Source organism: Oxyura jamaicensis, chromosome 3, assembly GCF_011077185.1.
Source record: "Oxyura jamaicensis isolate SHBP4307 breed ruddy duck chromosome 3, BPBGC_Ojam_1.0, whole genome shotgun sequence".
Lineage (NCBI taxonomy): Eukaryota > Metazoa > Chordata > Aves > Anseriformes > Anatidae > Oxyura > Oxyura jamaicensis.
This window is the reverse complement of record NC_048895.1, coordinates 82,338,657-82,410,438: the sequence shown is the minus strand read 5'-3', so window position 1 is coordinate 82,410,438 and position 71,782 is coordinate 82,338,657. Positions and strand designations below refer to the sequence as shown.

Sequence of the window (71,782 nt, the reverse complement as noted above, 5' to 3'; positions counted from 1 at the left end):
AAAAATTGATGGGTTATTATCTGCATATATTTTTATATTATATCCACTTGTATATTTTATATCAGTGTAGTTGCTGATCTCATTAAAACAGATCTGTATGCTTGCCTTCCTCAAATGATCCCAGGATACGTGAACGAGTTTCAGTATCTGGCCGTAGATGGCACCAAACAACCACGAGCAGAGCTTCTTGCTGCTGGAGCAGCCCGGCTGGCAGATGTACAGGGGAAACGTAAATGATAATTTATTTACACCTGCAGCTTCAAGGAATCTGTCTCATTGTTCTGGTTCATGTTCTGCTTATGTTCAACTCATCTCAACACTGCAGTAAAATGCAATTTGAGAAGTTTTGTCTAGTTAAATAAATCAGGGTTAATATCTCTTGTTGGTTAGACATTTCCTATCCTTGACATCAGTTTCCTTTGACCAGGTGGTGGTGGCAAAGCTGATGTAGTCTCAAGCCTTCTGACTAACACTAGTATCCATTTAAGCAGGTTTATCAATTATATGTTAAGATAGATAAACTGATATTCATGGTCAGATATCACAGCTTCTCTCACTTTGCACAAAGTAAGATGTTCTGGGTATCCTTCTTCTAGTGTATTTGCTACTGGTCATACATGGCTACTGCAAAATGCCCAAGTACCAACAGTATTCCATGCTCACAAGATTTCTGTAATTCATATTTTTTCTTCCTTAAAGTACATTTCTCCATTACAGACCAACAGAGAGAAATGTTGCTTGTCAGCCAGCTACAAGAAAACAGAAAGGAGAACTGGGATAAGTGGACTGGCCACTACACTTAGACAGATGTGCTGGAATTAAACAGACATTTACATTCCTTCTTTCTGTTTGTTTCATAATATAACTGCAGTTTTATTTTATAGCTCTTTCTGAACTTCATCTGTCCTTCCATTTGTTTTAGCCATTCAGTTGTCAGTTTGTTTGGTTTTGGTTTGCTTTTCTGCATTACCAATGACCCCTCTGAATTAATTTCATACAAACAAGGCAGAACATTTTCATCTTCCATTTGGAATTTATCTTCTATCGTCACCTTTACAGAAGTTAAACCCAAAGCAGAGCAACAGATAAATACTTCTGCCTTCCTGCAGATCCCAGGACACCAAATATCAAATTAATGCCTTTTAGACAAGATGAATGTTACCAGTTTTCCAGAACTTATCACCACTGGGGGTGGGCTCATATGACCACATGCACATGCAGGTAGGAAGTTCCCAAGGTCCCCAGCATGTCTGAGTATGTGGAGAATGAGAAGTGTCCATGGGGTACTAGAAGGATTTGGAGCATATGCTGTTGGTGGTGTGAAGGGTGTTATTTTTTTTTCTGACCTTGAAGCCTTGAAGCATGAGATTTGATTATAATAATTGTCCTGTTGCAGAGCTGCATAATTTATAAGCATTAAGAGCACAACAGCAAGTTTCCTTTTCCGTATAGAAGCCCTCCAGTGGATGTGTGGGGTGTGCTCCTGATTTCAAACATGCATGCACACAGAGGCACATGCACTTTCTCCAGAGCTTTCTCTACTGTAACCACAGGTGGGATGGAGACAGATAACTCACATGAAAGCACATGAACAGCCTCTGTTACTTTCCTGGGTAAAGTGTTTAATCATCCTGTTCTCTTTCTGTAAGAAGAAAGATTAATTTTATCTAAGCTCAGTTCATAATTCCTGGACCATATTTTGCTCCTATTTACAAGGATGAAACCACCCCAGTGGTTAAACAGCTTCTCCATGTGAGGTTATCAAGCCACCTCCCAGCTTCCACCACCTCTAGGATTTTTGCTAACCTCTGGATGATTTCTGGGTCTCTTCTCAAGGGCTGTGCACTGCGGGAGCTCTCCTAGACATAGTGCTGGTGGGGCAGGTTTGCTTCTGCACTCTCAGGACACCCCCAGGGTGCATGACAATCACTTCTCTTTGCAGCTGCTGAAGTGGTCAAGCACCGTGATTTCCCTCCTCCCCCTTGCTTCCCTTTTCCACTTCCTTCTCCTTGGATTTGTTCACTTCCAGAGTACTGGAAACGTACAGAAATAGACTTTTTTCTTCTTCTTCATTGACTGCATCTTCCATTTGTAAATGTTAGAACAAATCCTTTGTTTGTCACATATATATATTCCCCTTGTTTTTATATCACAAATGAATACATTGATATATTTCAATGTGGTTACAAGATCTCCTTGTATATTTTCTTCCAGATTTTGGTGTGAGATCTCCAGGCCCATACACTTGAAAATGTTTAAATTTAGTAGATAACATTTTACATTCTCTCATTTTACTTTTTTTAAAAAATAAATGAAAAAGAAACCTATGCCAGCTGAAAACTTATTTCTGTTCTTTCTTGTTCTCTTTCTTTCTTTCTTTCTTTCTTTCTTTCTTTCTTTCTTTCTTTCTTTCTTTCCTTCTTTCTTTCTTTCTTTCTTTCTTTCTTTCTTTCTTTCTTTCTCTTTTTTTACATACACAGAGTGAGCAAGGAGCTTGTGCTTTCAAACCTCCTAAGCCTATGGAGAAAATCTGAGCCTCACATGAGATCTTCTTCTGAAGGCTTTCACACAGAGACTCCCTACGACTGTGCCAATGTTTGGGGCTGTCTACTGCACTGCACACCCATGAGTGCCTGCCACATTTACTGACACACCCAAATACTCACTGCTATTTCATCTTCATCTTCCCCTTGTGAAGGATCCGTAAATCAAATTCCCTTTCATCCCCTACATGATATGCAGCTTTTTGATCTGCATTCTGATCAGATACAATGTGATTCACTAGATGATTTTCTAAGCTCTGAGAGCTGCAGAGAAAGCAGCTCATCTGCTTTTAATACTCTAACCACTGTTTAATGACACACTGTGTCTTTACTCCCCCCTTGCTCTGCAGCTTTTCTCTCCCCAACACTTAATTCTGATCTTCAGGGTGTATTTAAGCCCTACAGAATTTAGAAGATTGCAAAGCATTTACTGTGTATCTGAGCAGTAATTGCATTACCAGTCTTGTTTTCTCTCCACAGCTATTACTTATGATACCTATATCAGACTGTCCCCTAGAGAGCCTAATTGGTATTGATGTTATTAATGGCTGTGGTTCAGGAACTCTGCCTCTCCATTGCAGTAGGGCATTTTGCTCTCAGATTGAACCAAATGCTAATTATCATTTTTATTGTATTGAATTTTAAATTGCATAAATGGGAGAGGATTATTTAAATCATTTTGCCTTCGGTGTGCTAGCTGACTTCCTACAGCTAGCTTACATCCATTGCTGGGGTGGATTTGGGGGAGAAATCATCCATGTACAGTGAGCATAGCCATGGCAGCCCCGAGCAGGAGGCTGCAGCTCCTGCATCACTCAGTGCTCTCCAGTGCTTTCCGCATGAGCTACAACCACCATCAGTTTTTTCACACTTGTCACATTGAACAAGGAGAGACAGGATATATATATATATATATTTTTCTCGACTATTATTGCTGATTAAAAAGCCCAGCAGAAAGCTGGCTGCTTCAGGAAGCTTCCCTTAACCTGCAGAAAAACATTCACAATATTATGCGAAGGGGCTGGGTATTGGAGGGGAAGGCTGGGGAAATGTCAAGTACACCAGTTGGGGTGTACATGGCTCGCACAGGAGCTGCTGCTGCAGCACCTGCATGAAGGTTCCCTTTAGTAAAGGAAATATTACAGCCTGCCACCTGTTGTCCTGCTGCACAAGACATGGACAGAATAGCCCAGATACACACTGGAAGGTACTTTCCAGGCTGGACTTCTCAATAGCCTGTGAGAGGAGAGGGAAAGGACCACTGGAGGCTGCCTGGGTGTTGTTCCACAAAGTGCACAGTGGAGGAGATGAGGGGCTGGCTGGCTCCTGAGTGTGCTCCTGTTCTCTCACTGCTTTGTTTCCATAGGGAGCTGCTGGATGCACAGAAACAAAGCCGGGATGGAGAATTGGAGGATTTGGTGAAGTTTCCCTTGTTTTCTGTTGAGCTTACTGGATGGAGGTGTCTGTTTGGTATTTCTGAAAATCAGCCTGGAACCCTAGCCAAGGTTCCAGTTCTGACAGTGTTAAAATTCATCATTTGGTCAATAAGACAAGAGGTTTCTTCTAGCCTAATTTTGTTTCTGCTTGGTTTGAGTGTATGGTTATGTACTGTGTGCAAACCAAAGCAACAGCTGCTTTAGCTGAGACATTAAAATAAATTCTAAAGGCTTTCCACTGTCAGTTAGTTTTCTAAAAAAAAAACATCTGATGCTCAATTTGATGGATCAAATTGTCCAGAATAGCTTAGCAGGTAGATAAAATCGCATCCAGCCAAGAGAAAGGGATACACTCACATATACTACTCATATGTACTAGTACTTATATGCTCACAGACACTTAAATCTACTGCTTAGCTATTATTTTGGACTTAAATTACCTGGCAGCATCTTTTTAGCTTAACGTACTTTTGTGTGAGCTTACCTAATTTTTACTATGTTAGAGCAACCGTATATAATCCCTCCATCCTTTTAAGTGATCTCACATTCTGAAGTAAGTTATATAATACTCATGGGAAATATTAAACATGAACCCCTCCCATTTTTATAACTAATGGCAGCTGAAGAGCAACATAATCATAACTATATAAGTGAAGGTGAGTTCCTAAAGGAACCAAGTCAGCCCTTCGAGGAACTGCCAGAGCTGGGAAGCCTTACCCACACTGGATCCTTGCAAAGGCTGAGAGCAGTTCCTGGTCCTCCATTCCCAGTTCTCCTTTCAGCTGAGCAGCTGTTCTGTTAAAGTATCAAAGAGACATTGCATTGAAACAAGTAAATATCACCACTGAGCCTTTTAGATCACTCTGCTTTTTATATATGATAATTCCAGGTTCCCTAGACAAGCAGGGATTCAATAGATGCAACATTAACACAAGCCACCCATGTGTTCATCGTGCAATAAAACTGTTAGCGTACACTTGGGAAACTACTGCTTGTATTATAAAGCAAATCTGTGAATGCACTTGCTTTGTGTGGGAGCTCCTCTGCTCCTCCTTCTGTGAGCCACAGAGGGGACAATGGAAGTATCAAATGAAACACCTTGCAGTCTGAGGAGAGGAGGGGCATTTCCCTGGCTTCTGGCAAGAAATGCAATTAGCTTTCCAAACCATCACTTCCTTCCTTCGGAGGGTAGCATGGAGAAAGCAGATGTTTACAGTGATCAGGTAGGGTCATGAAGGAAAGCGAGTGACAGGGAGGTTTTGTCACCAGATCCCGTCAACAGTGCAATGAGAAACCCACAGCCTGCGCTGCGCTGCACCTGAAATGGCAGGAATCCCCACAAATGCCTGGCCTGGAGGGTTAGTGCTGTCTGAAATCAAAGGCAGCTGCTTTCAGTGAGCTGATCTGAGCATAGGAAAAATGATATCTTCTTGATGATGCTTCCCCAGGGGATAACCACGTGGGAATTATAGCTGTAATGTGGTAGTTTATTTAAAAGACAGTGCTTTACTTAAAGGATGTGAGACCATAACTCAGGAGTTAGTCTTCACTGGTGGTTGCTTCTGAACTAATGATTTGATTGCTGTAAGTTAAAAAAAAAATGTTAATCTCTAAGGTGTCTAAGCTAGTAAAACAAGAAAAGAGAATAAGCATTAAAGTACAGAGCATGCTAAACTGAATTATACCCAAAAAGCTTTTTTAATCATTGGCCCACTGTAAATAAATATATTCTAGAACAGGCTGCATAGATATTTCTGTGGCTTTCTGCTTGACTGAAAAGTTAAAAAGATGGCTCCTGACTTGTAACATCACAGAGCTTCAGCTTTTGTTGTCTTACATGCTTCAGTAGCCCTGTGAGTCCGGGTTTCCACTGAAGTTAACTAAAGGAGATTTAATCACAGGTCTAAGACCTACATTCTTTTCTTCCACCTTAGACTCAGGTAGGTTTTGATTTTTCAGAATCCTTATTTTTTCTACTTTGCATCATGATCTATATAACATATACAGTTGTACTTGCACAGCCAGAAAGCCAGAAGCGTGACGCTTTAGTGATTGTGACAAACACAAAATGATTAAACACCTCGGGATAAAATGCCTGTCAGGGACCCCCAAAATCAATTTTCTCCAGACGTTGTTTTATTTTGTGCTGTAAAATCTAGCTGAAAGAAAACAGGGTCTTTGTTTCTTAAGACTTTGTTTCCTTCCACTATTTCTTTCCTCTACTGAACCACAGATTGTAATCCTGTTTGTCATCACAAATTGTCGTGGGAATTATGATATGATGCCATTCTCACTGATGGCAGAACTCGTTTTGACTTAGGAACACAGGCAACCACATTGTGTAATCTTTTTCCTCAGTTTATATGATATAGAGTCAGCACTAAGGTCTCAAATGAGATAGAGTAAAACATTCAGTTCTCAACTACAGAAAAGAATTAGAAAACACAATGTTCTAGACATAAGAAATATAATCTCAAATTGATCTGCTTCTGTCGGAGATTTTTGAGAAGTGTCAGCATCCCTTACTTACTGAAAGATACTTTATTCACCAGGCTAAGAGTGTTTGAATGTCTTAAGCAAGGCTCTTCAGACAAAACTAGAGATCACTAATGAAAATTTGGTCCCTGGCTTTCTGCTTCCTGCATAAAGATTGTGCAAACCATCCGTCAGGATGTGATGGAGCAAGAGAGGTGCTGGCACTAGTCATCCTAGCATGGTTCGTGGAATTCAGGGGGATCTTCTGGGAACTGAATGCCCAGGACTAGCCTTGTTATAATTAGCTTTGTCAGGGTTTTGATATCCTTGTGGTTTTGATATCCTTTCATCTGAAGTCTTGATCGTATTCAATCTCAGCCACTGGTCCCATCCACTGCATTTTTGTCTAATCAATATTAGCACATGCAGTGAAATTTGGCTTATGAGAAAAAAAAATCCAATTAAAAAATGGGGAAAAAAAAGAAATCAAGGCATCAGTAACAAAGGATTTTTTCTTATAAACACAGAACACCTGTATCACAAAAGAGAGGTTTTATGAGAAAAAATATACAGGGTATCATCAAGTGCAACAGAATGATCTACAGATTTCCTGCTATGTTTTTATGCACCTTGAGCAATGAATGTACTTTCAATCTATTTTTATTTTACTTTATGGAAATATACAACCTAAGAATAATGTTATATAAAGTCTCCATGGGTTATGAGAACACATGAAGCTCATCCTCTATAAGATTCCTCACCTTGAGTCTCTTCACTGATGCCCAGCAAAAAGACAGGCAGTCCCTGTACCTGCAAGCAATCATACCTGAAACTGATGAAGGTACAGCCAGCTCTGCTCAGTGAATTGTAGAGGTTATCAAAATACGCTGTAAACCTCTCGAGGTTTACAGTGAAGAATAGAAAATGAAAGGATTCATACTAACAGGGGAGATAATGGGGGAAGAGAGTCAGACAGCACACACAGATTCTTTTCTACACTGATCTCTGCAGAAAAGGTGGGTTATTCTGTTACTGGAGAAATACCATGAGTTGGAGTTTAAAATTGGAACTCAGAAATTGTGCAGAAACAAACTGATTATACAGAAGGTGAATGAGCAGGAGAATAAGGTAGAGTCAGCTCTGAGAGCCACCTCATCAGTGACATGGTTGGCAAGGGAAGGTCTCAAAGAGGAAAAAAGAAGGCATCAGAAATGCTCCAGTAGAATGAAGTCTTCTAGACAAATTAAAAAACAGACATATTTTTGAGCTACAAAGTAGGTTTTAACCAAACCGGTGGAACCTTGGGAACAGCATGTCTTTCCTCTTCTCAAGACAATCACGCTAGTGGACATAAATTGCTCTCACACATTTGACAGCAACCCCCTGACATGGACAACAGAGTTGGTTTTGGTGGATACCCAATTTTGGGGTCCTCCTCCTGCCAGCCCAGCACCTCGGCTCCCTCTCTGGTCCCTCTTCCCCACAGGTGTTTTTCCATGTGTCCACCTCCTTACACCTTTTTCCCATCTAATGTAGCTGATCTTGCTGAGAGGGTATGGGCTCCTACCATCCTCTTGTGACCTGTCTGACTGTAGATTCAGGAGATGCTTTCCTCTATCTTATGGCCAGTGAATCTGGAAATGCTTTCCTGGCCACCAGAAAGCTTGTCCTTGGGAGAGTTGAAGACCTTTCTCCCTCCCTCATCAGGATGGCCTGTTGCCTACTGATTAGGTCATTTTCTGGGCAGATTGAAGGCATAAATTTCAGTTCCTCCAGCCCAAGATAACAGTTAAATGGATATATCCTGGGCCAGAGCTCAGCTGAGATCTCCCAGCTGCTCCATAAGAATAACTAACCCCTTTTGGATGGTAAATAAGGCAGATAAAATGGATGTGTCTCAAGGCAAGCCTGCCATCTGCCTCACCTAATCCCCAAAGTTAGCTCTTCAAATATAGTGGATTGTTTTTCTGCTCAGCTTAAGAAACACAACAATTCTATGGGCATGAATAGGAAGTTCCTGTGCACATTACATCCACAGCAGTCCTGACTGCAATATAATTTTGGCTTTCAAGAAGGCAAGTCAGACATGCAAATGTAAAAGGAAATGATTCTGACGATAACGATAAGGACAGCCGACTAACAAAGGCGTGTTTGGGGTTTAGCTCATGTTCCCTAAGACAATGCCCTGACAATAAAAGGGAACAAAAGAAAAGTGATGGATGAGAGTAGGACTTTGAGAGGAAACAAAATATAGCTGCAAACAAAGAAAGCGAAATAATAGCGAACCTTTAAACCAGGCAGCACTTTCCTGCAGAACTTATGTGACACAAAATTCACATAGACCAAAAGGTTGGTTGTTGAACATATTGTGTATTTGTAAACAAGACGTAGTTTGGAGTCAATGGATAAGGACTAAATGGACTTGACTAAAAGGAATATTAATTGGGTCAAATGAGCCTTGAGCACATATAAAACTTCAAAGACTTATTTAAATAATATTCCTACCCTGTACTTCAACGGAAAAATAATCCTGCATGCAAACGTTCCCCTATTTTCAGATTTTACAACACAAAATTTGCCTTTCAGCACTGGGACAAAACCAGACAAATACAAAAGCTCAACAACTGGATCTGATTTTGTTGCATCCAGTTTGAATGAAATAGAAGTAATAAAGAGTATGTATTTTATAGAAATATGTAGTTTACCAAATTTTATAGTATTTACAAAAGGGGATCCTACACTGAAAGAATCTTGGTGGTGCAGATAAATACAACAGGTTTTACCATTCCTTTCAGAAATACAGGCAATAGGAGGCACAACTGTATTTTTTTCTAAGGTACTGGAAACCACAAACATTTCTCTTCTTCCCCAGTCTTTCTCTGTTAGTAAGCTGAGTAGAGATAAGATAAGAGCAAAGATTAGTTAAAATTACTGAACTTGTGATGAATCATTGGGCCAGAGTGCAATGCACATGTCCCCGCAAAGCTGCCTTTCCCAAAACCCACTGGGAAGCATCACAGACCATGCACCAGGAGCTCAGCCATGGCACCACTGATGACCCATTGCTCTGTCACTTCTTCGCTCCCAAACCCTCCTCCTGGGACTGAGTTTAAGAATGAAGGGCTGCAATGCTGCTGCTCTCTGAGCATGCCCTGAGAATGCCCTCCTCCCCTGAGACCTGGTGGTTCCAAACATATGCCATCGCATGACACTTCCACCATATCAGATATGGAGATGCAACCAGCTCTGCAGAGAGGGATCTGGGAGTCCTGGTGGACAGCAGGGTGACCACGAGCCAGCAATGTGCCCTTGTGGCCAAGAAGGCCCATGGTACCATGGGCTGTATTCGGAGGAGTGTTGCCAGCAGACCAAGGGAGGTGATCCTGCCCCTCTGCTCAGCCCTGGTCAGGCCACACCTGGAGCCTTGTGTCCAGTTCTGGGCTCCTCAGTACGAGAGGGACATAGAGCTACTGGATCGAGTCCAGAGGAGGGCTACGAAGGTGACGAGAAGCCTGGAGCACCTGTTGTATGAGGACAGGCTGAGAGAGCTGGGCCTGTTTAGCCTGGGAAAGAGAAGACTGAGGGGAGACCTCACCAATGTGTGTAAATATTTGAGGGGAGGGTGTCGAGAGGATGCAGCCAGTCTCTTTTCAGTTGTGCCCAGCGACAGGACGAGAGGCATTGGGCACAAGCTGAAGCACAGGAGGTTCTGGCTGAGTATGAGGGGGCAGTTCTTTACTGGGAGGGTGAGAGAGCACTGGGACAGGTTGCCCAGAGAGGCTGTGGAGTCTCCTCTGGAGATACCCAAACCCTGCCTGGATGCCACCCTGTGCAACGTGCTCTAGGTGATCCTGCTCAGCAGGGGTTGGACTAGATGATCTTCAGAGGTCCCTTCCCACCTCATCCATTCTGTGACTCTGTGCTCATATGGGCATCTGAAATTTCTGGGAAACACTGGTATGCCACTGCTGGCCCTTATTGATCCACGTACAAACCTGTGCGTAACCACACACATGCCTATGCACATGTGCCTTTACAAAGCTGTATAAAATGCAGATACAAACTTGGACAAAACCAACCCTGGCCCCTATGGACTGTGTAGGGTGAGGCTGTTGAAATCTTAAAAAAATGTGATCTATCCCATGTCACTGGGGAATATCTGCAGATTTAAATTCTAGCTACTATGATCTTTGATGGAGGGAAGGATTGAGGGCTTTGCAGTCTTTATTATTATTATTATTATTATTTATTCTAGGAGGACCAGTTAGAGGCTTCTCAGCAAAGGTTTCCCCCCTCATCACCACATTTTCTCAAATAAATCATTCCATGTATCCACACAAAAGACTGCTTGTACAATGCAGAACAGCAGAGTAAAATTATCTTCCCAAGTGACAAGTGTGATTAACACTTGTTAGAAACCCTTTCAGGACCATTTGCAGAAATGGCTTAAGTTGTGTTGTTTGTATTAGCGCTCTGAACTATTCCCAGGCTGAGACCAGATCTCTGTGTTTGCTCAGGCATGAGGGGAAGTGTTAATGTTTACTGAGCCAGAATGCTGTTGCTTAAGGAGCTTAATTAAGTTTATCGTTCCTGGCTTATGGTGCCTCAAGACAAGTCACAGAACTCACTGAGCCACCAGAAAGAGGCAGATAAGCACAGCACCGTTTTCCGTGTTTTCTGAGGGAGGACTGCAAAGAGAGGAGGTGTTGGTCAGAAAATAACACTGATGCTGGTAATGTTTTTCTTACCAAATTCTCACTGGAACAGAAGAATGTGAAAGTGGAAATAATTGAATTGCGCACTGGAAGGCATATATTTCATCTGAGTTAAAGATGTTTGTCATCATTGCAATAATCAGATGGAGTTGCTGCATTCATGCAATTAAGAAATACTTGGTATTCGCGTTTATTCTCCATTTACAAATGAAAGCCCCTGGGATATGATAACTGAGCTGGAGCTGTTCATCTTGAATTCAACACTTGGAATCCAGCCCAGTCCACAATTATCAAAGCTTATTACCTGATGGGCAGGACTGGAGAAAATAATCACCCAATTTTCCCTTCAGCTACCCCGTGTCTTGGGTTAGGACATAGAAACCTCTACCACAGGCAGGGCAGGTGCCTGGCCAGCCCACTTTCAGGCTCCAGCCCTGGAAAAACACCAATTCTTACCCTGACTACCTAAGTCAGACAGGATAGCCGAGTGATGGCATTTAATACTCTCTGACATATCTGTCTTAATTGTGTTTGATCCTTTTTAAAACTTCTCTCTGCTTTTGGTCTCTACTGCACCCTGTGGCAGAGTTTCTCAGTTCAACTATATATTGTATGGAAGAGCATCTTCCATTCATTTTAAGATTGCTACATGGCAATTTTATATGATGGCTCTAGATATCACATTATGAGAAATAGTTGTTTACTATTTCTGTATCATTAACAATTTACAGGTATCTAATACACTTCTTTAAGTCACCATTTCATTATTATTTTTTTTCCTAAGCTGGAGAGTCCTGAAATGTTTACTCTCCTTACCCAGATGCTGTTTCCAGTCTCCTATCCTAATTGCTGCCTTTGTGTACCTTTTCTAGCTATACTGTACCTTCCTTTGTCACAGTGGGGCAATTTTGCTTGTAATACTCAATAAAGTTTCACCATAAGCTCATAATGTATTACAATGACAGCTTTTGTTTCAGCTTGATTTCTGCACTTTAACAAGTTGTTGATACCTTAATCACCTTGAACATTGGTGAAGTGTCACTTCCACCTGTGCAAGACATATTTACTCCCTCAAATATAAAATATTTACCTTTATTTTATTTTTATGACTCCTGCCATTTTCTTTTGACTGGCTTCATCATTTATAAGGAGCTTCCTTCTTCAACTTAGATTTTGCCTTTAACCTGTGGTTGCTTTGCAGCTGTTTTGTGGCTGTATCATGCCTGACATGGCTCCTTGAAGAGGTAAGTGTTTTGTCTGAGCTCATCCTCATGTGCTCCTTGTCACAGGGAATGACAGGCACTTACATGGGGTGGCTCACTCCACCTCTTTGGTGCTCTGACTTGGGATGGGGTGGAGGGTCCTCTAGATCTGCCTGCCTGACCTCCAAGAGCAGGACAACTTGTTTGTGACTGCCATTCCTAAATTTCAACCCAAATTAATTTTATGGCACAATTTTGTTATCAGTTTAAAACTTAGTGCTGATTCCTCCTCTCAGTCTTCTCTGTGATTCAGATATATTTGCACTCTGGTATCCCAGTATCCCACTGAATATTTTCCAGCAAGTTTCCCAGATGCCTATTATTTCAAACATTTAGTTAAATGTGCTAGTTCACTCATCTCAGTTCTTTGATGCCTGGCATTGACACAGAGCACTTTTTTATGGAAACTTGATCTAATCCATTCTCATATGCCCAATTTTATGTGGAATATTTCCACCAATCTCTGTTGATTTCTATTTGGTTTTTGTCATTTTCTCTCACACATGCAGAGTGTTTCTGCTTTTACCCTGTAGATGATGAGTCACTCCAACCTGTGTGCTCTCCAGCACCTGTCATCTTTTCCTCAGTCCTCCATTTAAAATCTCCTCTATGGTCTTCTTTTAACCTTAAGTGCTGGCAGACTCATTCCACTCCACATTTCAAGTTGTGGTTTTCATCTATTCTCTGTCTGCCTTTATCCTGTTTACTAGAATACTGGTCTATGAAAACAGAGACTCTTAAACACAGTACTCAAGATGTTCAGGGAAAAAGAAGTCTTAACTGATAAATATGAATGTGTATAATATCCTCATGGGAAACCTAATCATAAAAGTCCAGCCCAGGAAAAGAACAGAGACACGTGGTGAATCTGTCCATCTCACCGAGACTGTGTGAGTTCAGTTAGGAAGAACTGCAAAAACAGCTTGTGCATAATTTATGGAAAATAGAGAGATGTGATTTTAAACAAACAAAAAATCAAGTATTTCACAGCCTGTTCACAGACCTATTGCAAAAATAAGGAAGCATGCACACTCATGCACAGAGGTGAATCTTTTTAAGTAAGTGATTTATTGAAAACTATTCTCAGCTCCCATGTTCAGCGAGGCATGCTATTGAACAGAGCTAATTTCTCCTGTCACATGTGCATCCTGTCTGATGAAACCAGTCCCCCAGCTGTCGCAGTGGTTTGCACAGGCAGCACAGAAGATAAGGACTGCGTGAGCTGCAGGAACAAACCCCATGTCCTCCTCCTCCAGGGACTGCTCCCATATATCTTGTGCTACCTCTGCTTTCCATCCTTGATATCCATCCAAATTTCTCCCACTAGCTGGCCTTTAAGAGAGCATGTCATCTCCATACAAAGACCACGAAAATCACAAAGCCGCTCCTCCTGCCACATCTCTCTGGTATTTCTCTGCCACCAGCCACCATGCCAAGCCTGCCACAAGCACCTAGAGGGGGTGAGGCTGGTGCCATTTTGTGAACCGTCCTGGTGCTGGGATAAATCAGAGCAGCTGCTTTTGCAGAATATTCTCGGTGTTCCCTCTCCAATTTCACTATGCTATGGACACCTTAGATGCAAGCCTTGTCAAGCCAATATTTCCCAGGGACATTGCTTCCCCCAAAGTACATTTGAAATTCTCCAAAGGATTGAAGCTGTTAGTAGTGATGTGAGATGTAGAGTGAGAGCAAGGAACTGAAAACTGCGTGGAACTTCCTCTACATGTATCCATAAATCCCTGGCAATTTTACACTTAAATATTGATTATAACTATAGCATTAGAACATCTTTACCTGCCACAGATTCTGCCCTGCACCTGCTCTCCTGACATGGGAAAAGAACAGTGAGGGAGAACAGAGACAGCAGTAGAAATTGAAAGAGAAACCAACTCTTCAGAAAAAGCTCCATTGATTTTCTTTGAATAAATTATTTCTTGGCCTCAGTGTGGGGAAAAACAAGCATGGGTCCTCTGCTGTTTCTTTGCTCGTGGATATAAACAGTATCGTGAAGTGTATCTCAGCTCCTCAGCTCTTTGAAGAAGTTCAGTGAAAGGACGGGTCCTCAGAAGCTGGTGTTTTCCTTTTGCCTGGCTGCACAGGCAGAGATCTTTCAGTGTCAACATGCGCTTTCTCTCCCTCCCACCCATGGGAATGTGTTTATTGATGGTGGGGCAACAGCTGGGAGCTGATGTGACTCCCCTGGAGCTCAAAAGTAAAATGACTGCAGGTTTCAGAGGGAGCTAGGGCAGGCTTTAATATAGCATTTCCTTTTGACGCCATTGAATTCCCTATAGATTGCCAGCTTGGTGCCAATCAGCACAAGATTTTTTTCCTGATAAGAGCAGAAAATGCACCAGGAAAAGAAGCCTCCACCTACTCTGCAGTTATTACACAGCCCTAGTTTTCAGGCATAGTTAACATAGCTCAAAATTCAAAGCAAAAGTCTTTGCTAGGTGCTTGACAACATATATAACAGAACAAGTAAGAGTTGCTTTAACAGACAATTCACTCAGTATTTGCACAAATTAGGCCAGCACTTTCTATTCATGTCCTTTGAATCCTCTTTATGTAAATCCGTGAATAAATAAAAATGATTTCAAGTATACGTGCTAAAATGTATTTAAAATACTTATTTCAGAAAAACAGCTGTTCAATTGTTATGCATTTCAAACAATATTCTAGTTTGGGGTATTCGCCTAATGCTAATGTCATGTGCAGTATGAGTGATCTCTTGCAGTGCTGAGATAATGAATACACAAGATAACCATTTCCATGATGAAATTTGCATTTCATCTGGAAAACATTCTGAAAATTCTCTGCATTCAAAATTTTCCTTCTTAACAGCAGCACCATTTAAATATATATGTCTGTAATATATATAAATACCTAAGTTTCTGGCAAACATGTATATATATATATGTGTATATATCAGATATCTTATGCTGCAGTAATGCCTGGAGGCCAGAGACTGACTAAGAAAATGATAATTGTTGGGAGACTTGTGTTCCAAAGAGCAGAGCCAACTTGGTAACTTGGCAAGTGGAATCCATGGAATTCTTAAAGCAAATTAATGAAAAAATCTGACAGGAGAAAATTTAAAAGGTGAGACAAGAAAATTTAGAATAATATGATATCACACAGATTAGTAATTCTGCATTTTGTATTATGAATTCTAGAATGTACAAGAACACAATGTGTGGTAATGAGACTGCAGCTACAGTTCAGAGAGGAAAGAAATCAGTAAAACACTGAGCAGAGGAAACTGATAAAAACATGGAACATGCAACTTTAAAAACTCTTCAATAATGAACTTCAAGTTATTTAAAAATGACAACTTTATGCCTATCACAGAAAGTTTGCTGTCATCTACTTTGCAGTAATCTGAATATATGTGTTCATATCGAGATCAAACACTGTACCTCATAGTTTAGCATTGGACATAAAATACAATTAATATTTTGATATATTTTATAGTGAATATTTAAATATCTTGAATATTAAAGCCAGAGCATATAAAGAGATGTTCAGAAGATTCTGAAATAAATTAAAAAGGGGAGGATCTTATGCAAAATCTCCAGATGGAATAAAACAGAGACACATCTGTTTCACACTCTCAAGCAATCATGTGCCAAAACAACATTATTAAGAATGCAATAGCAAGCACCAGAAAAATGCCAGAATTATGGTTGTCTAAATGACTTAAATTTGGTTCATGTGTGTACATGCATTATGGCAGTCTCAATGGCATCAACATACTCTGTTTTCCACAAGTCCCTTCCCTCTCTGTGCCCAGAATAGGGGATGACAAGTCATTGAATTGCTATTCAATATATTGTTTGCTCTCTGTACAGTCTGCACGCTCAGACTTTTTTCCTGCACAGCAAAAATTTTCAGACAGGATTTCAAAATGCTGCTCTGATGAATTTCCCTAAGAGTTTTCTGCAGTGCCAATAACTGTAGTAGTTGTATGAATTAATGAACAGACTTCACAGAGCCTTTAGGGACAGTGAGTGAATTTCTAGTTTTGCCATTTTATAAGCAAGCATTTAAGGACACACATTGCTGTTAAAAAGGCTCTTTAAACCTGGCTGGCCACTTTGACATAGCTAAGATCTCATTTATACATAGCTTTGCATAGTACTGAATTTCATGCATGATTCTCATTCATTTCAGCTGCGGTTGTGAGCCTCACACCCACTGTGTCCAAGCTATTAAGGACACACAAATTACACGAGGGAGTTTGCACTTACAGACCCTGGGGGGGGCCTGTACTTAAACATTTATATGAATCATACTGCAGAGTCTCATATCAGACACAAAAATACGGAAACGTATCATTGTGATTCATATTACCTAGCTTGAGGCACCTAAAAGCTATTTTCAAGCTCAGCTAGTCATTTCCAAGCTAAAGTAATCATCTTTTAAAATCAGTAGAGAGACAGAGATTGTGCCAGAGAGCTAGTCAGCTTGCCTGCCCTGTATGTTTCAGACATCCTAGACACCTTATCTCAGGATGCAGTGCATTGTCCTCTGAATGTTCCTGTTTAACTCTGAAGGCAGCCTGAATTCACCATCTTAGACTTGAATGACTAGCACTGAGATTATATGAGATATAATTCACGTGTGAAACTCAGAGATTTTTTTTTTCTTCAAAAGTTTCAGGATTTTTGAGTGATTGATTTTGCATCAGATAATGCTATACTAGCACCTAGGCTGGAAAACTTCAGGTCTACGATGCAGGCTCTGGCTACTTTAGTACCTTGGTGGTACGGGCTTGCAGCCTCCCTCGTAGCTGATGAGACCTTGCCAGCAGGTTTCACAGGTTTGGCCAGGGTAGGGATTCCCGTGGTCCGTCCCAGGCTTTGGGAGGATGTGCACTGTGCTTACAACTCCTGTACTTAATATTTCCACATTTGACTCCTCTCTTCCTTCCCCTCAAATGTATTAATATTTTAGTAATTCCCCTTCCCAGTTTCAGCTCTACTTTGCTTATGATTTTTCACTCCTCTGACCTGTCCTGCCCCTGACCTCCCTTTCTCCACTGCCCATTTGGAACCTGGACCCACTCTACCTGCTCAAGCTCAACCCACCTACCCACACCCTCAAGCTATTCTTCCCCATATCTACAGGAACAGATTCCTTCAAGACATCTCCTCAGGACTTCAGCCCTTGGATCAGCCAGCTGCAATGTCCCTCCTGAGTTCAGCCCTTGGTCCCAGATGACCCCTGGAGTCAGCTCACAAAGGTCCCCTGCTCTGCTCGCCTCTCTCCACACCCTGCCTGGTTCCCGTGTCAGCACCCCGGGTGCACCAGCAGGCTCTGCAAGGTAGGTTTGTGAGCACTGTTTTGGTGATCAGTCCCTGCGGAGGGAGTTGCTGTGACACTGTGGGGCTGGGAGTGTCATGAGAGAGAGAGGTGGGCTTTAGAAGCCAGGAGATCTTTCCAAAACCTGTCTGAACTGGCTCCCCTGTTTAGTAATGGTATAGTGAGGGAAGCCATGACATGGGAAACACTGTGGGAAGTGTCAGGCACTTCAGTCAGCAGAAGTCAGCAGGGCCACGGTTACTGGAATGGCTGCATTCTCCTGTGAGGGAGCAGGGAGCATGTCTACCATGAAACCCATGGGTGTGAGCTGCCACAGCTGGACAGATGTGGAGGGGGTCTCGGAGAGCCCCTGAGGCTCTGGGTGTTATCACAGGTCACTGAAGCACTTGCCCACTTCTTCCCTTCCTCCTCCTTCTCTCCCTGCCACCTCCTCTTGCTGCAGCCTGTGGGTTTAGGTTATACAAAGTAGAGGAGAACAGAAAAGAAAGCACCTCTCAGTGTGGATAACTCACTCCAAGAGGCACCCCAGCCTCTAGCAACATAGATTATGATGCAAGGAGAGACCTGGTCTGTTCTGGATAGAACGAGCCCAAGGCATATTTAATTCTTCAAGGAATTTAGTAAGTACATTCTTCAAAGTCTTTTTAGTGAGCAACTCAAACTATCATTTTTATAGACCTGGAAATTGGTCAAATTTGAGTAGATTTTCAGAGAAAATCCAAAAGGCAAATACCTGATGCAATGGCAAACTTCACAGTCCAAAACCAGCTGCTGCCATTGTTTAACTAACGAGCCCCAGAAAGTTCTTCTTATCTTCGTGAAGCAGAATTCACCAAGCTTTGGACTGTTCACCCACTAACAGGGAACATGAGCTGGGTTTAGACTGTCATGAGACAGGTCATTTTTGCCCTACTGATGATGTGTTGTTGCACTATTAATGTTTCTACCATTTCCCCCTCATTCTTGGAAATGGCTCAATGATGTGGCCTGTCTTATTTTGATTGCAGTTTTCCCCCAAACTAAACCTAAATAAACCTAGCACAGAAAAATGTTGTCCAAATGAAGTCTGAACAGCTGTAAGTAATGGAAAATGTGATTTTTAAGGGAACCAACAGGCAGTCTTAAGAGTAAGTGATAACAATATTTACTCTTTGGTACCTCTGCCGTTTATGTGCACCTGAACTAGGGCAGGCATGCTACTACGAGCCTGCACAATGAGCTCTGTATTCCCTGTGTTCAGTGCTACCACTTCGGATTGCTGGGATGTGAACATGCAATTAATACTGAAATTCTGCCCTGATGGGGTCTGCAGCCTCATGACAGCAGTAGCCAGAAGCCACCCTTCTCTGTGGGGAGGGACACAGAGGAACCGCAGGGCTGGGGCTCTTTGTCAGGACTTATCTCTGTGCGCCTGTGTAAAGGCTCTGTCATCCATGCAGTGCAGCACAAGATACCGTGTGTACTCCTCAGGGCTGGTTTGCCTTTCTCAAGTGCTCATTTGTCTAAGGTATGGCTGTTTCATTCATTCCTTGCTCCTGGAGGTTAAATGCTGAATTATCTATACCCCAAGTTTAGAGACATGCATCCTGTTTGAGGGTTGATGCTGTGCTGATGTCTTAGAGATACAGGGGAAAATGAAAAACAACTGCTCCGTTTCCATGACTATCTTTCTATCCAGGGAGGCAATAAATCTGAGGGAACGCTTAATTGAATGGTACACTGTGAGAGGAGAGATGACACTGCTAGACACTGTGTTACCAGCCAGAGGAGTCAGATCAGGACAATCCAATGATTATCTAATTTCTTCTTCTTTTCTGTCAATAGCTCTTGGGCTAGAGCGGCTTCATTACATTTGGCTGCCTCTCACTTTTTTTTAGAGGTGAGAGGATAAATCCTGCCACTGCCACACTGCAGCACTGGGAGCTCCAACTGCAGCGAACACCATGACATTGTGCTGCGTTATGCTGAGTGAGCCAGACACTTCTGCTGAGCCCCAGCAGTAATGATGTATCAGTGTTTCACTAAGTCCCATTCTATTAAAAGAAATGGCAAGATTGGTGTTCGGCACTGATGTCTCTGTTTCTTATCTGCATGGAATTTAAAGTGCCCATAACTCGACAGCGAATGATATTCTTACTTTAAAAAAGATCCCTGTACCCAGTGGCTGATCCCATTACACATTCCTAGCTCCTTAATGCGTTGCTTTCCCATACGGATACATTATCCTTTACCATTTGCCAGCATGGGCCTGGGAGTGGAGTGTAAGGGGAGAGGCAAATGAGGAAACCCAACCTGCTGTGTGGGGTCACACCTTGCCACATGCACGTACGTGGAGGGGCCTCAAGCAGGCGTGCATGTGCCGCACATCCACACAAACACAAATGTGTTTATTTTTTCCCAACAGATACCAGTGACCACCCTAGCGCTCTCATGTGCGCACACTCTCACATGCAACCCCTCATACCCAGTCACACAGAGGAAGGGGAAGAATCATTTTCTCCATAAAATTAAATGGAGGCATTTAATATTGTTATGCTGCAGTCAAAATCAAGAGAGAAGAAGGATGGATGTCTCCATGAAAGAAGATGTCACTTTTTTTAGCTAAGCAATATTTTTATAACCACTGGTAATGTGAATAGTCTGATATGCTGGTTAATATATATATATATATGTATATATTTTTTAGAAAAATAAATTTTAACTTCTATGTATGTTATTTCTTAGGACCTAATTTGGATCTCATACTGAAAAAGACTCCACTTTGTGGAAGTGTTGAACCAAGCCCACCTTCAGGTACATCAGCAAAATTTAAAATATTGATTAAACGCAAATAATGGTGAGGACAGGGCGGCTGGTAAAACTATCTCTGCTATTATTTGTTCTTTATAAACTGATGCTTTACTTTAAAATTATAGTAGAAATATATATATATTTACAACTAAAAAATGTTTGACGCATTATAAGATACTGCTGCAAAATTTCCAGTAAAGCAATCATAACAGATATACATCTACCCAAGTTATGCACGCAAATATCTGATGTAAACTTTGTATTTATCAGGAATAATAATAATAATAATAATCGCTCAATGTATCAGCTAATAGGCCAAATGTAAATAAATGGCATACACACGTATGGTAAATATCTGTATGCAAATAGCAAGCATAGACTTAATTTTCAAAACTTAGTCCTTAAGCTTTGTCAAAATTGGAAATATTAAAATGAAGCTAGCTTATCAAATACTCAAGATCAAATGTTACTGTTAACCTCAGTCCAGTCTCAGTAAGAGAAAGTTTGACCTTATCTTTCTCCCTGAAGTTCTAACCAGATCAGACACATTTTCTCTATACACGAACTCGTGTCATACACGTCCATGTTTAACTCAGAAGATCTATCACTGCTTTCAGAGAGGTTAACATGAAGCCAGCTGAGTGTTCTCTGTCCAGATATTCCCATGTCCAAGTGTGATTAGCACCGTCTTGTCAAATTTAGCTCTAAGCCATTTGTGAACACCTTCTTTGTTTGTAGTAGCACACTCAAACCTGCACAGACCTCTGTGTTTGCTCTTCTGTGTATCCTATTAACAGTGCATTACATTTCAAGATGTCATACTGCGGAAAGCCACAAAAGCACTTTTAATCAATTTAAAGCAAACCAAGGTAATTACTTTTGTTCTGGATACATACTGCTTGGTTTACGTTCTGAGAAACCGAAATCATGTTTTTAGGCCTACTGCTGTAATTCCAGAATGATCATGCAAGAGTTATTTTTATCACATTTGCAATTGTTCAATTGTAATTACACAATAAGTCCTATAATAATTAGACTTTGGGTAAATAAAATTGAACCCTGTAATTTTTTGGGTATGATCTGCTTGGAAAGTGATGAGTGAAAATAATTAAAAAAAAAAAAAAATCATGGCCTTGGGAGATATTTTCAAAAAGCTGTGAAGTGATAGGATAAACAAATATTTTTATTATTGCATAAGAGAGTACATAAAAGCATACAACACCATTTTTTCAGTTTTGATTCCATTCTGATACTTACAACACAATGTTCCTGACTCCCAGGTTTACATTACTAAAGGCAGTTTACTTACACATGTGCAACCAAGACCTTCAGCTCAGCAATTACACGTCTTTAAAAAGAAAGGAGAACACAGTTTTAATTAGAAGAAGCAAGAATGCATGAGGAGACTGACTCTACCAGACTTCATGTTGAATTCAGAACTTTCTGCTATTAAATGTAAATATATATATATATGTGTGTGTTTATTACTTCCATTTGACCAACTGCTTGCTTGGTTACTGTAGCTCCTGCCAACAATGGTTTCTGCACAATTAAAGTGCATCTCAGATCGTAGTTTAAAAATGCATTGTTACTTTTGCTCTGCGCACAAGCTGAAGAAGGAACGACAAACATGACAAAAAATTAAAACAACCTTCTATCCTTGTTTTAACATTTTTAGCCTATATTTCAAGGTCTGTTGGAATATAGCGTAATATTGGGTTCTTTCTATCCACGGTGTCAATGATAGTAAGTCATTATTGCAAATACATTTGTATTTCTGTCAATAAACAGGACTGCATTACTAAACTGTAGGGCCAAGAAGAGTCATATAGTGTGAAAATATGCAGAGGGAACAACAGCTGCTAGTCATTATTTTCTCCTTATCCTTTCAACACCTCTGTGTCAGTTTGTTTTTTAATGGGTAAATCACACTTTCTTCATAGGACATTTTCTCATTTTGGGCAGATACTAAAGAGAATAAAGAGAATTCTGAAACAATTAAGGGTCATTGGCCAAAGACACTTTTTGTTGTTGTTGTTGTTGCTTTTACTGCACATGTTGTTACCCACTTTTATGCTTTATCAAACAAATAATGCTGATGTTGAGTTCTATTATTCTATTCTTGTTGCTAATATGATGGATGAGTGGATGTTTCTTCTTTAGACAACAAACTGTGCCTCTATTCCTTCTCTTCTTGTACAGCCTGTGTTGTAGTTCTCAAAAGAGAAATACCAACTATAGAAATTATTGCTCTCACTTCATCTAGGCAAAAGAAGAATCTACCATCATACAGCTTTGAAACATCTGTTTTACACTTCATTCACATCTTCTGAGAAAGTTTCACCGCAGCCATTTGGAAACAGAAGAAAATTAGATACAATCTTGCTTATGATGAACTTACTGCATGAGCCATTTCCCTCCAGTCTCTAATTCTCCTAATTGTAGGATGAATATTTACAAGCAGTTTGAGCCTTTTGTTCGCTCTTATTTTAGTTAATCTTACTTTAGGCCACGGTGAAAACGAGGTGGGAAAAAATGCAGACATCTACAAACATAACAGTGCAGTAAAATTATTCTGGAAATTTTATTCTTTTAAGCATTTGGCTTAACCCTAAGGTTCTAATAAGTTGGACTTTTCACTGTGAACTACATTCTCCTTTAATTACTTCTAAAGGTTTAATCATTATGAATTCTTCCACGTGGTCAAATGGTATAAAGCTCCGAAATGACAGAATACACATGCTGCTCAAGGTGGAACAGACCACAGCATGCACAAGCTTAAAAGCCTGCACTGTTGCATCTATCTCTTTCATAGCAAGAGGCTGCTTTTCTTCAGAAAGTCAATTTAGCCTACATCTGTTTTAGACTTAAAGACCTGAAAAAATGCTATTGCCATATTTAATTAATGCCTACATTTCCTACAAAACTTGTAATGTGCTGCGTTTTTACACAGGTACTGCTAATACCATTTAGTGAGGTGTATTGTGCTGAAGACACTGTGGAGAAGGCACCAGTCACCTTCTGTCTGTGGCTATCCTTAGGCAGTGCTAAAGTAGACACGCTCCTTATGGCTAAGCTGAAAAAGGCACAATATTATTCCGCAGGGTACAGCGCCTCAGCCTGTAGCGTGAGTCTTTTAGCGGGCAATAAATTAACGGGGTTTGAAGCTCTGCTTCAGAACTAGGGCAGCTCCATCCCTCCAACCTGCCTGGCTTCCCCAGGGCTGGTACTACTGCTGTTTACTGGCTCTTATATGTGATCACTACTGTTGCTCACACGCATCAGTGACTGCAATCTTGGAAAGAGAATGCAAAAAAAAAAAAAAGGGGGGGGGGGGGGGATAAAAAATAAAATAAAATAAAATAAATAAATAAATAAATAAAAACGAGTTCCCTCGGTACTGAGGAACACAGTACGAGTTTGGCATAAAACCTCGTGCATATAGCAAGAGCATTTGATGCTGGCAGCCGTTCAGAGTGCCAGGAGCATATGAAAAAGATTAAAAGAAGGCACGTTTCGGTAAAAACACCCTGTAAAAAGCCGCGGTGCTAGCTGACGATGCTACCTCAGGGGGGGCATGCCACGGGGAGTATCGGGAGGTGGCAGGCTAGGAAGCAAGGACCCCTGCAAGTGGCGTTTTCTCCAGCACCCCGGGGTGAAATTCCTCTGTGTCCGAGCACGGGGGACCCTTGGGGATAAAGGATCAGGGTTTTCAGGCCAAGAGGCTGCCCTGGAGGCGGCGGGGCCGGGGCGATAACGCCCGGCGCCCCCTCGCTTCGCCCCTCCCGCCGCCCCCCGTTCCCACAGGGGCTCCCCCCGAGGCCGGGCAGCGGCCATGTGTCCTCTGGAGTGTGATTAACACCCCGTCGCCAAACCTCCCCCCCTCCCGGGGCCATTTGGGGCATGCACGCGTCCGCGCTCCGCGTTTACACTGCGGCGCCTTTTTGTTGATGGCGCTGGCAGACGAGCCGGGGGAGGTGGGCTCCGCCGCCGCGGGGTATAAAAGCAGCCCCGGGCAGGGTGAGGAGAAGCGAGGCGGTGACGGGAGCCGTGTGGTGGAGCATGGAGGTCGGCGGGGTGTGCTGCGGCCGCCCCCGGGGCTTCTCGCCCCTCTCTTCCCCATCTTCCCCCCCGCGCCGCTGCCGCCGCCATCACAGCGTCCCGGCTCTCACGGCCCTGCCCTCGCCCCGCAGCCCCGCGCCCTTCTGGAGGCCCTGGCTGCCCGGCCCCGCTGTGGTGAGTGGGGCGGCTCGGCTCGGCTCTGCGGGGAGCTCCGCCGTGCTGCCGGGAGCCGGGGTGGGGTGGCGGGGGCGCCGGGCCGGCCGCGGGGGTGACCTCTGCTCTCTCGTCCCCAGCCCCGCAGCCCCTGCGGGCTGGCGCAAGGCTCCCGCAAGCTGGCGCAGTACGCGCACCCCGTCAGGTAAGTGCCTGCGGACGGGCTGGCAGAGCGCTTCTCCCACCTATTTCTGTTTGTTTTTTTTTTATCCATGGGTAGCCGTTAAGGTAGCTTCTGGGTGAGCGGGGCTCTTCTCAGTGCTCTTCTGGCCGGCAGGCCCTCGTGCAGGTTGGCAGCACTTGCGGATTTGCTTGATCTTTTAAGCTGTCAGCGTGCTTCTGGGGTCTGGGGCTTAGTCGCTCTGTAAGCTGTCCGGGGTTTTTGGAGGCTGTTTTGTTGGGTGAGACACCCTGCTACTCATTCTTGTGCCCAGGGTTACAAAAGGTGGGGTGAGGAACACTCCCTAGGCTGTCTTGGTGTGGCTGTGTCCTCCCAGTGCAGGTGTGGGAGTGTGTGACAGGAGAGGGTATGAACCAAGAGAGAAAAGCTCGTGTAACTGCTGCTCTAATGGTGGTGGTAATGATGGTATCTGCACTGTCAGACTGAGGAAAAAAAATGGATAAAACTTACAGCTGCATCTGTATTCAGAAGCACTAGTGGTTGCTGCAAGGTGCTTTGTGCAATTGCACAGGTAGTTCTTCCAGGTAAGATGCAGCTTTCTCCCGGATCTAGGCTCTGGTCTGTCAAATACCGAAGCACAGGCTAGTTAAGCAGTTACACTGGATGACTTCTGACACTGCTCCCGTGCATGAGTGAATGCTGCAGGGAGCACTGGGAGTGAGATGGTACAAAGCAGGTGTGTTTTCTGCTGCAGAGGAAGCCGTGTTCTGCTAAGCTGCAAGCTAGCAAGCACTTCTGTATTTTCTAGAAAACCCTCTAGTTCTCTTCCTTAATGTATTTCTATTTTGAACAGTCTGTAGTCAGCATTTAATTATGTTGTATTGCGCCAGTCCCTGAGCTCTTGGGGCTTCCATTGTTTATCTCTTGCAGTTACTCCCAAGTAGTAAGCAAGAGGATGTTAGTTGAACAGCAGCATATGTAAGCTGGAATACCACTAGCTGATAGCCCTTGTGACATTTTATTGCCAGCATGTTTTATGCTAATTTCAGGATACAGCATGGACTACTTGAAAATCTAGACCTAGGTGGCACCTTCTATAAGAAGTCAGTGGATAATTCTACTTGGACAGATAAGACTCTGTGGGGAAATATCAAGGCCTGATCCTCTTAGACTTATCATTCTTTTCACCTTGAGAATTGTTTCAGACCACTATAAACAACAACCAAGATTGACCATTAGTAATAAAACTACTAATTTAATCCAAATATTTGGGGGATCCTGTCTTACGCCCGTTATATTCCCTAGGAATTGTTCCGGTGAGGGCAGTGCTATTTGGATTAGATCCCCATGAATACTGTTAATGAGGTACTGGAGTGGTAAGTTTCAGATGTGGATCCTGGGCTTTAGAATAGCTTTGCTGCAATGCTAGTGCTTTAAGTGCATTTTTTTTCTCTCTTCAGATGAAACTAAAATCCAGAGAACATTTTTCTACTTAAATGTAGAGATTAGTTAGCTTGTCTGTTAACAGAACTTCACTGCTGTTTCTTGTCTGTCAGCCTCCAAGTAGAACATGTTAACAATAAGCAAACTTTACCTGTATACTCGTTTCAGACTATTTTGGCCCAAATCGAGGTGCTATGATTACTTATATCAGGAAGCTGAAGCACTTCTGAAAAACTTTCCAGTTCAAGCTACAATTTCCTTTTATGAAGACTCAGACAGTGAAGATGATGAAGATGACCTGGAACAAGACTCAAGAACAGAATCAGACTGCTGACTGCAAGAAAGGCCAACCAAGGATACTTCTAAGTTTTAATTTAAGCTTAATATAAACATGTATTATAGTATTTTTAAAGATAATTTATTTGTATGTAAGTTATTCTTAATAAAACTTGAATGTTTTGTAACTTTACCTGAGCCTCTTTCCTTTGTCTTAGTCCCTTCCTGCTTCTAGGCTGGGAGGGTATCGATTAGTATTTTTTTTGTTTGAGGTCCAGTGTTTTGTAGACTATGAACTTGAACATCAATATTACGAGCAGAGAACTGGGTGGCTTTTTTTTAAAGTGTTCTGGTCATGTAGCTTCCTTAGAACTTGAGGGAACAAGGAAGGATTTGCTTTGTGCCCCATGTACAAGTCTGTCAAGGAATCATATTGGATTATGTATTCTAATGCTGTGTTGTTATGAAGAATTTTCAAGCATGGAAAAAAACTATAGCTGCTTTTGAGATGCAGAGGGGAGTCCAAATCCTACTTGTTATGGTTATTCAATTTAGTCTTTATGGGGTTGTCTTAAGTCATTTAAGCTCATTCTCTCACTTAAGCTGTATTGTTGCTGTTTTGGGTGTATGTGGCAAGGGTTTGGCAGCAGGAGGTCTGCAGGTGTGGCGTCTGTCAGCAGAGCCCAGCAGCTGCCCCATGTCAGAGCAGGGCCAGCTCCATAAGGGACCTGCTGCTGGCCAGAGCTGAGGCAGGGAGTGACACTGGGTGGGCCTCTGGGAGGGCAGACTGAAGGAAGGGGAAGAAACTGTTTTGTGACAGCAGGTGGGAGAGTGAGGAGAACCACCTTTGCAGACTCCCAGGTCAGTGCAGCAGGAGGGTCTCCAGGCAGGCAGCAGCAGTTCCCCTGCGGCCTGTGGAGAGGCCCCTGGTGGAGCAGGCTGTCCCCCTGCAGCCCATGGGTCCCACATGGAGCAGATCTCCACGCTGCAGCCCGTGGAGGAGCCCCCGGTGGAGCAGGTGGATGTGGCCTGGAGGAGTCTGCGGCCCATGGAGAGCCCCCGCAGGAGCAGGCCCCGGGCCGGAGCTGCAGCCCGTGGAGAGGAGCCCACGCAGGAGCAGGGGTCTGGGGGGAGCTGCTGCCCGTGGGGGACCCGTGCTGGGGCAGTTTGCTGCTGGGGGATGGACCCCGTGGTACGGAGCCGTGTGGGAGCAGGTCTTGAGGAGCTGCCAAAATCCCAAACCGACACCGCAACCGCCTCCGAAACCCCCAAGGCTCTGAGCCCGCCCCCGCCCCAGCGCTGCCCGCCCCGTCCCGTTAACACCGCCCCGGCCCGGCCCTGCGCCTGCGCCCTGCCGCGGCTCTCCCCGCCCGCCGGGGCTCGCGGGGCCGGGCAGGATGCTGAACGTGCCGCCGGGGGCCTTCCCCGCACCCAGCTCCCAGCAGCGGGTGGCTGCGGGCGGCCGAGCCAAGGTAGGGACCGGGGAGCGGGGAGCAAGGCTCGGGCACGACCGGGGCCTTCCCCCGGCGGCACGCCACGGCTCGGCCCCGGGGCTTCGGGCGCAGCGCCGGGCTGGGCCGCGGGGCTGCGAGCTGCCGCCCCGGCGGCCTCCTCTGCTGGTCGGGTCCTTGGTGAGGTTCAGCCCGGCAGGCCGCTCCCCCTCGGGCTGCTCCGAGCCCTAAAGGAGGCAGGAGAGGCGGTGACAGCGGCCCGGGCTCAGCTGCGCAGCTGGAAATGCCTCCTGCTTCTCCTTTTAGAGGCTGCCGGTGGTAAAAACCCTTCCTGTTCGGCCTTTCCAGGTCACAGCCATTTTCCTCTCATGAGCAGGCACGGCCTTTTCAGCTCGGAATTACTGTGTGCAACTGCCGGTTACGTTTCTGAGGGCACTTGGTCTCTCTGGGCCTTGCTTGGACAGCCAGCTCGATAAGTTTGGGACCCAAGCTGTTAGACCCACGCAGCATTGCGTGACTTATGCCCCTGCTCTCTTTACTCTTCTCATTTCTGATCTTCCTGCAGTTTTGTAAGACCACAATTCTTTGTCCCTGTCCTCCACTGTTAGTATTTAGAACAAAGGGGCTCCCATTCTTTGATCCTGCTGGAAAGGAAGGTGATAGAAATCCTGAAGGTCATGTTCTGCCTCTGTCCCAATCTCCGCCACCTTTTTCTTCGGTGAAACTTCCCGTTGCTGTAGGGCTTGCAGGTAGTCTTCTCAAATGCTGTGGAGGTGAGCTTTCCAACCTTTTCCTATCTAGCCATGATTTTCAAATCTCTCTTCTTTGTTGCTCGTAGGTTTCCAGGCCGTAACCCAGATGACACTGATAAAACTTTTTACCACCTCAGGAAGACTGGGTACCTGCAGTTTGCTTTGGGAAGAGTTATCTAAACATTTGATGTTCGCGAATTCCCTTGCTTGGGTTATGAGATAGGAAGCTTCCTTTAGCAGCCTTACTGCTGTGTAGGGCTCCCAAACGTCAGTAAAGCTTATGGGTTGTGTTGTTTCTTGTTTTGCCCATCTTCCTTGGGAGCTCAGGAAAGTGTATTGAATGGCTCTTTCTTCCTCTAGAGTTTAATCATGTATGTGCATTTGCTATTTTTCAGGTACCTTTAAAACCAGGAAGAAGCCTTATGGATTGGATTCGATTAACTAAAAGTGGGAAGGACTTGACTGGTTTAAAGGGGAGGCTAATCGAAGTGACTGAAGATGAGCTTGCTAAGCACAACAAAAAGGAGGACTGCTGGATATGTATAAGAGGTTGGTTGCTCTGATGGTGCTTCTGCATTTTTTGTTTAACCTCTCTTCTGTACTTACAACTAAACAGCAAACAACCAACAAAACAAGGTGATGCCTCAGACAACAAGGGTTCATCAGGAACGAGGTGCTGAAGATGCTGACTTGTACTTACAGTCTTCAGTCCTGGAGTGTTTATTATCCTTAGCAGCTGAAGATTTTTGCTTTAAAGCATCTAGAGATAAAAATGTATTAAAAAGATGTTTAGATCTGTAGGATGGTCTGTGTGTGTAGGCCCATGTACTACTTCAGAACAATTTTAGAAAGGTGAGTGACAATTGCCATACTGAGCAACTGTTGCTTGTATCTGGCATAGCAAATATCTGTGGTAATCGACTCATGCTGTTTGTTATTACTTCTATGAAATTTTAGCTCAAAAGTTGGAATTACTGTGTGGTGTACAGTGACAATGTGCTAAAGGGGGTTTGGAGCAATAGCCCTGGCTAGAAGAGTATTTTGTGTACTGAGGATGAAGTTCCTAGTTGTCTTAAAGAAAGTAGGAAAATATTTGTTCTCCAGTTTAATCATTTAGATCGTTTAAGTCATTAATATTGCTTTAAATTTGCTACAAGATAACACTTCTATGAAAATAGATAAGAAGATCAGAGTGGCTAATGTGACCTCCTCTAGGAAGTGTTTCATGTTACTGATAACTTCTTTGATCTGGTAGGGAATTTAACATCATGACATCTCTGAACTCCAGCAAAATTAAGCTAAGAAGTTCTTTACAAGGGTTAGCCTTGTTGTTGGGTCAAAAAGTGGGAGGTGAGTAAAAGTAAGAGTAAAATGTCCTTCAGTGCTAGCTTTTGAGCAAAATAATAGCATTATTAATGCTAAAAAACCACACATTTACTACTGAGGGCAGAATCACCACTTAAAAATGCCTCATTTTTGTTTTTAATCTCTTACTCTCCCTAGATTGCATCTCTGAGGCTTCTTTTTAGAAGAACTCCATTACACTGCTTCTGCATCTGTCTCTATTTTTTCATATCTCCTCGTTTTTGTTGTTCTGGAACTACTAAAGAAAATAAAAGCAGCATAGTTGAGAATCCTGATAGACTACCTGTAGACCTGATATGCGGACAAGTAGTAAAATAACACCACTGTGGAAAGAAAAGCTAAATGAAGTCTGCATTGATGTAGTTAAGCTGTGGCTCTCTAGGGAACAGCAGAAATTGAGAGGAATGTGAAGAAGAAAATCAGGAACAACTGTTCAAAAACCAGTTGGGTGTTCATCAGGGAGCTGTCATATATGGTGCAAATATATAAAATGGGATGGCAGGAGGCTTAAAAAACAGTGTGAAGGGTATACAAATGAGACTTATTCTGATTGTGCGAGTCAGATGGTAAAATGAACGTTTGGCTAATACTCAGTTCTTAACTATTTGGATTTTCCCTAGTGCGTTTTCTTATGTGCAGTAATCAGTGCTGCACACAAGGTGGCACAGTGGATACATCCATCAGAAGATCAGGTCTGTAAAATGCAAAAGTGCTTTCTTTGTCCAGGAGGGGTCTTACAAACTAGGATTGTCCCAAGTACGTCTTCCCCCACCCAATGCTGAATGCCTGCCTCTTTCTCTGAAGTAATGTACCTTTTATTTTATTTTTTTTAAAAAAAAATGTGTTACAGACTTATTATGTAAACACTGTTACAGTTCCACTTCTGGTAGCTTCCTGTTTTGATAATGTTATATGTCTTGAAATATTCTGCTGGGTAGACCTGCAATCGTCCTGCAAGAGCAGCAATGTGTCTGTAGTTAAATCTGTAGTTAAATGTTTATAGCAGCATTCTCCAAGCTCTAATTACTCTGGTTGCATAGCAACACTATTTAAACTTCATTATTTCAGACCTATGAAGCATTTTTTTTTATCTCACTGAAATTACTAAGTGTCATGCTTACTTAGAAAGAATGCTGAGTCCTTTTATTGGGGCAGCTTTGTTAGAAGTGCTATCAGCCTTTAATGAGCGTAGAGTATGTTTAGTATTTTATGTTGCTGAATCTGTACAATGGAAGTTTTGCTGCTGATGGTAGCAGTTTTTCTTTGTAGAAGACAGCTTCTTCCCATAGGCATTTTATACCATAGGTGATGAGTGGCAGGGAAACCAGTGTGACAGCACATCAGTGGTAATCGAATTGAAGGGATGGCAAAAACAATTCTGTGCACTAACTGGCTCAATTTCATATGTCTGTTTAATTTGGCCTCTGGCTCTCATACCCCTTAACCTGACTGTAACACCTTTAACTTCAGGTGTTTGTTTTGTTCAAGTCTGAGATCTGCACGTTTTCTCTAGGTATTCACTAGGACAAGTGGAACAGCACTGTAGAACTGACACCTCTGTTTAATACATCTCTTGGGCACTATTAGATTGTGTAACTTCTGTTTCTAGTTTTGGAAAATCATGCTATTTGTTTGGAAGATGTCTGTTGCTTGACATTACACTGTGTAATTAATATACACAAACCTTTCCACTGGTTTTGGAGCTGGGAGAATAGTCGCACTGGTTGTGGAAATGTTACTCATGTTTTTTAAATTCCATTTTCTGCAGGACTTGTGTATAATGTCACACCGTACATGGAGTTTCATCCTGGTGGTGAGGATGAACTAATGAAAGCAGCAGGAACTGATGGTACAGATCTTTTTGATCAGGTGAGAACAACTGGCAGCGAATGGCACTTGCTCACTAAAAGGTATATTGAAAAAATGCATGTTTTCTGATTCTTTTAGAGCATTCCAGTGGAAATGGTGATTTAAAACTTTTGAAGTCTAAGGGAAGGTAGCAGGTTACTGTTTGGAATTCCACTTACCTGTGATGAAAGAGGCATGTAACTTAAATTTTGAGTCAGAAAACAAAAATGAAAATATCCCTTTATGCTGTTGAGATTGCTTCAATTTGACCATTTTATTAAATCTATTTTTTAGCAGAAATAGCAATTAAACTTGCAACAACTTGAGATACTACTTCATAAATTCCTGCATTCACTAATTGCTGTCAGTTGAGAAGCATTTTCTTTTCAGATAACTTTTTTTTTTTTTTTGGACAAATACTTGCAGTATTCTTTTGTCAGTTAATTTGGTTGCTGCGTTATCAGCAAACAAAGTATTAAGAAAAAGTGTTGGGGCTGCTCTTAACTGATTGTGAACAAATCACAAAATGACAGTTGGTCTCTTCTTTGTTCCCCGTTTCTTTATATGTTTTGAAAAGCCTGAAAAGAAAAGGTCTGCATAATGGGTGTTCTTTCTGTAAGGAATTGCTTGCAAATCTCATGTTGTAACAGATGATTCATTGAGTTGGTATTTTTTAGAAACATACATTATGCTAAAAACCTTGGCTCACAGGTTTTTCCTGAGAAAGTGGGAAAGCAGAAAGGAAATTTCCTCTGAGAGGAAATTGTTAGAACTTTATATTTCTTGCGTCACCGTATGTTATGCCTTTACTTAAAAAACGTATTTAGCAATGAATGTAAATAAAGGAAAGATGAGATGATATTTTTAACTTTGTTTTGGTATCTTCAGTTAATCCTTCCACAAATGAAGTCCTGAATTTGGGCATAATTCTCTATTGGTCACAAAGCTGCTCTGCTTTAAAGAAATTTGTATTTTCTCTCCTGCAAGTTCATACAGTATGAAATTGTGGCCTGAAATTCTGTAGCTGGAGAACTGTCAAATACTGTATGATAATACTCAGAAGCAGGAATCTTAGCAGCAGAAATATTACCAGAAACCCATCAAATTGTTACCAAGTTCAGATACATTCTTGTACGTTTTTGTTAGTTTGTTTTGTCATGAGAGTGGAAAACAATGGTCAGATCTTTGAAACAACGAATTCACCTCTTTCCTGTTCTGGAGACATCTCTGTTATCCCCTCTGCTCTAGCATTTTTATGTCTCTTAGATACTGATTTAAGACTTTGGTTGGTTACTAGTGTTAAATATCTGAAAACTGTAACTTGTTCAAATTCTTGATTTCTTTCAATTATCTGTGTAAAAGACAACTACAACTTGTGGACTCCCTTATCTTGTCTGCTTAGCTTGTCAAGTTTAAAGTTTTTGTTTTTAAATCTCTCTGTACCATTTAAATTTGTCATGCAACACTCCATTTACTTTTCTCTTCTTGTGGTGTTGTCCTGAATGCCCTGTCAGAACTGGCTTTTCTGCCATCCATTTTCTATGGACGTTTTTCAGTTCTGGTCTGCAAAGCTACTACTTTTTCTTCGCTTTGACTTTTTAAAACAGATTATTTCCCAATAATTCAGTGATTGCCAGACAGAAACAGAAAAGCACCAACTTCATAGAAGGTGTTGATGTGTTTAAACTACTATGATCTATTTTTGGTTCCTTCATCAGCCTCTTTCCCCATGTTTGTGTCTAAACAAGGCTAGTTTCCTTTGTCGTAAGGACAAGTTCTGTTAATTACATAGCACACATCATAAAATCACACTTTCGAAATCTTTCTTGTAGCTCAAGGTTGTTATGTTCAGATACTACAAAACATAACCTGAATAAATTAAACTACTGTCATATTCTGAGTCCTATTTTTTGTTTGTTTTTAAGTATGTGGTATCTGTAGTAGCAGTGAAAAATAAGTACTGAAAAATTTGAGAAATTGTCTGGGTAAATAACAGAAAACAAAATAAAACCCTACAAAATGAATGATGTTAGCCACTGTGCAAAAATAGTCTTTGTATTTTAGTGCATAGAGTAAACAACGTAGTAAGAATTACAAATGTTGTGAAAACCAATTTTGTTGATATAGGTCCATCGTTGGGTCAATTACGAATCCATGCTGAAGGAATGTCTTGTTGGGAGAATGGCTTTCAAGCCTATTGCTGCTCCAAAAGGTGAGGGTTTTTAGAATGAAATAATTTCTAATATGCTTCATTCCAAAGTTGTGAATAAAAGTTGTGAGAAATCCTGAATTGTCTTATTTACAAGGAGAGTCTGCATCATGACATAGAGACGAAGGCTGTTGCATGTACTCAGTCTTTTGATAGCATGTACCGGAAGATGATACTATTTTATAAATTAAGACTTTAATGTACTGCTAAATTTTGTCTTTTGTTCTAAGTCATCAGAAAACAGATGTGTATATATACATATATTTTTTTTTTTTCTCCCAAAGATTGCTCTTTCTTGTTCAGGTCCTGGGGGGGTAAACTGTCACAGGAAGCCCCCTGGTGTGATTTAGAACATCTTGAAATAGAAGTTAGTATTTTCATTTTGGTGATTTCAGCACCAGACATAGGTCTCAAAAGTTGCGTGTGAATTGAGATAAGTGATTACAGTTTATGGACAGTTATCCTTTCCAAAACACTTGACTGAGTCTGCTAGAGTTTGAATTTGCTTAGAGAAAATTTTGCTGATACAACAGACTCATCTGGGCCAGGACAGCAAGAGATGTAGCATATTGTCCTAAAATGCTGGTGGTGGTTTCGAAAGACTCTCTGGTGTTTGTTTTGGTTTGTAGGTCACAGTAAGAAATTACAATATCTTGAAACCAGACACTGAATGGAGGCCCTTAGCAGATCTGCTCTGAAAGCATGACAGAATTACTGTTCACAACTATTTTTCTCAGATTTCATGGCATCCTGTAGTTCACAAATTCAGCCATCTCTTTCAGCGCTTCAACTTCTGACAAGGGGCATGATGCACTTGCTCAGCACACAGATCACTTTGCCAAGCAGTTAGGTTGAGTTTGCCTGTTTGTGAAGGGGGGGAAGAAGATTTTACATCTCTGTGTTGATAGGTAGCTAATGCCATTGTAGAGTTTTTAAGCTGAGTGCTGCAATGTATGGAGACACCTTGACAGTGTAACAGCATCATAGAGTTGAGGTGTTACAGGGAAGTTACTGACACTTTGTCAGCTGAGTTAGAAATTTAAAAATAAACCTGACTTTTACTGATTTCCTTAGTCTGACTTTTCTGCCACCGGAGGGAATTCTTGTGACGGCAAGTCAATAAAGAAATAAACATCTCTTTCTTCCTGCCAGCTATGACAATCCATTTTCTGCTGTTTACTTTTTCTGTGCTTTCTTTTCTAGTAGGACTGCTTTATATACTTTGCTGTAGTAAAACTTGCAAGTTAAAGGTTACCAGCTGTATGAAAGTGGTTTCACAGAATCATAGAATATTCTGAGTTGGAAGGGACCCATAACGATCATCAAGTCCAACTCCTGACACCACACAGGTCTACCCAAAAGTTTAGACCATGTGACTTAGTGCACAGTCCAATCTCTTCTTAAATTCAGGCAGGCTTGGTGCAGTGACTACTTCACTGGGGAGCCTGTTCCAGGGTGCAACCACCCTCTCAGTAAAAAATCTCCTCCTGATATCTAGTCTGAACTTCCCCTGCCTCAGCTTCACCCCGTTCCCGCGGGTCCTATCACTGGTGTTTATGGAGAATAGGTCACCCGCCTCTCTGCTCCCCCTCGCGAGGAAGTTGTAGACCACGATGAGGTCCTCCCTCAGCCTCCTCTTCTCTAGGCTGAACAGGCCCAGTGACCTCAGCCGCTCTTCATACGTCATCCCCTCCAGGCCCTTCATCACCTTCGTCACCCTCTGGACACTCTCCAACAGTTTCATGTCCTTTTTGTACTGTGGTGCCCAGAACTGCACACAGCACTTGAGGTGAGGCCGCACCAGCGCAGAGTAGAGGGGGATGATCACTTCACTTGTCCTACTAGCATTGCCGTGCTTGGTGCACCCCAGGATACGGTTTGGTTGCCCGTGTCTCTTTTGGCCATCTAAGACTTGATTTTTTTTTTTTTTAATTTTATTTTATTAATGAAGAATAAAACTGATTAGCCTGAATTTCTTCCTAGCAGAATTCTCAAAGTGCACTGTGATTTGTGGTGGGTTCCGTATCCTCATTTAAGTGGTGAATTATCAGAAACATGACTGACCAGCTTCACTATCAGACAGTGATATTTCTTGTCTTGTGTCCTTCCAGAAGACTCTATTTGGCAAAGTTTGGATCTGAAAATAGAAGAACAAAACACAGTTAAGGTGCATGTCTTTGCATGTAGGATTAAATGGGCCCATATGTATGGAGGGATGAGAGGACTTCAAATTACAGCCTAATTTACTTTCTTTTTATGGTGAGCTTTTGGCATTAGGGCAAGCATATGATGAGAGTAAGTCAGATGTACATTTGTTGGGGCATTGCTGGAAGATTTGTGATTGTTTAGCTTAGTTTTGCTTCCTATGTTCTGGATTTTCTTTGGAAGATAGTACAATTATTTACTCACTGAACTTTTTAAGGAAGCTGAAGCTTATTCTTGCGTACATGACTAGCAGGAGATTCTGAAGTGCCCCTTCCTTAATGTTACAGAACAGTGGAGCTGTGCACGGAAATGTGTAGCGTTTGTACTTGCTGAGAAGGCCCATGCAGTAACTACAGTAGTAATCAGGCATGCAAGAGATTTATTATTTCAGTATCTCCCTTCTGCTTTTATCTTCCTCAACAAAGGAAGATAATTCCTTTATCTTCTTTACCTGTTCCTCTTCCTCACAGCTTTAAGCTTTTTGCCATTATTTTGCTTGCCTTCCCTTCAGAGTACTCAGCTGTAAACATCAGCACAGACATTGCTTTTGTACCTTTTACTGTTGCTGATGTTTCTCACAGACATACGTAAGTATGTGTCCGTATGTAACTTCACTGGTAACATAACTTGGGAGTTGGACTGCATGTGTTCGTTTGTATTGAGTCAATGAGATGAGACTGAGCTATAGTGTGATCCAAGGAAGAGAGGGGTAGGGCTGTGTCTTGGAAGTGCCTCTAAAAATTATCCTCAAATCTGCAAATGCCTGTTTCAGTGCAGTGTGTTAAAATGTAGTGAAATGAGAGTATACTTTTGAACTCAAACCCCTTTAATCATAAATGAGATTTTGTGACTGACTTGCCTATCCTGGCTGAAAGCTTGAAGTGGTGCATAGCAGAATATACAAAGAAATACAGCCTAAAACAAAGGCTTTGGGTGAACTGTTCTGTTCATCCTGTGGAGTGTTTTCACCTCACAGTGGCACAATGTGAAAGACTCTGATAAGGGCAATGCTTGATCAGCTCTGAAGTCTTTTTGCAATGCTATATGCTTGGCAGATTGTTCCAGGAGCCTTTTTTTGGTGTTTGTACTGGCATTTTCCCTCCAAAACTGGCTGCTATGATGGAGAGCAGTGGAAGGGGCTCAGAAACCCATAGTAAGGGGAGATTAATATACCTAATCTTTTTTTGCCTTCATGAAAAGGAGCAGGAAGATCAAATTGAATGCTCCCATTTCCCCGAATCTTGTGAATATAAAAGGGGTCTATATACTGGGAAAATTTGAGATATGCATATAGAGGAGGCAGAAGGGGCTTGAATACATTCAGAAGACAAGAAGAAAGATACGTGGCCAAGAGACACTATGCCTTTGCCCTTGAGATAAGAACCATATGTATGAATTGACATTATGTATTCATCTACTTGGTCTTTATCTTCTTTTTTTTTTCTTCTAGTATTTGTTTTTTTGTTGTTGTTTGGAGGTCCTTGCAGCATTCTGTGGGTATAACGAAAAGTTCAGATGATAACTTGTCAAATAAAGCTGCTTGACAGAATGAGCTTAAAGGAAGATTTTCCTTTTCCTGGGTTTCTGCCAAAGACTGGATTTAGATAGTTTTAGGTCAGATTCAGTGCCTACTATATGTTGTCTTGAGACAAGTGTCTTACAAAGTCTGACAGACTTAGCAAGCTTCTCGGCAATCAAACTTATAATTGCACAAGATAATCTATGCTCTTTGTTTTGAAGAGCCAGATAAGTTCTTATGTTTCCTACCCTTTAGTGCTGTGCAACTTTTGTCACTTTAAACCTTTTTTAATTACACATAACATTTTGGAATGGTAATCAGTGCTGCATTTATCTGTGCTGACTTGATATCTGAAGTATCCAGGTCAATCTGTTAAAGTTTTGGAAGGTTTATTTGGAGAGCCTTACTTTGGCTTATTTTTATAATATGATATGTGCAAGTACTGTGCTGCAACTTCTTACAGTTGTGCTCCTTTTTCTTAATGCTTGTAGACATTTCTTCTATCCTGTCTGAAGAGAAGAAACAGGTTAATGGTAAGTATTCACCTGGAACAAGGTGGGGAGTCAATCTTAAATTTAATTGAGTATTGTTTAATGCACAATGCTTATCTAGACTTCTCTGTCTTTACATTTGAATCTGATGTTGAGGCTGTAGTGATCTTTGGGAATTACGGAAGGCAAAATCCTAATCAGGCATTGCAAATTCAGTGAATGAAGTGTTAGAAGATGATGGTGCAGTAGTATAGAAAAGGGTGATATAAGATGGACAAGCTTTCTGCTTGAGAAGGTAAATTGGAAAAAAACTGTGTGCTATTGAAATGTGCCACTGCAAAAGTGCCAGGCTTTTTAATCCTCAGTATCAGAAACGCTAGGTGGCCCTCCAGGGGAGTAGCAGAGATGTGACAAAAACTTGGGTAACATATAGAATTAAATTTGTCACTGGAAAACAAATTGAAATGGAGGTGTATTAGTTGAGCACAGCATGACAGAACTACCTGAGGTGTAATTGTGGGAATGACTGGGCTGTTAATTTACGTAGCTCTAAGAGGAGCAAATGAAGTCCTGTGTTACATGAGGAGGGTGACCCTGCAGAAATGGGGAAGCATTCAGGATTTGCACAAGCTTTCACCGAGCCCTCCTTGATTACTGGGGGTAGCTGTGGTTGCTAGTGATTGAGAACTGTGCGTTTGATTTTGATCTTTTTAGGGAAAAGTTATAGAGTGATTAGTCATCTTCGTATAAGAGGCTGCCTAAAATAATACAGCTTATGAAGTCCAATCAGATGAGGTGTGATGGGGGAGTGTTGGTGGAGGAAATAAGATGAACACCTGTGAAGGGAAGTAATACACTTTGTGCTGAAGGCTGACCTTTGAGCATGAAAGGGTATAAATTGGTCATGGAAAAGTCTAGGCTGAATCTTAGGAAAAGGAGCCTGGAACAGTCAAATTTTGGAATGGCAGGAGGAGCAGAAACCTAGATGTGACTTGAGATAGAGTCAGAGAAGCTCTCAGGGTGGTGTGCCCGCAAGTCTAGGCATGGTTAGAGGAAATGTACTTATCCATGCTTAGTCGGATGAATTTGAATCTTGTTTCCTTCTGTTCTCATACTGTCTTTCTTGCCATTCTCTTGTGTTCTGTGAATAGTGTATTTGTCTTCTAAAAGGCAGTTTACCTTTCAGTATGCACAAGCTTGAGCTACACAATAATGCCTACAAGTAAATATACACCATATAAAAGTAAGCAAGACTGATTTTACTTGTTCCTCTTTTGCTATATAGTCTTATAGGATGTTAAGCTAAACTTTGTGACAGGGTCTGCTGCCTGACTTCAGGAATGAACAAGCTGGAACGTATCAATATTGCTTTGAAGAGCAGGGAGAATTAGAAGACAAATTTTGCTTTATTTTATCAGAATTATGTCACTTGGCAGCAGTTAGTAGTCATAAAATACACCATAAGCATTTTGATTCAAGTAGAAGACTAACTGTAGCGTCTATTTCAGTTCATCTCCTCACTTATGTTTGTTCATGAAATCCTTAATTTTTGTGCTTGTCTAGCTGCCTGGAGCTTTCCTGTGCTTCTTTCATGTTCACAGTAGATGCAGACAAAGAATAATAAGCAGTACTCCTTTCTTCCTGTTTTGATTCCCCTCATGCTCCCAGAAATAACTTTTGTCCAGATTATGTGACTTGTCAAGAGACGTATGAAATTATTCTGATTGTGTTTTCCACTGAAACTGCCTGATTTTGAAATTGCCTGGTACTGATGCTTGCTTCTTGTATTCAGTTTATCTGTTTGGCAAGACTTTTTCCAAAATAGGAGGGGTCAGTTCCTGTTTTTTTTGCACTGACTTTGACTGTTGTGGACATATGTATTTTACTTTCTAAGAGATTTGTTGTATTCAGTTGCTGTGTCTCAGCGTAAACTTAAGCTCTTGTAAACTTAAACTGAGACTAGAAATAAGCAGCGCTGTCTGAAATGTGGAAAGAGGAGCCTACATAGACACCATTTTAAAAAAAAAAAAAAAATTAGGAAGTTTGGGCACTAGTGAAGACATCTTTGTTGTATTGATCTAAAATAAATGATTATTGTGTAGTATGCTCAGATCTATCAAATACATCCTTGATTCTTCTGAACATCAATTTTGTATAATGTAAGGGACAATGAAAGCTGAAGTTTCCAGAATATATTACTCATGATTACAGCCTCAAAGATGGATGTGCTCCTGGACATCTCTTCATGTATGAGTTTCAAACAAAAGACATCAACATTTCAAAACACTGCCATTCCCAAGACAGTGAAAGGCTTGAAAATTTCCTATTTGATTGAAAGCAAGTTAGCATCAAGCACATACTTTACAAATGATCTTCCCAACCTTGCACCTTCAAGCTAAGCTGAATTTCTTTTGTACCCAAACTATTAAGATGAACATTTCTGTAATATTAATGGTAAAATAAATGACTTTGGCAGTTCTGCCATCTGAAAACAAGCTGGTGTTTCAGTCTAAACACATCAGAACTTGAAAATACATATGGCAAAGAAGAGGGTGATGGGAGGAGAGTTTGAGTTAGTGCTTCAAGTACAGAAAGCTAAGTCTCATGGTTCAACCAGCTGGAGTTCTTCAGCGTTAAGTAATATATGCATTCCTATTTTTCTTATTAATATTTGGAGTTCATAAATATGGATTGGGCTTGTTCTGGGCCTTAGAAGAACGAAGAAAACAATAGATACAGACAGATTTCACCGAATCATAAAGTAATTTAGGCTGAAATAAACATCTGGAGCTAGTTTGGTCCACTCCCCTGCTCATGGCAGGGTGAACTTTGATGCTAGATCAGAGTGCTCATGAGCAGCCCCATGATCATGAGAAGGGAAGACGTTTGTGGTGGTGTTTTGTTTTTAATAATATAAACAGAATTTTCCTGGATGCTACTTGTCTGTTGCTTTCAGCTGCTTCCCTCTGAAAAAGAGTCTGGCTATCTTTTCTGTACTTCTTCCTCCCTACCTCCTTTTCTATAGGTGGTTGAAGATTGCAATGAAACCTGTCCCTTAGCTGCTTGTTCTGCAGGCTGAACAAGCCCGATTCCCTCAGCCTCCTCTCATATATTTTGTGCTCTGAGTGATGACCGTGTCGGTGGCCCTTCCTTGGAGTTGCTCGTGCATATCAATGGCTGCCCTGCACTGGGGAGCCAAAACTGGACACAGTATTCCAGATGTGGTCTCACAATTGCTGAACAGAGAGGAAGAATCATTTTCCGCAAGCTGATTGCTATGTTTTTGCTGAGGATACAATTGGTTTTCATTGCCAAAAGGGTGTAGTATCTGTCCTGTCTCCTTTTGTCTATTATGTCCCCAGGAAGTTTTCTGCAAAGCTACTTTCTATCCCGTCAGGCACCCAGCCTGTTTTGTTTTATAAGATTATTTTGTTCAAGGTGCAAAACTCTACATTTGCTTTTGAGCTTCATGCAGCCTTTGGCAGCCTATTTCAGGGTCCCTTTGAATCGTAGCCGTGACCTTTAGTTTTTCAGCTGCTTTCACTGATTTGTTATCATCTACATAATTCCTGACAGTGGGACAGGACGTGTGCTTCCTGTTGCTAATCAGGATGTTGAACAGACCTAGCATACCCTAGGGAATGCCAGCTGTAATTAGCCAGCAGTTGGACTTCGTATTGTTGACAGCACCTTTTGCAACTGGCTGCCCTGCTAATGCTCTGTCTAGATCTTAGTCCACCTTGCAAACTCAGCTCTCTCCAGTGTGGCTACAAGGAGAACCTGAGCGAGTCTATCAGTAGCCTTCTTATCTGATCTCCTATGGGATTTTGCCAGCAAGTTCACTCAAGCCGAAGTTTGCTCTCATGAGGTGCAGAGGTGCTTGCTTCTCTCAGTATCTTAAACACATTCAGTTCATATCTGCCATCAGCCTTTGGATTCACCTCCAGTTCTTAATTATTTATGACCACTGTGGTCAGAAGAATGCTTAATTAATTGGGTCTTTGATCACCTGAATCATTCTCTTTTTATTACAATGTGATTTCTTGTTTTCACTTAATCTTACAATTTTTCAGGATAATGCAAAATTAACTTGGTTTGCAAGAATGCCTTGTCTTATTCTGGCTGTTCGTATATTTCTGTTGCCCCACAAAAGCATACAGGAGTGTGTATGATCATAAATTTCTTGTATCCATAGAGGCCAGTCTAAGCATATACTATACGTCTCTGTTGTGGTTTAACACCACTAGGTGCTCAGGCACCACACAGCCACTCTCTCACTTCCCCTCCTCAAAGGAACAGGGGTAGAAAATACAATGGAAAACGGCTCAAGGGTTGAGATAAGGACAAGGAAATTGCAAATCAATTATTCTCACAGGCAAAACAGGCTCAGCGTAGAGAAGATAAATTTAATTTATTGACCATTGGTAATAGTAGAAAGCTGTGAGATCTAAGAGCAAACTAAAAACACCTTCTTCCCATCCACCCTCTTCCAACTCCTCCCTCTGAGCGGCGCAGGGGAACAGGGAATGGGGGCTGTGGTCAGTCCCTGACGCTTCGTCCCCGCTGCTCCTTCACGGTCACTCTGTCCCTGCTCCCCGTGGGGTCCCTCCCACGGGATGCTGTCTTTCCCCGACTGAGCCTGCGGGGGCTGCCCACAGGCAGCAGCTCCTCAAGCACTGCTCCCACACGGCTCCGTACCACAGGGTCCATCCCCCAGGAGCAAACTGCTCCAGCACGGGTCCCCCACGGGCGGCAGGTCCCCCCAGACCCCTGCTCCTGCGTGGGCTCCTCTCCATGGGCTGCAGCGGGGAGATCTGCTCTGCCAGAGCATGGGCCTTTTCAAGGTCTGCAGGGAACTTCTGCTCTGTCACCTGGAGCACCTCCTGCCCTCCTCCTGCACTGACATTGAGGTCTGCAGGGCTGCTTCTCTCCCATTATCTCACTCCTCTCTCCCAGCTGCTGTTACACAGCAGATTTTTCCCTTCCTTCAATCTGCTCTCCCAGAGGCCCACCCAGTGTTGCTCCCTGGCTCGGCTTTAGCCAGCGGTGGGTCCCTTTTGGAGCTGGCTGGAGCTGGCTCTGATCTGACATGGGGCAGCTGCTGGGCTCTGCTCATAGAGGCCATCCCTTCAACCAAAACCTTGCCATTTAAGCCCAATATAGTCCCTGAAAAAGACTTAGCCTTTGAGAAGGCTTTTATCATGAGATGATTGGTTTTCGTTTGCAATGATCTGACTGTTCTGCCATTTAGCTTCCTTGGCAGCTGCAGATGGTGTGAATGTAGGGGTAATTAGAAAAAGAATAAGTAGTTCCAGCATGTATTAATTGTTTTGGGTTAATTCCCCATCTGGACGGTTTATAGTTTTGGCAGATTGGATTAGACCAGAATGGTCCTCTTTGTTTTATCTATGTCCCACATAGCAAAGCCATATAATTCATGTGTTTAAACTTGTAGTTTAACTACAAAACTTAATTGGCCTATAAAAGATCATTCATGTGTGAATTCTCATTTTCTTAGATCATTATTTTATTTGTAGCCTTTTTAAGTTTCCAAGGTCTGCCTTTGAATGCACTTGAAACCAGTTCCAGCTGTCCAGCACTTACCAACTGTTACCTTAGACCTCTGCCTGACCATTGTCCAGTGAAATTGCTGCTATCTGCAGTGTTACAAATCATATTATATTCAAGCCTGTGCAGCTTCTTCTATCTGATTTTATCTAGCTTCCTTGTATTGAAATAGATGAAGGATTGCAATTGCTTTAACCTGTTATCTGTGCTCAAATTGTTGCCAGATATGTTGTTTCCATGTAGATTAGTCCAATTGACTTTTGCGAAGACTCACCAAGTATTGTATCCAAGCAAAGGCTTTTTCAGGTTTTCATGTTTAATAATTAAAGCAAGTAGCTGAATTCTGTGAAAATCCTTAGCGAAGCACGAAGTAGAGCAACCTATGCTGAACAAATAGTTCTGTTAGATTTATTCAGATAATGTTTTTTTCTGCTTTGCTATCACAAAGTGTAAAAGCACAAGCTAATACCTAATGAAACAGAGACCAACTTACGTGTACCAGGAAGCCTGTGTGCACAGGTTCTGTGGTATATGGAACTCAGTTTCTGAAACAGAATTTCATGTTCTAGGAGCCTCCTCTCCAGGAGCAAGTGCTGAATAATAGCAAAAATTTAAGAAATGCATGAATACTTCCAGCAGTCCTGTGGAAAGAAAATACCATCTATCGAGGAGGGGTATTTTGCATATAGAATATTTATTTTTATGTATATATTTATGGTTTTAATTAAATGAGTGTCACAGCACATATTTTTATGACTCTCTGCCCTTTCTAGGTATGGTTTCTGAGAAGAGCGTACAGGGTGCTTCTGCTAGAGATTTAATTCCAAGGTAAGCTTTTATTTTTCATTCTTTTACACATTCTATTTAATAACTCTATGCAGTTCTTGGTAAATGAAGGCAACCTTTTACATGTTTAGATCTCAGTGTTTTGGCTAAAGGAGTGTGTTTCATAACTTTCATCCTTATAAGAGAATGGTAGAAGTTCACGTTTAAACAACTTGCCAGAGGTCATGTTGACCTTATAAGCAGACCATAATGCATGTTTCTTGGCTTGCTCTGCTGGTTTCTAACACTTTTACTGCCCTGCATTGCATATAAATATATGGTTTATTTTCACTGGCTCCCCAACCGTACTTCTTGAGAAAACTCCTGGGAAGTGATTCCAGCTGGGCTGATTACTTTTTTTGACTTGAGTTATTTGTCTGTGAAAGTATGAGTTGGCATGCCTTGGAGAAGTACCTCATTTCAGGATGGAATGCTTTAAGATGTGATAGTGCTATCCAGGTTTCTGCAATTTGCAAATGTAAAACAAAACAGACCCTAAAAAAACCACTGTGATATGTCTGCTCTTGTCACTGAGGTATCGTTCTACTTCATTATTCCTTGAGCCCAAAAGGTTCAGTTTCTGACTGCATCAAAATCTCCTGTGAATTGGTAATCTCTGGGCTAGTCACATGCAACCATCCCTTCTTCATGGGTCGGAGAGGTTCAAACAGTAGACAGAAGTAATTAGGTCACAGGGAAGGGAGAAGACAGTAGTAATGCAGATGCAAGGTGTTACCTCATTGTGGCGATAGAGTTGACTTTGACTGGGATTGCAGCTTGATGATTCTGGAGCCAGGTCAGAGCTGTAGATGTCATACAGTGGAGAGCCAGGTGTAAGATAGTCAGATGGATGGGCCCCATGAAAACGGGAAGAGAAATTGAAAGCTTTTCTGGGTTTGGGTGGGTAAGTTACTGTGCCAAAGAGGTGTTGGGAACCTTGGCAAGTTTAAGGCAGTGCAAGCAATCAGAAAGAATGCCCTTCGACTGCTTACCTTACCCTTTATTAATTGTAATGTTTGGGTTGCTTGCGAACATGGGAATGTAAAACCTTGATTTGGGGAGATGAAGGGAATTGTGATTTTCTGATATATGCATTTAATCCATAACTCTTGGAACCCACTCTGGCAATTTAGTTATTTTGTTTGGAGCCAAGGCCTTTGACCATCTTTCTATTAAGATTCATTTGTTGCAAAGAGGATGCATGTGGTTTTTAAGTAAAGCCACTGTCATATAACTTTAACTACAATGTGATGACTATCAGGATGGGTAATTAGACTGCTTTTATATTAATTATCTTTTCAAAATTATTGGCTCTGGGATTACCTCTTGAAAACATAGTACATAACGTATTTGGCTGGTAACTTTGCAAAAGAAACTCTGCTTGAAAACTGCTGGTTAAACATATTTTGGTATGCTGAAAAAAAAGTATGATTTTCTTTCTTTCCTGTATATTTTGTTTTACAGTTATGACTGGTTCCAAACAGATGGTTTGATCACTATTGTCATATATACTAAGCAGAAGGTAAATGTATTTTATGAAAGAGACGATTACAAGATCCAGTTGTGATCCAGCTTGAATTCTGGGAGAATTTAATTAAAATGCTCCTTTTCCTTGCCTATGAAAGGATATGAACGCAGAGTTGGTGATAGTTGACTGTCAAGACAAAAGATTAAGGGGAGAGATCATCCTGGCTGACCACTCGTATCTTATAGAACTTGGTAGGTACAGTATCCTTGCAATTGAAAATAATGAATTTTCATGCTGCTTTATTGAAACCTTCTCAACAGACCGTATGTGTCTTATATATACCAATTAATGTTTTATTCCTCTTTTATTGGAGACAATTACTTTAAAGTAGCCTAATGTCAAGGAATTACATTACTGACTAGCATCTTCAAGTTTAGTATGTATGTAATTTTTTAAGTTCCGTTTCTTATTTGATGTCCTAAGCCACATAGAATAAAATGTAGTAAGAAATTGGTGTAAAAGTTGTGCAGGATTTTCTGCAAGTGTGTATTGTTGATGGTTATTCAAATGCCCTTATTCAAAAAGGACAAGTGGAATGATTTAGATTTGCATAGACTGTTAATTTCAGATGAGTCACTGTTTTAAAAAATAAAAAATGATGCTATTCTTAATGGTAAGTATTAGCCAGCAGAAGTCACTGAGACTAATATGAGGCAAGAATGAAATGTCAGGGCCAGATAAAGATGCATGGGGTTCTAGGTTCATTTCCTCACTCAGTACTTCTAGCCTTAAGCTGTATGTATATATGAGGACTGGAAGGTAATGTTTTTGCTTTATAATGGTTTGTTTTTCTTTATTTCAGACTTGGATCATGCAGTTCGAGAAGACTTTGATGGTAAGTTGTCTCTTGCAACTCTTCTGTATCTCTTCTAACATCAGAATATAGAACTTGAGTTTATTTTTCTGACTTACTAGATATTTTACAGTTTTTCTTATCATCAGCTTCTGACGCTGTCAACCAAATTAATCCATTAAATTATTATTATTTTTTTTCGTTTTGGCATTTAGGTCTGTAAAAGTAATATGTTTATGGTTTTCTGATCCCTCTAAGCATCACTAAATGCTAAAATAATTATAAATTTCTTCAGTTGCGTATTTGTAAACCATTCTTTGCTTCAAGTGGGATTTTCTTAAACTTATTTGTTCATTCAGATGGCCTTTAAAAGAAAGGAGTAAGTAAATAATGGCAGTGAAATATTTCGAGTAAAAAAGGATTCTGAATTCATGAGCATTATTTCTGACCAGATGAGCTGTGAGTATTGTCACAATATATTTAGTAAATATGGCCCATTCATCATGCATGTTGAGCTAGTGCTTGTTGATTTAAATGCACTTTAAAACATTACACAGAAATAGCTGGCAGTGCATTTAATTTAGTATTATAATTTAATGCATTAATTCTGTGTCTTGAGAAATGACTAATCCCTCTAGAGTTTAATTATAATAGAGGAGTAAAATTATTTTGTTGCACAAAATGTAAGTAAAAGTAACAGTATCAAACTATTTTCTCTTGTAGTGAATATTGCTGAAAAAGTTGGCAAGGTAGAGATTATCTTAAAGAAAAAGGATAACATGCATTGGAAAGTGCTGGGACGGCCCTTGGAGAGTCATAATACATTTATCAAACGCACAGACAGAGGTAAACAGTTTCATGGCCATGTTACCAGTTCTTTTAAGACTTCTGGGGGCAAGTAGGCATACTTGGTTTCTCCCAGGATTTTTCATTTCAGTAGTCACACTTCATTTCTTTCAAGAATGTTTTCTGGTCTTGTTGAAAGCTGCTCAGGTATTCTCCTTGAACAGATTCAGGATAGAAGCCTCTTTTTATTTTTTTTCCCCCAGTTTGATTTGCTTGTTTTGTCCCACAGTAGAATTGGAGGTCTTTCAGGTTTGCTGAAAGATTGGGAGAACCTAACAGGGGAAGGTGAAAACTGCCTGAGAGTTGTTGACATCTTATGGCTAGCTGTGTGCATAATATCCCTTCTTCCATCTGAAAACCTCATTAGACCCTGAGGAGATGGTGCACAGCCTTGTGTCAATCAATGTAGTAGTAACAGTAGTGAAAGAACAAAAATCCCTACTTCCAACTGTTACTACAGATGCATTTTCAATGCTGTAATGTTGTTCCAGCAGCCTACATCTTTGTACCTTGCCCTATGATTAAATGAGCTCTGAATAAGCTACTGTGTTTGTATGAATACATTTTGTGGTAACAGAATAGCATGAACAGGAGACAACATTCAAGTGCATTACCCTGATCGCTGTGATTCTTTTTTTACAGCTAAATTAGGAATTTATACACAATTGCATTATATATATATTACATTATATAAAATAAAGGTGTTCCTGATGTTACTGCAACTTCCCTGTTTCTCAAAAGCTCTGTTGGCCCTCTGCCTACTTATGCTCAAAAACTGACTTTTTGACTTTAGTCTGCCTTATGTGTAAGAGCAAAGCTGTACACTTTAAGAGCTAATTAAATGTCGATCACTGTGTTGTATACCTCTTAGTTAAGGTAATTAGGCCTTTAAAGTTGAGAGATTACTGTGGTCCAAAATGAAGACATCTTTTAGGTACGCTTAGGCTATGCAGGTTGTAGTTTTGCTTATGAGTGTTTCAGAAACTGTTTTTATCCACTTTAACGTTAGAATTTTGAATGATCAAAAAAAAAAAAGGAATATACCAGAAGGCTTATAGAAACAGAATGTTTAGTCTTAAGTACTTTTCCTTTATTCCATCTCTGCACTTTCAGCTCAGACATAATAATTAAGACTAAACTATGCAAACATGAGCCTCCAACATCTATGTGTTTGCATAACTTCTGTCTGTATAATTTAGTCTTAAATAGCCCCTCCCAGTTAATGCTTGTAATTGTGTCCCCTTGTCTCTAAATTGTCAGGGTTTTGGTTTTGATTCCACTTCTATGGGAGCAAAATAGTGTTAAATGTCGAGAAATACCTCTTACACTGAGAGTTATAGAAACTAATTAACAGCTCTAGATTTTTTTTCTTGTCTTTACTGGATGTGAAATTTTGGTTTTGTATACAAAACTACTTTTTTTTCTGAAGCATAGCAACTTTATCCTGGAAATAAAATAGTGTAGACTTCCAGCCTGCTAAGTAATTCTGACCTCGTAAGTGAAGCAATGCATTTTTGTTTGTGGAGTTAAATAGGTCTTTGAAGAGAAGTTTGGATTTTCTTTAATAATCTGCAGAAACTGTTAGTATGAAGTGTGTTGCAGATAAAGAGGTTCTCCTTAATGCTACTTACAGTTTAGTGTAGTTTATTTTGCATTCCAGGATAGTAATATTACCAGGGTTGAACACATGCAGTTTGACTACTTACTTATGCCCAGGCCAGGAGCACTTTTAACACAGAATACTATGTTTAGAAGTATTGTGAACCACAGAATGGTTTGGGTTGGCAGGGACCTTAAAGATCACCTAGTTCCAACCCCCTGCCATAGGCAGGGACCAGGTTGCTCAAAGCCCCATCCAACCTGGCCTTGAACACCTTCAGGGATGGGGCATCCACAGCTTCTCTGGGCACCTGTTCCAGTGCCTCAGCACCCTCTGAGTGAAGAATTTCCTCCTAAACACTGCAGTAAGATAACATAAATGCATATGATGCTGACCAGAATCCAGTTAACTATATATTCTTAGCCACTTACAATACTCCAGTGCATAGCTGTGAGATAGCTGAGAAAGGTCTACAAGGACTATATAAAAGGGCAGAGGAAGGATGTACTGGTTTTGTAAACAGCTGTACTTACATGATGTATCACTTGCTATATAAAAAACAAGCATTTAAAAAAAATAAATCAGTGCCATAAATGAAGTAACTTGCCCTTATTCTATTGAGAAGAGTTCCTCAAATTTTGTCATGGCTGAGGAGAGCAGGTGGAGCAACTGGTGTGAGGTATATAGTGACTTGTGTGGTATGTCTGTACTGAACTCTGCAGGCTGGTGCCTCTTCTAGGCAAGCAGGCAGGCTAGAGTAACAGAAGCAGCACTGGTGCTGAAGTAGGGCCTTGAGATCTGCTTTGCTTCTAAGACCTGAGCTGTCTAGTTAAAGCTATTTTATAGCTTTATATCTGGCATTTTTGTTCTGCAGTATGTGTGTGGTAGCACAGATGTATTGCATTAAATATTCTGTTTTTCTTTTCCACTCAGGTTTACATATTTTCCACTGCTTTCTCTCAGCATGCCCATTTACTTCCCTTGAGTACGAGGGTCTTGCTTGAAGACAACGTAACTGATAACATGTAAATTCTTCCACTGCTTAAAAGCATCTGAAAATCAGGGAGCAAATTGAAAAGTAGTTACATTAATTTATTTTAGATGTTTTTTTTTCTGTTTTATTCAGCTTGTGTAGGTTTGTAGTTCTTTTGATTAAGTTATTGATGTTCTAATAAAGGTAGTAATTTTACTCAGAATATTTCCACACTTCCAGTTGTGTTAATAGATCTCATGTCATGCGTGTGTGAATCATGGTGCTGTAGTTATTGATTCCAGCAGAGGAAGATGTTCAGCAGAGTGACATCTCTAACCTGATGTTGTGATCTTTAAGGGGACAGAATGAACTATTCTTTTGTAAACATGTCCATGGAAACAAAATTTTATTGAAGGACTCAAGTTGGGCATACATTGGTACTGAAGTATTTCATTTGTCCTTTTGACTTGCTTTAGGAGTGAATGGTCCAGCCTCTGTACTGCTGCTTTCAAGCCTGGAATCCCCTCAGTCTTGAAGAGTTCTTATGGCCATGCACAGAAAACTATTTCTGAAAACTAAAGTGTTTAGGATTTTGCTGGGAAAGTTTAACACTGACAATAAGAAGTATGTTTAAGCAAAATATATTACTAGAGAAGATCTGGTGCTGTGACACTGACACTCAATGTCTGCACAATCCTGGAAAGCTTGATGAAGCCTAACGTCCTACATTGAAAACTAGAAATTGCATCATTCTACAAAATTGTGAGAGCAGTGCCTTTTGCTTATGTATAATAGCAAATCCTATGTCTTTGGTGTCTGCCAGTAACTTGCCTTCATGAGTAGCTAAAAGCAACTGTTCTCCAGTTTGCTATCAGATGCTGGTGTTGTGAAAGGCTTTTCCACATTGCCAACTGTTTTTGCTTGTGACTCCAAATTTTATTGGGAGAACTAATTTTATTTAATACAGTAAAGAGGACAACCTGAACGAGGAGTTTGCTCAGTCCTAGAAAGGTCAGAATTTTCTAAAGTCAGATCAAGTGATTTAGGACAGAAGTTCTGTATGGAAAATTAAAAAGGGGGAGGTAAAGGTTAGTTTGTTACATGTAGAAAAGGCTGGAATTTGTCAGATCGGAAAGGTCAAGAAATAGTGAATCAGTTGATGAATCAGTTTTTTAACCTCTCTCTTTCTCTCCCCCTTTCCTTACAAATACCTGGAACAGTATTAGCTGATGAGGATTTGTGGGATATACCGTGAACCACCCATATCCTGTGAGATAATTCTTAAGTCTGAAGAATTGACAGCAATCTGAGCTGACATTATACTAAAGCGTGCTCTACTCTATATTACTTGTATACTGTAAAAGACACGGTATACAAATATAATACACAAAGCATATACTTAGCGATCTTAGTACATACTGTTTTTCAAAAGGATGATAGAAGAGCAAATTACAACAAACATTTTATAGAATTTATTTTATAGCCGGAGAGCTCCTGTTGTTTTGCGTTACAAGATTGGTATGAAATTGTATTATTGCCTTCCGTTTTTCAGGGCAATTCTTTCAGTACATCTGAAATGTTTGCTCGTTGAAAATAAGCAAGTTTGTAGGATGTTAGATGAAAGACATGAGGGAGTATTAAGATAAAAAGATCTATATCCCGTCAGAGGCTTTACATCATGTCTCTGCAAGCATTTGTGGTGTATAACTCACTAGTAGATAGTTGAGTAGCTTAAAACAAGGGTAAGCAGAAAAGCGCCATGGCCACCTACTGTGACAATAGTGGTATGTAATGCAGATGATGCTAATTTAGTCCATGCACAAACTTCACACACAACTGAGGTTTAGAACATGAATGTGCATTTCCAGGCATAACTACACATATTTACAGACCTATTTAGGCAGAGTGGTTTTATCAGTCTGATAATACTTTTAGGTTAGAGCTAAAATACTGCCGTACTGAAACAAGGGCTTGGCTCAGAAATGTTCTTCTTCAGGTTGAAGTGGAAAAATGACTTCTGGTCATCCTCAGTTTACATCCCCAGTGTTGTATCCAGATTTCTGCAATATGCTGTAATATGCCATATGTGGCAATTATTATTCCTGTGTATATTTTAGGAAAGCCAGGACACTTGTCCACAAATCGACAAATGCTAACCTATTATGGCAATGGCACAGACCTCTGTCAGTTAAGTGACTATTGCAGTTAAGGAATATCTTGCTGTATTTGCCTTCACAAACAGCTGTATCAACAGAAGTTTGTACTTTACATATGACCTTGTAGTTGGTTTAAGTAAGCATGTGAACATATAACTGGAGTTCATCATTTCTACCTAGCTAAGAGGCACCGAATCCTGACCAAAATATTGATGATGCTAAAGTGTGCTTTGCCTTTATAGGCATGTATGTTTTATCTTATGTCAAGTGTAAGCATTTAAGCATTGGGATTATGTACCTGAAAAACTGTGCAAGGCTCTTAGCTAATGAATGCTGCTAGGCTGTTAAACTTGTGTATCGAAAGGTGAAGAGGCTCCACATGAATGTGGACACTTGAATTTTTAAACTATTGTCAATAATTAAGTTTCTGCTGTAACCTGTTTTGCATTTTGAGCAACATGGTAGAAATTCCTATGGGTGTTCTGAATTTGTAAGGTGCTCTGATGTACTGTGGCACTAATGATATGGTTACTGTAAGCGGACCAAGCTAGGGTAGTAGCTGATGAAACCGTGCTGAAGGATACTCATTAGTCACTATATGCCATCTTTCCACAAGAACTTTCCACAATTACCTATAGGTAGCCATGTCAGAAATAGTGGCTGTGTTAACAGCAGTGAAACTGCAAAATTACAGGGAGCTCAGTGGAATAAATACCCAGGGTGTTGGGTGGGCTTTGGTAGGCTGCTAGTGAAGACTGTGGTGCTGTGCCTCACCTTCTTTTCATTTGCGTCACTCAAGCTGTTTTTAATCTGCATATGTGTATTCATGCTGAAGTCCTACAGTGAATTAAGTGCAGGTACAATGTGGTACAGGTGGTTCCACTTTCTGCTAGTATTTGGTGGTTTTTTTCTACTTCTTAGTCAATGCGAACTAGTTACATGCAGATTCAGTCTGTAAAGTGCCTCCCATGAGGCACCATAGGTGATTCCTGAGCCCCAAATTAGAAAAGTTATTTAGAAAAAGCAATGATACAAGAAGCATCTGTTTGTAGTCTTTTTATAACAGCATTTAGTGAAATACATGGCTCTTTCTCTCTCATTAAAAGATGTGTAAGAATAGAAAGACACAGGTTGAGGCTTAAGTAACAAGTAAAACCATGTTTTTAGGACTGTTCTACAGGAAATGCAAGCTGGTTTCTAAGACAGAAGTTACCCACGACACCAAGCTCTTCTGCTTAATGTTGCCTAAGAGCACCCACCTCCAGGTTCCCACTGGACAGCACATTTACCTCAAACAAGTCATTGCAGGTAAGAAAAATTCAGAATGTGACCGTGGTTGTATTAACATAAATCTCTGTTTTGAGCCTATGTTGTTTGCATTAAATTTGCTGGATATATAATATTTTTTTGTATTCTTCTACTACATCTTTGTCTTCTGTATAGGGACAGAAGTAGTAAAACCATACACACCTATATTGCCTTCTTTAACGCTGGATTTCAAACAACCATCTTGCCATGATGGTGCACATATATATGTAATGATCAAAATTTATTCCTGTGGACTGTTCACGCAGGCACTTGACCGCCTGGAAGTTGGTGAGTATATGGTTTGGGTTTTTTTGGTTTTGCAGCAATTGTTTTACCTTTTCAGATTCACTGTCTGGGCCCCAAGTGTACAGGCTTATCCTCAGTGTAACTAGGAACCGTCCATTACATAACATTCTCTGGAGTGATCTTCTAAATATGTTCATTTTGTATTTGAGTAGATAAACTCTTAGAAAATCTCACTGTATTTTTAATTAAAGAAAACTAGTTCTGTTTTATTAGACTTAAGACATACTTCTTTTTCTGTTTCAGATATAAGGAAGATTTTTAACAATGACTTCACAAATGTTTATGTACTTGTATAATGTAAAATCCATCAAAACGAGACATTTTAATTGAACACCTGTTCCTTTAACAAAAACAATCCATATTTGATATGTATGATACCTTTTTGTAAAGAACCCTAATGCTACAAAAATGGAGTATAAAAGGACCTTTTAAAAATCAGAATGCTAGTTAGCTTGTTCATCTCATTAAGATTTACCATTCCATTTTGACTATATAGGGGACTATATTTCTGTCAGCAATCCTGAAGGTAACTTCAAGAAGTCACAAGTTCAAACTTCAGAAGACCTCTTTTTCTTGGCAGCAGGCACAGGCTTCACACCAATGGTTAAACTGCTGAATTTTGCTCTGACTGAAGTTAGTTGTCTCCGGTATGTATGTGTCTTATGGTTTAGAACCAATCTAGTGTAATCTATAAGAAGAACGAGATGAAATGTGAGAGGCAACCCTCAGTGTTAATAAAACAATTAAAAAAAAGGGGGGGGTGGGACAGAAAAGCATTTTTATTTGGATTATGCCAAAAACTGGCATGCTTTAGGGAATACTCTGTCAGGGTCTTTGGGAATTTACACATTTGTTATTGGCTACTATCAGCAAAAGGGTCTGATTTGAATTTTGGATTTTAGTTGTGATATAAATCCGTTCATCAAGTAGAAAATCTGATTTCTTTTTTTTTTAAACTAGTTCTAAATTTGAGTGCCTTCTAATACTGAAAGTTGCAGTGTAGGTGTTGTTTTCTAATTGAGGACATTTATGGTTGTTTAGTTATGGCTTCTGCTTAACCTGTTAGAATATCTTACATACCTTTATATTATTTTCACCTGTTAAACAATAGTAACATTTTTTTTACTGGATTAGTTCCAGTTTTCACCAAAGTGCAATTTAGGTAAGCATGGGATTAAGTTTATTCAGATGCATAAAAGGATGAGTATTGGAGATGTGTTCTGTGTGCTGCTCATAAAATCTCTAATAGGAAGCGATACCTCTTCTAGCTTAAGTGAACTTGTTGTTTTGGCCACTTATGTCCTTCAGAACCCCAGAACTAGTACTTCTGCTTGACGTGATTGTCCATGTGTACGCTGAATGTACTTACACGTGGTCTTGCCTTGCAAATCCTAGTCTTTGCTGTATGTGGAGAGAATGTACTCATGCCTTCTTCAAGTATGTGTTGTTGAAAGTACATTTCTATAATATCATTCCTTTCAATGGTTTAGGCAAATCTTGCTGCAATTTCAGTGCATCAGTCAAACTTTTTATTGTGTTTAGTTGTTTTCTTTTTGATATTGGTTTTTAAAATTGTTTCTTTTTAATTTATGATTTTGTTGCTTTGGAAACCTGCCCCTTTAAAGTCCTCCATATGTATCTTTCTTCAGGTATTGCTCCATCTGTTTTCATTTATGCATGTTTTTGATTGTTTTCTTTGTTTGTCACTCTTTGTTTTCTTTGAGGGCCAGGAGGATAACTATTAAACCTACCATTGCTGACGCTTCAAACTTGGAGAACAACTGCTAGCTGGTTCTATTTCTTTTGCATGTCTGTCTCCTGTCTAATGCCATTGAGGAAATTTCTGCTTCTCATCTTTTGTGCTCAAAGCAAAAAAAGACACTGGAGCATAAATTTACTATCTACTTCATTAACTGAAGCATGAGTCGAGACCGATCTGTGCCTGAAGTCCTCCTTGGCCTGTGACTTAAGTCTGTTGGCTTCAAGAGATGACTCTGAGGAAGTCTAGATAAAGTAAACTACAATAAAGTAAATATGGCCAACAGCTGGAGAAACTTGAACTGCTCTAGTGCTTGAAGCCTGTGACAGGCGGTCACAGTAATCTTTGAAATAAGAAACATTGCCATAAGAAGGTTGCAAAACTGGAGCAGTAATTCATGCAACTGAGAATCAGTTAATGCAATTAGATGAAAACTGTCCCTCTGTGGGCAGGAATCCCTTTGGAACCAGGGTGTTGGATAAGTCTTCTATACTTTCAGACTACACAGAGGTTTTGGTTTAGTTACTAACTTCTAAAATAGACCAAGTTGTACATGAAGTGGTAGTCCAGTATTGTTAAGTATCTTTGCTACGTAACCATAGAGGTACTGAGGCAGACCACCCCTTTTTTTTTTTAATAGTATCTCTGCTCAAGTTTTCTTTTTGCTTTCTTGAGTTTCTACATACCACTTGATTATGTTTTACAAATGTAACTGAACATACTATCTTCCTCCTGTTTTCAGCAGGAAACTGTCTAATTTCATTTGGCTTGAACTTTATCAGTGTAGACGTACATCTAGGTAATGGGCAAAATTTTGAGTAGTTGTGGCATTTGTTTAACTGTTCGTAATTTGAGGTTTCCTCAGCTTTTCATAGCCTTAGGTGCAGTTCTCGGTCCCATTCTCAGTAAATAGCAAATTGTGCTATGGTTTGATGTGAGACAGACACTAGCGGTCTTTATTAGAGCTCAAGCATTTCTGCAGCATCTATTAGGAAAACCTTTTTCTTGAGAGGAGAAAAATGTGTTAAGCTAAAAATAACCTGGGAGAACTAGAAGCCTAAATTAAAAATACTCAGGTTTTGATCCGTTAGCATAGTTATATCTTTCTGAGATCTGACCACGCTGGCATCTTGAACTTGGATTTTGCTTATATTCAAGCAGACCCACAAGCAATTATCTTGTGTGAATAAATGCAGAATATACAAGAGATTCTTGCTTGTGTTGGGTATGGTCTCTCGTAAAAAACTGAGCGACATGAATTCTAAAAGAATGCTTTTTCATGTCTTTATTTAAACTGTAATATAAACCAAAATGTGACAGTGAGTGTAAAAAGTCCTAACTGAGGAGAGTATGCCATAGCTCAGCTTTAAAAGGAAATGCAATGAATTACTTGTAGGGGCATGTTTTGAAAGAGATGAGCTGTGTTAGCATTGCTTTTAGCAATGTTTTGCCTCCAGCGTCATGCTTTGCAGATTTTCTTAATAGATTACATTTTTGTCGATGTGAACTGTTGTAGTTTGGGAGATTACAGAAATGGAAAATATGCCTGACCTTTAATTTTCTTTAAAGCTGTTGCAGGGGACAGTTTTACAGACTTGCCACTGTTTTCCTGTGTCTTTGAATTCAGACTCTCGTAATAGATATTAATTTGTAATACTGGGTTTTATTCAATATAAACAGAGGATGTTTTGGCTCATTATGTCTTTATGAAGCACATTTTGAAAGAGTATAAAGGGTTTAAATTGGAGGCCAGTCTTCTCAGTAAAACTAAAAAGGATTACGTGCACTGCAGTAATCTGTTTGTAGAAAAGAATCTAAAGGCGTACTTTATTCTTGTATTGCTGTTGTCCAGTAATTACACGTAATCCTCTTTTGTGAGGACAGAGAGTATGTGCTGTTTGCGTACAGGGCTCTTCCAAAGCATCATGTATTGTCAGTAGCAAATGATACAGGGCTGCCTGGCTTTGTGAAATAAATTTATCATCTGACAAAATGCTTGGGGAAACACTACAGAGTGAATTTGGATTATTATTTTTTTTTACCTTCTTGAGCGGAAAACTAATATGTGAGGTAAATATAACATGAAAGCAAAACCAAGGACAGAAAACCCAGTAGTAAAAGATGCAAATCTTGACGTTTTGCCCATAACCAGAATAAACACGGTAGGTAACGTGTGAAAGACTTCTACAGCACAGACAGTGCTCATATCTACTCTGTCATTGAAAGATGGCCAGAAGTGCTTCTTTTAATTCTCTTCAGCATGATTGCCTGGGAACACAGTACTAGCAGTTACTTCAGGCTGCAGCAGCATGTTTTCTTACTAGTTTCTTACTAGTCAAAGTAAATGAGTTTTTTCTTCTCACCTTGGAGGCTTGTTAGGTGTTAGAATTTCTTGATCCAGTACAAGCATAAAGCCTTGTGTTTGACTGATCTAGGCATATGTTTCCTGGTATTATTTTTGCTGTTTACCCCTATTTTTGCTGTTTACCCACTTTTTTTTTTTAGAAAATGTTGCAGAATTATCTTCATTTGTGTGTATATATATGTATTTATATTATATATGCACCTCATGTACATAAATAACATATAAACAATGTAAATGTGATTTGCATCAAAAATGATCTTACTGTAAACAGTAACAATTGCCATAACTTTGGATTGCATATGCTAGAACACAAATGGCAGAAAGAAAGCTGAGGAAGGATCTGAATAATGACTTAATGGTCACCTCAGCTGCAGAAGCAGTTTCTGTCTAGTTCTAGGCCAGTGGTAACTGAACCTCTGAGGTAGTACTGCTGATGTTCGAGAACCCACAGCTTCCCTATCAAGTGTTTTTTGTGACATTACTATCTTGCATCATTGGATTTCCATTCTTACTGCCTAGCCTACATCTCCCTATTATTTTTTTAAAGTCTGTTATTGTCTACAGTAAAAGTGGAAAGCAATTTATTATTTCCCTGTCTGCAATATCTTTTTGAGTATGAAGTCATAATGATCTTTATTCATCTTGTTTTTTTCTCTTAAAGGCCAAATTGTATTCGGCTGAAGTATTCATTTTAAAGAATATCTATGCATTTTTTTCCTATTTAAGATGACACTGTTGGTCCTTTTTACTTGTGGTATATTACCACAATGAAGTGGATACATTTCTTAAAGAAGGCTGAGGCACAGAGGCACTAAACACTAGTTAGAGGGCTAACGCTCTTCTCAACTGCGTGTAGAATGCTAGTAGTCTGTTCTTAATTCTTAATATTTGTATCATGTTTCGTCTTCAGTTTTTCATTCCTAAATTGCCACACTGTTTTTATATTCCTTCTAAATATACCATTCCACTTTGATCAGCCTTCTTTTGTTGTTGTTGTTGTTAAAGTTGATTTTGTAACTTCTTCTACCTTCTCTTCTTCTTCTTCTACCTCTCTTCTTCCTGTTTTAAAATCATGTATGGATCATTTTTATTCCTCTTGCTATATAACTTTCTGTAAGACCTTCCATACCAGTTTTTTGAGTTTATTGAAATTTGCATCCCTTGAAGTTCACAGTATGTTAGCTTCTCCCCATCTAATTTCAAAAGACTGAAAGTTCCTCATTCTTTTATTTTCTTTGTCTGAAGTTCTGTCATCGTGCTCTCAGATAGCTCTTCTGTAATGGTTGGTATCAGTTCTGAATCTCCAGATCTTCCTTTTAGCTGTTTTTTTCCCTTCTTTATAGCAAAACTATGACTAGTTTATTCCATGTCTCTGGTTTGTCCTCTTTACCATGCTTACTGAGCAGTGGTACTGCACCAGATAAACATACATACAATGAATGGAGAGTATCAGTAGGGGGTCCCAAGGCATTATTGCTCAAATAACACAGTTTCTAACTTTGTGCTCAAGGAATAAATTTTGTGGCTTTCCCATGCCTGTTTTTGTTGACTCTCTTCCCCACCTGAGTAGTGCTTGGTGCTGTGGTGCACTATGCCAGCTTTGACAGCATTACATTCTTGAAGTGAGTTTTCTTTTCTGTGTTGTCAGGGCAGTAGGCCCTGGGAAGCATGTAAGGAACCGAGATTTTTGGCAGATGCTACCTTCTGAATAAGTTGATTTTAGTATTTAAAGAAGCAGCGTGGCTGATTTGGGGCTGATTTGTTCTATACCAAGGAAATTTTCCAAAGCTTGTATATTGTCAATTATTTTGAGTTGTACTGTATCTGAAACTTCTCTTGATAACACAATTGATATTGTGTACTATACCCAACAGTAATACCACAGTATTTTATTTTTGGCATCTGAAAATGATTGTTCTGCTGATAAGTAAAAGATGATCTCTTACGTTTGGCATCTGATGTAGCTTGTCAGAGATTTCCTGGTATCTTGAAGCATGACTAAAGGAAAAAAGAAGGAAAAGGAAAAATAGGAAAAAGAAGTCTGAAAAATACAGCGTCTTTAGACTGGGAGAATGTGGGCTCTTAAACTGCAGCTTAAGAACAGTTGGAGATCATGAACTCTCCACAGAAGCCCTAGCATATGTGACACACATGCCTGAAGGATGGCTCTGTGCAGGGTACAGGGGAGGAGGAAAAGGGAATTAATGGTTTCAGTGCAGCATCTTGTAAGCATAGTATCATGTCTAGCATTAGTTTCTTAGAAGCACGGTTGTCTGTGTGTGGAAGGACACTGGGTGTTGGAGTCCCTTGTTTATTGAACCAAAATTGCAGGGCTGCATAATGAGAAGGATCAGCAGGCTTAGCTGAGCTGCACTGGTGGCCCCAGCAGATAACCCCGTGGTTCTGCATGCATTTCTGCACCTGGGATCTCAACGCTCCTGATTCCTGAGAGTAGAGCGCTGAATTTACTGCTTCTGCAACCACAGCAACAGGCACCCTGCTCACAGTTGTGCCCGAGCAGAAAAAAACAACAGGAACTTAAAGCCCTGTGGGGTACAGTTCAGGAACTGCTTGCATTCAGCAGCAGATCATCTGTCTTGTATCAGTTGTATGAGGGGCGTTAGTCTGGCATTAGAGATAAAGGAGAAATGAGGTTTATGTAGCTTTATCAAGTAGTGTAAATTATACTTTGTAAAGTTGGCCTCTGTGTTTTACCTCCATGGTAGCATAAAAATCTGAAAAGATAATAGCACTCACCTTAATAACAAAATATTTATTTTTCAATTAACTACTTGGCAAATAAAAGGCTTAGAAACAGTAGTCTTCAAGGCAAATAGGTTTTAAAAGTTAACGAATAACATCTGAATAAGATAACCTGGTACGGAGATGCAATTTTCTCTTCAAGTTGGTGAGTTAGGTTTCTCTTACTTCTATATATTTAATTCCATCTTTAGGAATTTAATATTGACATAAACTTCTCAAAATTCCACCTCTCTATAAGCTGGGGTACATAATATAAAAAGGGCGTACAGAATTCATAAACCAGCTATTAATTGCAGTTGTAGTACTCAAACAATATCAATAAACCATTAGACAAAACTTGTCAAATAAGTATATTGTATTCTCAGTCAGGCCTTAGTAACTCTAAGAGATTTCATTTTTTCTTAGAACAGCAGTTCCTGAAGTAGAGGTTGCAATCACAGGGTTATGGCATTTAGAAGATAGGTCACAAGTCCAACAGCTTTCAGGTACAGCAAGAAATTTCTTATAGTGGGTTAGAAGCAAAAAGATTTGAGAATTGAAGAGTTACGTCGTTGTTGTAGAAGTCTTCTGTATAATCCAGTGACTTCTGATTCTTTAACATGTGTTTCAAATACAGAAACAATCTGCAATTAAATTTTATTTATTTCTTTTTAAGGACAGTGAAGTTGATCTTCTTCAACAAAAAGGAAGATGACATACTTTGGAGAAACCAACTAGAGGAATTAGCTCTTAAAGATAAAAGGTATTTACAACTCTTATATCATCCCAACGTAAAGGAGAACAAACCTTGGGGCATGCAGTAACTGTACAGCTCTGGCACAAGGATAGATCCTGCTTCTGGAAACTTTTAGCTAGAATGTAATGAGACATAGGGATTGGAAGGAGATTTGGTTATGTATGCCACAGATATCAGCAGGATATGTCACTAACTTCTGGGAAGCAAAGAGTTAGTTTGATATGACAGTGTTTAATAGATGTTTATTGAAGATGGAGTATGATATGATAGCTATTGAAGCTATTGAAGATGGAGTATGATATGATAGCTAAGATTAGCTAAGAAGCATTTAGAAGGTGAAGAAAATTAGCCTTAGTGATAGAAAATAGAGATATGCAAAGAGAGGGATGGAAGCAATAGACAAGGATAGTCTACCTTTGGAAGATTATTTTGAATTTAGTGAGAAGTCTTGAAAAGTCTCTTTGGTGTCACTTCGTTACAAAAATACTTATCTAGAAATTCAAAGTTCAAATTAGGCCCTACTTTCATTTTTACTTGCTGTTACTTTTCTCAGTTACAAAGTAATTATGGGTTAAAATGCACTAGTGCATAGGTAATGTTCATATACCAGGCCATGGTTCTGTCAGGAGATGTAGGAATATGAGGTTGCCTTTTAATTTCAGTACCCTTGCTATTATGTCTAGCTAAATTATCAGTGCCTAGATATGAGGCGAAAGAAGTATGTTTTGTTCGTGCTTGCTTGATTCTTAGTTGAAATTGTATGAACAAACTAGTTTACATTGTTCCTTCCTAGCATTGATGTGAAAAATCAGTATTATTTCCAACAGTGATGTCTGGCACCTTCAAAGCTTCACAGTCTAGACACTGCAAATTTACAGCAAAATCCCTTTCTCCCTTTCAATAGGAGCCTTAGATACACAAGTGCTTGTTTTTCACTCAATAACTATTTAGTGGATTTTTGAAGCCAGTTAGAGTATTTTCTCATTAATGAAACTGTGCTGACATTTTCACAAGTTTGGCTAAGCATTCTTATTTCCCTGGTGATGTATTAAGCTACACCAACATTTGTATAAGTAAATAATGGAAAAACAAAATCTGTGCTTTAGTATCTTGAGTGATACCAACTATTTTTTATTTATTTTAAGGTGGAATACACAACTAGAATTTTTAACATTTGAGGATTGCATTTAATAATTAAATACCCAATATTGGAGGTGATTTGATAGACCTAATTGGTAGGAACAACTAATGTCTGTGAGAACTGATACTACACAGTGGGAGTAGAGCACGAAAAAGTAAACCTGGAAAACATCAGTGTCTCACGAATATCTTGAATAGCAGATTTCTAATCAAAGGTGGTGTTTCTGAAATACTCTTCTGCTTTCCAGGTTTGAGGTTCAATTTGTTCTTTCAGAACCAATGAAGGACTGGGTCGGTAAACAGGGGAAGATTTCTTTATCCCTTCTCTCTGAGTGTGTGAAAAGAAGCAGAAAAGACTCCAAAGTGCTTATCTGCATCTGTGGTCCAACACCTTTTACAGAGCAGGGAGTGGAGTGAGTATTTTAGATGATGAGTTAGAGAACGATGATTTTTTTTTTTTTAATTTGATCACCTAACCAACCAGAATGCTTCTGATGTGGAAGTTTTTCACAAATGTCTTGTTTGCTGTGTAGGTTTTAGCTTAACAAATTGAGTTACTGAAATTCAAAGCTGCTGTTCTATCACAAGCATTTCTCTTGATTTTTATTAATGCATTTATTTACATCTGTACCCAATGCTTTCATTATATGCCATCTATTTAAGGATAAAGGGCTCTTAACTTTTTTTGACCAGTTTCAAAATATTGAACCAATATTGATGTCACTTAAATTTCTGCAGTGCTCTTGAAGTCAAATTTGTGGATTTAATGGAGGGTGGATTTGTCCAATAATAATTTTCTTTTGAGAAATCTGAGATACTTGATTGTGCACATCTGAATAAAGACAAGATAGTGCTAGATAGCTGCAGTGCTTCATCAGTGTCTGTGGTGTGTTTTGGGTTCCAAATACTGATCTTACAAATTTACTTTCTGACTTTCAGATATCTGAGGGATCTTGGATACTCCCAAGAAGAGATGCACGCTTTTACTGCATAAAACCATATGAAGATATCAATGTCTGTTTGTACAATACAATCTTATTTATATACCTTCATGAATTTAAATAAGTGAGAAGCAATTTTGTAAAGACTTGAAATTTCACTCTTGGTACCAAACTGTTTCTTGGAGGAAATACATCTTTGAAAAAAATTTTATACTGTGTTTTATCTTGTCTTTGTAAATATTTTTGCTAATACTTCAGTCATCCAGGTTGTTAATTTATTGTAGAGGGAAGCAGAAGTGTATAGTATGCATTATGTAAGGTATTTCATGTTATTTGTTTGTGAATATTCTTAAATTTATTGCAAGCACTGATTTAGGTTTTGACCTGAAAAGCTTATTATTTCTTACTGTAAAACGTCTGCAGAGCAATACTGTCCAAATTTATACAGTGCACTGTAACTCAGGTAACCAATTATTGAAAAGTGTTCATTTTCATCTGAAATCTCTTTGACTTGCAGGTGATCCAATGATGTTTTCTGGCTTTGTAAACAAAGAATAAAATCAACTTTGGTAAAACATTAAAAAGAAAGATCTCAGATAATAAAAAAATTACATTATGAAATGTATTTTTGTAAATTTCTTTACTTTCAGTTTATAATATGATACAGAAGGATTTCTAGAAGCTTAAGACACCAACTAAGAACTCATTACAGAGGCACAATCTTGGTCTGCCGTGAAGCTTTCTGTATGGCCACGTGGATGTTATTCGTCACTTATCATGAGCTGTTCTGAGGGTAAAAACATGATAGCCTGTGGCCTACAGGCACCATGGTAAGGACTGTAGAAATACCTAAAAATAACTTGACAGGTTACAGTGTTACTAAACATAACGTAATAAAAGAAACCCATAGATTCTAATACCATTATTGAAAGTATGTCATGAGCCTGTAATTTGCTGTCAAATAACAGTTTGGAGAAAAAAAGGCAGTAAAGCAGCCACCACCAGTCTAGATGTGTCAGTAACATCTGTACACATTCTTTCATTATTTCTGTTTGTATCCTCCTTTTATGTGTTGAATGGGTGTTTATTCCTAAGAATCCAGACTTGTGATTGTGGGATCTTTCATGGCAAATATCTTAATAATGCCTTTTTGAAAGGTTAAATTGCTATCTGACAGCAACTGACTATCCTAAACAGAGCTATCATCTCTGTAGTGCCCTCTCATGTATTAGACTTGAAGTTAGAAAAGGATATGGCTGTCAGTCATTGCTCATGGGTCTCAGCTTTTTCAGTAGTAGCGTCATTATTTTGTCATCTAGAAGGATCTGAAAGTTTTCAGTTACAGTTTTGCATTTGTGGAGATTTGTATTACAAAAGCCAGGTGCTCTGAACAGGTTTCTTTTCCTCTGAGCAGAAACATCAGTGCTACATTGGAAAAACAAAATGCTTATAACATTAAATTTTATAGTTTGTTTTTTTCTACTGTCACAGATGCAAGATTACTGTGGTGACTTCAAAAATTACATTTTGGTGTTAATGACTAAAGATTACATCTTCCATAGCATACTGAGGATTCCTAATGTTCCCATTGCTCGAGATCTGATGGGATCACTGTGCTAAAGGAAATCACTGTGCTAAAAATCACTGTTCTCTCACCTGTGTAAAAGGACTTCATTAATTCCCTCCCTGTTGGGCTTTCTGGCTGTAACAGGTTACTTTGCCAAAAAGTTGCCTTTCCTGCTCTCGCTGTCTGCATCCACATTAATCCAAAAGGGCAAAATATTTTGGATAAGTAGCTGTTGTGACTTGGTGCTTCAGTGATTTTTATCCTTTGACGTAGGACCTAGGCTGTATTTGTACACAGGCTATGACTTCCCAAAGGCTTCATGCAGTCCATCTAGTGTTCATAGATGTGGAACTACTTCAGAGCAGCTCTAGAAGCTTGTGAAGTCTGCACTTACTGTGTGTGGTTTCTGAAAGCTTGTTTCCAGTCTGGTGTACCAGTGGGAATTGCTGTTTACAGTTGCCTCTTGAAGGAAATCATGCTCTTTGAGACTTCACGGCTGTCAGAAAGGATGAGGAAGTAGACTCTGAAGAGGTCAGTGCCAGAATGGAAGTTTCTAAAGAGCCTTTGGTAACATGCAAGTCCCAGTGTTACTGTGCCCTAGTACAGTGCGTGTTAGGGAGCTGTCTAGAACTGGTTTCTCTGCAAGCTTAAAGTACACCTGTTGCTGAGGGCTGTTGCACACCTCTAGCAGCTGTATGAGAAGAAATGAGCTATCATGTCTTTACCCGTGGCTTGTAGGATCTGAATGCTGCAGTAATAATTAAGGAGGGAAAGGCACCAAATTGGTAGCTGCTCTTGCACATCCAACAAGGGGTTGAGTGAAGAAGTACTCTGTTGTGGTGGTTCTTCCAGATCATGGGGCCGGAGTAAATTTCCTGGATCTTGGGCTGCCTCTGTCCACATGAAAAACAAGAGTCTAATTCTATGGCTTTTTGAGTGTGTATTTTTCCTGGAAATATCATTAATCAAAGCTGAGTAATATTCAGATGCTGATGTTACTAACGAGGAGCAAAAAATATTGTGACGTCCTTGGGGGTTTCAATATGCAAACTTGTTACCTTGGAAAACATTTGAACAGTTGCCTTCAGTAGTTAGTTTATGCTTCGTTTTTTGGCAGTCATTATCAAGCACTGAATTCAGAAGTGTTTCTGTTCATGATAAGAATGGAATATCAAAAGCTGGTCTAGTGAAGGGAGAGGCTGGAGATTCCTGCGTGAGATCATCCAGGAATAAACATCAAGTTACCAGTTTTGTTGTTTGGACAAATGCACTGCAGGGATCGCATTCCACTGCAGAAGAGAAAAAAGCTGATGATCCTGCAGGGTGTGACATGTTGAGCATCAAATAGTGAGAGTGTTTCTGCTTTCTTCTGAGGTGAATGAATAGACCTGTCAAATTACTTGTTTTAAGTAATACAAAACTGGTATTCTTATGCAAAGTTTCATACTTTGGCATTTGAATTGTTGCAAGTTACAGTCACTGAATTACTGTGGGTAACTTAATTTATTCTCATCTGTTTGAAGTGTTGTTTTTTGTTTGTTTTTCAAACATTTGCACTACAGTTGTGTTATGGTGGCATCTAGGTCTCAAAAAGTACCTAAAGTACCATCTTGCAACTTCACATGGTTGTATTCTGTGGCTGATTGTTACAGAGGAAGAGATCAATACTTTGATATTTTCTGTAAGTTAAAAAATATCACAGTATATACAATAAATACACACAGTATATATAACCACTATTTCCTTAACTAGATCGTCACCTTGTGACCTAATTTTAAGAATTTGCACATCACTGGGACTGCAACAGGTTTATTTCCTGAAAGATGGATTTTTTGTTTTGTCCAACACTGATCTGACTTTCAGGCCTTTAGCACGATTTAAATGACTTGCCGTGACATTAAATGGACTTTAAGCTTTCACTTGGTTAAATTGACTTTTACAGTAAGTTTGTGCTCAGCAAAATGGTAACACTACCCAGCTTCTGTTAAAGCTGACCTGCAGATTCAGAATTATTGGATGGGAAGAAGAGAGAGGGAAGAGGCTCTTGTGTGCTGTACACAGATTGATGAGAAGAGCTACATTTTCCTAGGAAACGAGACTAGAAATGGAAGGTGACATCAGAAAAGTATTCTCCTATGCTGTTTTTGTATCAATCACCTGGTTAATGTCAGAGAAACAGCCTCTGAAATTGATGTTGCTCGGTGCCATCTCTGGTTGGTAGTTCACCAAGAAACAAACCCGTTTTAGTTTACTGAAAGGAACTTTGAAACCTTTATCAAAAGGCATGGACTTAGTCATTATGTTGTCAGTCTCAAGCAAGGAACTTCTGTGGAAAATCTTTCATGGGGAAAAGGGGCCTCTGCAGTCTCCCAGCTCTTTGTTTGGAACGTATTCTTGGTAAGACTCTTCATGTAATTCTTATTGCATTTACAGGTGTAAATAAGTTTTGCGTAATTAGAATAGTAGCTTGAAGAAATTAATGCTCTAGTGTAACATATTAATAGTCTGCCAAGAGACTCTTCTTAAAATACTTGTTCATCTGCACATGAAACACGAAAAATATGATGGTTAATGTTACACAATATAGAATCGTAGAATGGTTTGAGATGGAAGAAACCTTAAAGATCATCTGATTCCAACCCCCCTTCAATGGGCAGGGACGCCTCCCACTAGAAGGTATGTAAGAAGGCGTGTAAGAAGTTTACAGCATATTTTGTTGTTGAAGATATTTGATGGAAATTCCAATTATGCAATTTAATTCATTAATACTAGTGTTTATAGGTAGCTGCTGTATGTATACTGTTGATAGTGAAAAGGAATGACAAACTAACAATAATTTGTTTGTCAGTTGTATTTTAAAAAACTCAGCTGCTTGGCTTTTGTTGCATTTAGTACGTGTGAGGAAGACCACTGTTTCGTTTTTATAGGAAAACCTGATTTGCATATAAATCAGTTCTAGTTCTGGAATAGTTCCATATTCTAAGGCTGATTAAAACAGGCTCAGAAGAACCAATATGAAGTGGCATAGTTGATTATTTCTGTGCTGCTGCTCAAAGAAATTTTTGTATGCTCATTAGGACAGAAGTGTTTGTTAAAAAAAAAAATACAAAAAATAATAATAAAACCACACAGTAAAATATAAGGGATTTGAAGAATGCAGTCATTCAGTAGGTCTTCATTAACAACAACAAAAAAGCACATTCTGCACAAACACAATATTAATGTTTTGCGTATTTCAGTGCATCTGCAGTTCCTACAGTTCTGGAGGAGGTTCTGGTAAGGCAGAAAAATTTGCCGTTTTCTCCTCCCATGCATTTTTTTTCTGAGCAAAATTGACTTTTTGGAGGAGCCACAGAAACCTTCACGTAAGTATACCTTTTGTCATAATAACCATTAGCTGCTTTTCTTGAAAAATTCCTGCATTATAAAATTGTGCAGCAATTGCCTTATTTCAAGATAGACACACATTTCATATTTTGTATCAGTGACCTTTTAACATCAGCGGCTCACATTACAAGATGTTAAAATAAACAATTTGTTCTAAATTGAACAGTTTGTCCTACACTAGAAGGCATATTACCAATATTCTGGAAATATATCTGCCCTTTACATCAGAATACTGTATTCTGGTTTTGTAGTTTTTAAAAAACAACAAAATAATAATTTGTGGAAGGTACAGACATAAAGGCTGCACACTAAATCAGAATTTGAATGGGAATTTTCAGAAACTTTTCTTTACGAACCCACTACTTCATCAAATAGTGCTGTAGAAGAACGCAATTTTCTACTCTCGTGCTTCTCTTGCAGGTAGGTCTGTAATGTGTGGTCCTTTGCGCTGGGTGGTTTGCAAAAATGAGAGCAACCTGCAAGTGTTTCAGTTCCACCTACAATCTTCATTGCTTTGATCTTGTCAAAGATCAAATTCCTAATGCGATGGTAGCCCTTCTAGGAGGGCCTCATCAGGAGGGCCTCTTTAAGCACGGCAATCTGAATTTCCAATTAGGATAATACCTATTTAAACATCTTTTTGCTACAATTGAAATCCAGATTACAACCTAGCATACAGTTGAGAGCAGTCATAATTTATTATCTTTACTGGAGTTAAGTGGAAGGACATTCATTTCCAAGTGGACTTCCTGGTCAGATAAGCAGAGTTGCTTGTTTCACCCAAGGTGGGCACTCAAGACTTCAGGCACTTCAAGGGTTTTTAAGGTGTAATTTAGGATGAATCGTCATACTTCTAAAATCTTCTGATTTCCTTTGTAGTTCTGAATAGAGCTCACATTACTCACAACGTGTTTTGCACAGAGTAGCTTAGCAACACATGGCAAGTTGACATTATCTCAGCTTTCTAATCTAAGCAAGATACAGTGCTGAAAGTGGCTGAAGTTTAAGTTTTACTTTTGTCATTCGAATAACTGAAAGGGTTGTTGCAGATTTATAAATTTTATAACTTTCTGAAGTGATGAACATTGGTCTGAATGTCTAAAATCAAGATTAATTTGTCTTAACAAATGAAATTATTATTATATTTTTTTTGAAGGCAGAGATGCTCATGGTCTGCCTGTTCACATCTAGGTAGCATCACAGCTTTACGTGACTGTTAAAATGGAGCTCCTTATAGCCTGGTTTGCTGCTGTAATCAAACTTCTTTATTGCTGGTTATACGATCCAACAGGCACGTTCCTGAAACTGTTCTGCTTTATTGTGCGAGCTCCTGTTTATTAAGCATATTGCTGTACTGGGTCTGGTGGGGATGTTAACTTTCCCTGCAGCAGCCCATACAGTGCTGCGCTCTGCACTTGTAGCTAGAACAGCAGTGGTATCACACCGGTGCTGTGTCTGCTGCTGAGAAGTGCTGGCACAGCATCAGGACTCTCTCTGACCCTCCTAGGGGGTGGGCAAAAAGTGAGAAAGAAACATCAGCAGGGCAGCTGACCTAAACCAACCAAAGGGATATTCCATACCATATGATGTCACACTCAGCAATAAAAGGTGGAAAAAGGAAGAAGAGGGGAGGGGTGGGCTCTTGTTGCGAAAACGTCTGTCCTCCTCCCGAACACCGGCTATGTGCATTGAGGCCCTGCTTCAAGGACGTGGTCAAGCATCGCTCATTTGTGGGAAGTAGAGAGTAATTTCTTTCCTCTGCACTTCCACATAGCCTTTACTTGTTTTGTTTTGTTTTGTTTTCCCTATCCCCTCCCTTTTCTCCTTTCCCTTTTTCCCTTTAGTTGAATTGTTTAATTAATAATAATATTTCCTTAATAATTTTTTTTCTCTTTAATTAAATTATCCTTATCTCAACCCATGAGCTGTTCTTTCATTTACTTCTTCCCCTCCTCATCTGAGGAGGGGGAGTGAGAGAGCGGTTGTGGCGTTCAGCTGCCTAGCACGGTAAAACCACCATAATTGCCAAGTGGCTTCTGTGACTTTTAGAAAAGATGCTGGAGAAATAAAGCACTTGTCTTCAGGTGAATGCTTCAAGCACTGTTCTTGAATAGGATTTTGCCAATACCTTGGATGGGAGAGCCCACCATGCAGTCTGTACTCCTGGGGGCTTTCAAGACCTGGCTGCATACAGCTCTGAGCGGCCTGGTCTGATCTCAGTTGATGCTGCTATTAGCAGCAGGTTGGACAGAGACTGCCTCAGGTTGCTTCACACCTAAACCAATCTTTAATTCTGAGAATGTTTCCAAAACCTTACTTTTTCCTTGGTAACAATTCATTAATCTGTATTTCAGTTTCATGCAGATTCTGTTGTTAAATATTATGGTAACCTGCCCATCATGGTTTGAATGAAAAGCTAATAGAAGGTGAAGTATTCTTCAGTGCTTTCTTTGTTTTGGTTTGGTTTGGTTTTTAATTCACGACGTAAGTATTTTTCTCTATGTTGAAAGCAATAGGTCCTGGCTAGGAATACATGAAAACGACAAAACACTGCTGAAAGGGTTTATAAAAGGAAATCCTAGTAGACTAGAACTGTGTGATTAGAGATTACAGAGGAAAGCTACAGAGCCAATAGTAAACATAATATAGCTGGAAAGAAATGTCTTAGTTTGCATGAAACTGTATTCATGTATTACAAGTAAGGGGGAAATGTCGTGTTA

The 71,782-nt window shown here is 40.1% G+C and overlaps 2 protein-coding genes across 3 annotated transcripts; both read left to right on the top strand.

The window, feature by feature from the left end:
- Window positions 1–24,353: 24,353 nt before the first annotated feature.
- Window positions 24,354–26,854, top strand: RIPPLY2 (ripply transcriptional repressor 2). Its single transcript, XM_035321943.1, has 3 exons — window positions 24,354–24,782; window positions 24,902–24,966; window positions 26,554–26,854. The coding sequence occupies exons 1-3, from the start codon at window positions 24,609–24,611 to the stop codon at window positions 26,717–26,719; spliced, it is 405 nt and encodes a 134-aa protein (XP_035177834.1). The 5' UTR covers window positions 24,354–24,608; the 3' UTR covers window positions 26,720–26,854.
- A 1,129-nt stretch (window positions 26,855–27,983) lies between these two features.
- Window positions 27,984–64,711, top strand: LOC118164422 (cytochrome b5 reductase 4). Of its 2 annotated transcripts, XM_035321941.1 has the most exons (16): window positions 27,984–28,133; window positions 29,260–29,413; window positions 31,998–32,098; window positions 34,205–34,289; window positions 38,502–38,543; window positions 44,843–44,897; window positions 46,359–46,416; window positions 46,520–46,613; window positions 47,225–47,257; window positions 47,939–48,061; window positions 53,958–54,098; window positions 54,234–54,386; window positions 54,901–55,051; window positions 61,947–62,033; window positions 63,416–63,583; window positions 64,110–64,711. In XM_035321941.1, exons 1-16 carry the CDS (start codon window positions 28,059–28,061, stop codon window positions 64,159–64,161), a joined length of 1,572 nt encoding a protein of 523 aa, XP_035177832.1. In that variant the 5' UTR covers window positions 27,984–28,058; the 3' UTR covers window positions 64,162–64,711. The 2 variants fall into 2 exon arrangements, with proteins under 2 accessions (XP_035177832.1, XP_035177833.1); XM_035321942.1 differs by lacking the exon at window positions 38,502–38,543.
- Window positions 64,712–71,782: the final 7,071 nt, after the last annotated feature.

Excerpts from the sequence above, each read along its gene's own strand:
- RIPPLY2 (XM_035321943.1), top strand. The coding sequence starts at position 24,609 with ATGGAGGTCGGCGGGGTGTGCTGCGGCCGCCCCCGGGGCTTCTCGCCC. Across the intron at positions 24,783-24,901 it reads GGCTGCCCGGCCCCGCTGTG|CCCCGCAGCCCCTGCGGGCT; the intron begins GTGAGTGGGGCG and ends TCTCGTCCCCAG. Across the intron at positions 24,967-26,553 it reads CAGTACGCGCACCCCGTCAG|ACTATTTTGGCCCAAATCGA; the intron begins GTAAGTGCCTGC and ends TACTCGTTTCAG.
- LOC118164422 (XM_035321941.1), top strand. The coding sequence starts at position 28,059 with ATGCTGAACGTGCCGCCGGGGGCCTTCCCCGCACCCAGCTCCCAGCAG. Across the intron at positions 54,099-54,233 it reads CCTCAAACAAGTCATTGCAG|GGACAGAAGTAGTAAAACCA; the intron begins GTAAGAAAAATT and ends TCTTCTGTATAG. Across the intron at positions 62,034-63,415 it reads TTAGCTCTTAAAGATAAAAG|GTTTGAGGTTCAATTTGTTC; the intron begins GTATTTACAACT and ends TCTGCTTTCCAG.